This window comes from Opisthocomus hoazin, chromosome 1 (assembly GCF_030867145.1).
Source record: "Opisthocomus hoazin isolate bOpiHoa1 chromosome 1, bOpiHoa1.hap1, whole genome shotgun sequence".
Lineage (NCBI taxonomy): Eukaryota > Metazoa > Chordata > Aves > Opisthocomiformes > Opisthocomidae > Opisthocomus > Opisthocomus hoazin.
Window position 1 is genome coordinate 80,837,611 of NC_134414.1, and position 72,089 is coordinate 80,909,699.

Below are 72,089 nucleotides of genomic sequence, written 5' to 3' on the forward strand. Positions count from 1 at the left end.
TGGTTGGAAAGGAATAACTTAGCAACTGACCTTACTAAGTGTGTCATTATTTCTGGAGTGTGGTTTTCTTTGAGGTGAGACAAATGGAAATGATTAAAGTCATATTTTATTGAATTTAGTAGAGAGGTGATACGAAAGAAGATGGTATGGAGATGATTAACTGAAAATCAGTCACGTCATGTATCAGAAATGACTGGAATAATAAAAAAAATCCACAAAACCTCTTGTATTTCCAGAAAGAGAAGAAAATTCTTACCATCAAAGAGCATTAAGTATTACCTATTAGTATCTTCTAATAGGCCTTCTGGCACAAGAGGATTGTCTCACGAAAGAAACCCCAATCAAAATGCTCGGAGCCATGAGTCAAACAACCTAGGAGACACAAGTTCTCTGGCAAGGCACCATACAACTTTTGGTGTCTGCCCTGATTTTGAATGCAGTGTACAGTTATTCACCCCTAGAATATTACAGCTCTAACATTGTTCATGCCTGTTCTTTACCCTTTCTTGGTGTAGCCAGGTGAGCTGGTTCACAAGGGGTGAGGAGGAATTCACAAAGGCTCACAGAACAGAAACAAGCTTTGTGTTGGATACATTGCGGTGATTAAAACACACGGAACAACCTCTTTGCCTTAAGATTACAGGTCAATTTGTAAATAAAACCAAAGCTGTCTCTTGGTATCTACAGGAATGAGAAAAGAGTTTGGTCTTTAAAATGAGCCTAAGTCCAACAAACTTTCTCTGAGCTTTACAAAGCCACCAAGTGTAAACTCTGAGTAAATCACTGGACAAATCAGTTCACTGCAGCAGCATCCTCATGTTGCTCAGCTACTTGTCAAAATACCTGCCTCTCAGGGAAATTTATACATACATAATCTTTTAAAGCATATTTACCTAGAAAGGCAAATGGGTATTGCAGGAAAGCGTTTGCATTGTTAGAAAAATTTTGCTCTTGTACTGCTGTCCCGTACTGTCCTTAATGGTATTTTGCACGAAATCACAAGATCTTCCATTGCACAAAAATATTTTTGACTTTGTGACTTTCAAAGTTTCCTCTGAATTATGATTCCTTTATTTCTTTTTTCACTTTTTCTGCATAATATGACTTCTTTGATTGATGAAATGAACAAAACTGGCTTTACGACCGGTCCATTAAGTTACTAGTGTGTTATTTTGGCATTTTGCTTTTTCTCAGTGAACAAATCCCCACCTTTTTTTTTTTTTGGGGGGGGGGGGAGAGGGGGAAATACAAGTGATAGACCTCTGTGATGTGAACAGCTAGTATTAATTAAGAATTCGGCCAGAGAATTTCTGCTCTTGGTGAAGAAGCGAAATAGTATAACACTGAGAAGTAATTCACTGGAGTTTAGTATGATCACTGAGAGGAAGAGGAAATTCTGTGTTGGACATAGGTGACTGAAGGCCTTCTGTGTTATAAGATTCACAATCCAACAGAAATTTATGATAAGCCTGTCTGGAAACTGAGTATTAACTATTACTGTAATGTTATTAAGTATTAAATGACATTTAAATATTATTTAAACAATAAGAATCTGATGTGAGGAAAAGTATGAATCAGAATCACTATAAAACAGGAAAAATAAGTTTCTGTTACAACTCGAGGGTTTTACTGAAAGGAACTTTAAGACAAGCTCTTGACAATTATATCGGCATTTGATACGGAGAAGTATATTTGCCATTTTTCACTCAAGTTTACAACTAAAGGAGTATGTCAGAACTGACATAAATCTTTCTGAGTAGTAGCAACGAACAGGAGCCTTTTTCCATCTCAACTTGGTAAAGAGATGCAGCTGTTTCCTCTAGGTATAGAGCCTGAAACCTTTGCACTTTTTTATTATTATTCTTTTTTTTTTTTTGTATATGTGCTATTATTTTGTGGACTTGCTTCTTGTACTGCTTGCTTGGAAACCCGTACCTGAGATCACAAGGAATAAAATGAGGCTCATTCCTTCTCCGCTCTCATTGGGCACTCATTTTTCATTAATGCCGCTCAGGTTTACATCAAAACCTTTAAGGAGAGCTTCCTGGAGTGAATGCATAAAACAAAAATCTAGGAAACATAACAGTTCTGCTTTAGTTTGTGCAGATAAGTTTTATTGTCTATACTGTTTAGAATACCTTTTGGCAAGAAAAGCGATAACCAAAAACAGTGCAAATACTCAAGCCAGGTTTCGACGCTGTAGCCCACAAAAATCGCCTGATTTAATTGCCTCAGCAATTAACTTTCTTTCCTTGATGCGCCAGGATTGATTTGTTCATCACAGGAACAGGCTTCAAAGTTCCTCTCTGGTTTTGTAGGCAGTTTGGGAAATGGAACATGGACTTGTAGGACAGCTGAAAGTCTAAGCTTTATGCTTTTCGATGAGTGATAGATGATATCTATTTGATTAAATTTTTTTACATGTGTTGGATGTGAAAAAGTTTGATTTATTCTGCAGATGTACAGAGCAATAGATAGATACTTGCCATTGTTATAAATCAAAGATATAAAATGTGTAATTATGCTTACGAGTTATAAGAGAAGATACCACAAAAAAGGAATTTGTTCAAATAAATTGGATCTTGAGGACAGTGCATGTCATGAGATCAATAAACAGCATTTGTTAAGCAACTGTACTGCTGAAGAGACAGTCACAGAATTTCAGCTTCATCAAGCTCTTACTGGAAGCTTGGGCAAATCGTTGAGGTGGAAGAGAGTTAATGTTAAACCATTAATGTAGCTAACTAGAAAATATAATGCTACTGAAGTGTGTCTACATGAATTATAATTTAATCAAGATGTCATTTGTCCTCAATTATATAAAGATACCTATAAAAATACCTATGCTGTGTCCAGTGCATTATTACTTTTTAATGTGAACCCAATCAGCAGTCTCATCCAGTTAAAGGATAAAAAGATGCAAGATGGAAAGTCTTATTGAGAATATTAAGGTGTGTAGATCTGCACTTTTACATTTTTTACCATCCAAATCGCAGTGGAATGCAAGTCTTTGATGCCTGTTAGATCCACTTTTTATGAGACAGAATTTTTAATATTAGAAGTTGGATAGCACTACAGCAACTTCTGAATCCCAGTTGGTTGAGGAAAAAAAAATAGAAAAGAAAAAAAGAAGAAAAGAAAGGAAAAGAAAACAAATTTGAGGAATTTAGCAACAAAAATAGTTGGAGCATACACTAATTTCTCATCTCACCCAGAGGTGTGTGAACACATTTTGGAATGTTTACATGTACTGAGAAAATAAATTTGTCTTTAGTGAATGTCCACAGTTGAAGAGAGCTAATAAATGTTTTCTTTATCAGAAACTAGCAGTTGTAATTGGCTGGTGCATATTTCCATGCCATTTTGACTTTTCTTAAAAATCAAATTATGGGCATCAGTTATTTTGTGCAAAATACATCCAGGTTGCAATCGATTCCATATTGGGACTTTGGCATCCAAATTTTGAGGAAACTTGACAACATGTGAATAAGGAAATCAAAACCAAGCAGGGGTACAGTGGTTCTGTTCTGTTACCTAAACACCGGCACCCATGCCATTTGGGATTTCCTGGGTTATCAAGGGCATTAATACCTGACAACTCATGCATGATCTATGGGAGACCCCAAGGACATCTCTGGGCAGCTGGAAGCCAAGGAAGACACTGCTTGTCACTTGCCAGGCAGCTAAATCTCATACCAAGTCTAAATTTAGGTTTCCATAGTGTAGGCATCCACTTGTGAGTTAGGTGTCTATACTCCCACTGGAGCCAATGAAGATTTAATTTATCTTAAGGGCTATTCAGAGCGGCTAGAAATAGACAATTAAGGGTTCAATTTATTCAGCTGCACTCAAGTGTTTAGTGCTTTAGGAATGTCTCATGGCATTTTAACAAACCTCCAGCTGCCAGTTCAGAAAGGCAAGGTCTCTCATAGGTTCTACAATACGTCCAAGAGTCCTGCGTGGATCACCCAGGACCTGGTGGCATCTCGTATAATGTTAGATCACCATGTGAGGGCGATCGAGTCTCTGCATTTAACCAGCTTAATAGCTGTCTGGACCCCACTCCTCGTAGTGTTTGATCTCCACTGAGATTCAATGAGTGTTTAGACACCTTGCTCACATCGTGACACCCTCATTTAAATGTTGAAACTGGAACTGGATCCCATCCGAGATTTATTTTAAAAACCTTCACAGAACTGCGGTGCCCATGACAAACTACAAAATGATAATGATTGCAATCATGTTGTGAGGAAGCAGGGCTACATGCCAATCGAATAGGGTGCATTTTTTTTGCAAAATACTATAGTCCAAGTTGTTTACATGTTAGTGAAGTCCCAAATAGTCACTAAACAGCAGATTTAACATGCCCATTTTCTCTAACTAACTGGTCCTGAGAGCTCAGCTGCATGGGCTTTTTGTCTGGAACACAGTACGGCATTAACAGCAGCTATCTGGTTTTAATCTGGAGTTAATTTGCATCCATGTAGCCTAGAGTCTAGGCACGGAGAGCTTGTGTTTGCCAGTAAAAGGCATGTGCATCCCTGGAAGAGCTATATCTGCAGCTCTCTCCTTTGGGATTCTACCAACAGAGGTGAACAGCATAACCAAACTACCTTCTTCTGGCAAAATATTGTTTACTCTGCAAAATAGCAACACAGCTTTGCCAAGTAGAGGGGACTAGAAAATAATCTGTATTGTGCTTCTTTATCTTGCAGTTTGCCACCTCATGTTGAAAAGCTGAAAAGGCCTAACTTTCTCACTAGTCAGGCATCCGTGCTTGCCTGAGGAGTTCCTGAATAGCAGTTTCTCAAGTGCTAGAAAGAAAGAATTTTTGTCCTGCCTGATTTCTTTATTTTCAACTCCTGTGTTTTGGGCTGGTTCAGTAGGGTCACCCAGTCTTCCCCTGAGGGAATGACTCTGCCCGCTTGAACAGGGTCTCCCCTTGATGTCATTTTGCTTTCTGCTTCTGCTTTGTTACCCAGTAATGTGGACACCTCAAATGAACACAAGCGACGCCACTGCCACCGTGCTGCTCACATACATAGTCTTACTTAAATTCTGCAGAGTAAAAAATATAGACTGTCACTTCCCTCACAGATTGCCTGTTTTGTTGGTCCCCAGCACGGTGATTCTGACTGAAAGTTGTAAGCGTTCATGCAAATTATTAGTAATAGTACAGTTAAAATTACTACTTCCGCTAATTACAACTGCTACTAACTGAACTTCCTTTTACTAAGTTACCTAACTAAAAAGATTTAAACTACAACAAAACCAGCTTTAGATTGTGACATGTTTTAGACAAAACCCATAATTTCTTACGAAAGTAGCTATTTTTTGAAATATGCTCCATCAGTAAGAAAGGTTTTTTCCACTTTTGAAAACATTTGAACTGAAATTTTACTTTGAGTGTACTGTGTATTATCGACAAAAAAGCGAGGCAGGATGGATGGTCACTGCAGAAAACAAGAGTTACTATTCTCATTCATAGTCACCAAATAAGCTTCCATGTTGTCTTGGTGAACTGTATGTACTTCCATGGCTGATGATGAAAAACATATATTAGCACAATGGAACTCACTGTAGCTGTATGCTGACTCATAATTACTGAGGCAAATGCTGAAATATCTAAATAAACTTACACTGAACAAAATGACTATAAGAGACAGACTTGCATACAAATGTTTATCTCCATTAACGCTGAGGTGAAAATAGGCAACGTGTCAGCTTAGTACATGAGTATTAAGGTCAGATCATAATCTTTTCCAGTGATGGCTACAGGTACCTTAATTAATTTTAAAATTATAGTGGGACTCCTGTGATGGTAAATATCACATTTTCCCAAATACCACATTCATTCTTGTTGGTTTATCAAAATAATAGCTGCATTAATAAGGACTGGTCATTTGTTTCAAAGTGATCCTGTCAGCTAACACACGGAAAATCCTCATTCATTCCTTCCCTCTTCATTGTATTAACATTATTCATTCTGAACCCTGCTGGCACGCTTGTGACAGAGTATGGAATTTGAGAATTCTTTGGCATTGAGCAGCACCCAATTATCGGAAATTATTAACACTAACAGAAACAGCTCTAATCATTGATTTTTCAGAGAAGAATACATTGCCTCCGTTCTAACCACATGATTGCTCTTTTAGCCTCCCCATTCTCTTTGTTGATTAAAACCAAAGCACAAGCGGGGGAATTTTTTTCTTCCCTTCCCCCCCACCTCCCCACTCCGGTATCCTGATAGCTGACTAAATTAACACTGCCCTCTGATCACCAAACGAATGGTCTTTGTGGGACCAAAACATGGGTGATCAAACGGAGCATCCGCCTGGTTTGACAGGTATGGAGTTGAGTTGCACGTGTGCCTCTCCTGTGCCTGACATCAGCAGCAGGAGGGGTGGAGCAGTCCGGGGAGTTAGTGCATTTACAGTTGTTACCAGGGAAACAAGAAAAATTGCAGACGTTCTCTATGATATATAATATGATTGGAACCTGGGTGTATCACAGCAACATTTGACTAATATAGCAATGCATTGTGCAATAGCAGCAAAAAATTCCAATATTTTTATGGCTGTAGCAGGGACGTCTCATGTAAAACATTAGTTATTAGAATTTAAATTACACTTAAAAGAGAAGAGAAATGGAAATACCACGTTCAGCCATCTCCTCAGAAAAAACTGCCCTACACTGAATTTTCATTGCAACTTCATTCATCTTCCCAGTTTTGAATGGCCAGCAATACAGATAGTGCTTTGTTCTCCAACAGCTTCCCTTCCACTAGGGTTCCATCTTCTCCTCACTCTGTGAATCCTATATTTGTACTTGGTATTAGACAATTCTAAACAATAACTTACGAATTTTGATCTTCCTTTTCCCTCTGACAGAGCGCAGAAGTGTAAAGAGTTTGCCAAACAAAACCAAAACCAAAACCAATTTGGCTATAAAAATATCTGAAGATAAGTCTGGAATTTAATTTAAGAAATGGTAGAATAAAAGCAACTAATGCTACCTAAGTCCTGCTTTGTGTGGTGTTATAGTGCTACCTGGTATCACTCAGGCAGCAAATAGCAAAGAAGAAAAGGATCTGGTCTACAGGGTGAATTGGTGCTGAAGGACTGAGGTCCACACTGCGTGAAGTTTGGAAAGCTTTAAATTGGATTGTCTGTGAACTGACTAAGTCAGCCCTGTGAACCGAATTCCTGTTAATGGTTAAACCACATTAAACATGTTCCTGGACTGAGTCCTTCGGTTTTGTTTCATACGATGCTGTTTTAGCACTCTGAGGCTTTCTACAGTAGAAACCAAAGTACAGCAAGCTGGACAGCACTGGAGGTTTTTGTTTGAAAGACAGACCCTGAATCTGACCCAAAGTAACGCACAATCTTGGTAAGCCAGTGAAAAAACACAAAAAGATATTCTGCCACTTTTCTCATTCATCTATCCTTTCTGCTGGCCCTTCTCCGCAGCAAAAGTGATGCAGAAGATGGTATATTTGAATAGTGTATCTTGTGCTCAGAATAACAAAGGCAACATATTTCTTATCTCCTAACTACAGAATGTCTCTTCTTTTTTAAGCTTTGTTTTATCTTGGCTATTTTTTAATGTTTTGGGTTTGGTTGTTTGTGGTTTTTTCATCAAAATTGTTTTAGGCTGAAGGACAAAATTATTTCCTAGATGTCTGAATCAGAGATCTTTTTAGATCCATCATACATGTATCTGTAATTTAAGCTAAAGCAATAACTGGTGAAAATAGAAATCTGCTCCTCTCTCTGAGTTAAAACTACTTTCTCAGTGTCTTATGCCAAGTCTTTGTTACATGTCAAAGGAACATGAAAAACCACGAATCTCAGCTTTATTTTTGTAACCTCTTTGCTGTGGAGAGCAGTCAAGTATGTACACTTATTTGGTACATCCATCCTGAGTGGGAGACACTGGCTCCAAAGTAACCGCCATAAAAAAGATGCTTAGTAGCTGCATAGCTGTCCTGTTTTGTAAAGTAAGTGTGGGATGCTAAAGGGCTCTGCACTTCAGAGGTGTGAAACAATGAAGGGTGTATGTTTATGCCTGATCAGCAGGAAAGTAGAGTCAAAGATATCTCCTAGCTGCTTTCCCATATCACTGCTATTGAAGAAATAAAGTGACCACTTCTGATATGACCTGTGTATTATTTTTTTTTTAGATGGTTGCTGTGTAGTCAAGCAAAGGCTCAGGAACAAGAATTTGGGTCTGGAGACTGCTCAGTGCGGGTTTAGAGATAAATCTCTAACAAGGCCTAGTGCAGATATACAGCTGCAGTATATAAACTGATATATATCAGTTTTAAAAGTCTATAATCTAATCAAATCCAGATGATTTTCAAGATGACAAGAGAAGAAAACATTTTCTGCAATATTTATGCTAACTTTCATCTTCCATCTAGTGTTCTCCAGAAAAAGAAATGGAAAATTAATTTAACATTGGCAAAATTATTCGCATTTCCCTACTTTTGTTCTTATAAATGGTTTTCACTTGTTGCTCATGTTCTAGGGTAACAAGAAATCATGAAAAACCATAACCAGCTAAAATTGCAGAATTATTGGCAAGAGAAAGCAGACTAAAACTAAAAAGTGATAGACGTGTACTGCACCCAAGTACTAACTGGCATTTCTTTTTCTGTCCAGTGAGTTGAGGGTAGCTCACAAATGTTAAGGCGTTAAACATTAGCACCATTACAGCAGTGGCTCTGACAGGGGCACTGCAGGGACAGGTGAAGGGTGGGAGGCACAGACCACTGGTTCTCTACTCCATCCAGAGTGCTGGGATGGGAGCTTGCAACTCCTAACTTCCAACTCCTCCCCAGCAGCCTCCCTTCTGCCTTGATTGCGGGCTCATCTTGGCTCACAAGGTGCATTAAGCATAAACACGATTCAAATCTTCCCTGTTCCCTCTGACTGACAGCAGCACTTTGTCAGCTTCAGCAGCTCCCCGTGCTTGCTTCACAGGGGGGGTGTGATAAAGAGGATGTACAGAAGCATATTTTAATTACAGGCGTTTTTACTCGAAGAGAAGAGTAAACATGAAAAATGTAGAAGTGTGACAGATCTGCATAATTAATTTGAGCTCCAATGAGGCTACCACTGAGCTGCTGGCAATCACTGGGCTTAGTAGCAATTTGAGGATGAGGAGAGGGAAAAGGAATAGGCACCTAAAGCCTCGGATGATATGTGTTAATTGAGAGCATATTAGAAATATCTCCATTGTACTTGGTCATCTCACCAAGCTGCATGTTCATTTAAAGATATAAATAAAAATTAAAACTGTTAAATTATTTTCTTTTGGAATGAAAGTAATAAAGAATCCTTCTTAAAGATTTTTTAATTACCTTCCAAAAAAGCCTTAGAAAAGCTACCTCTCTTATTCCCCTTTTTAAATGGAATTTGTAATCTAGCGAGGAAATTATTTATGAAGTATTTGCTCTGCACCTGAGAATACCTCCAGTGAAATTATGTTTGGCAACCTGAAGCACTTTGAAGTCGATGGAGTGGCAATAAAAATTAGGCCTTCATTAAAGAGCAATGCCTTTTCTCCAGCAAACTGGCATCGCCTCAAGAGGTCAGACTCTGAGAAGGCCACAGATCTCTGCCCAAGCTGTGCCTGTGCACCACACATGGAAGCAATTTTGCCCGTATTCTCTGCTACTCTTTATGATTTTTTCCTTCTCCTTTCCCCTCCCCACCCTTTTCTCAGGCTTCCTTCTACAGCTTTCATGTTGCATTTAGGAAATTAACAGTAACTGTCAAATTACTCTGCAAATAGGAGAATATAAGTTTGGAAGGAGTAGAACTTGCCTTTTGCCCTAGGGCCAAGTCAGTGGAAGAGCAACAAAGGGATCCTTGAGAAGTGTTTGGATAGACTGTTTTAGCAAGCCAGGCTCTTATTTTATCAAGTGCACACAATTTTTCCATTGGCAATTTTTCCCCCCTTCCTGTAAATTATTCTTTCCCCTTGTGTACCCCACTTGCTGTATGGGCAGGGAAAGGTACTGGGAATGATTACAGCTGCTAAAAACAGGCAGGGTGGGTATTAACCCTTGGAGAGAGATGGAAGAGGTTTGGAAAGGGAGGTTCCTTGTGGGATTGTGCACAAAAGGTGCAGTTTGGTTTGAAAAAAAACCACCCCACTTCTCACATGTGTTTACAAAGGCGATGTAAAGGAGGGAGTAGTTACGTTAATTAAATACTGAAATCTTTTGGAAAAAGTGAGAGAAGAAAGCTCAGAGGAATTGTAATCTATGGAGATGTAAGCTAATTACTTAATCACTTGCATTTGTAAATCTTATTATTGGAAAAGAAATTACTGTAGTGATTAAATTACAGATATTTATCTGCTAATAGCCCTGATTAACTGGTGATGCTAATCTGTCATTCTGAAAGCCAATATTAACTGCATCAATCTCACAGAACAATAAACAGTTTATATGAAAGAAAACTTTGTCTGTGCAGAGTCCAGATGTGGAAGGGAATGTGGGATGTGTGAGATTCTGGAACCAGTTTGCTGGACCAAAACAGCCAACGCTCTCAAAATGAGTTGTTTTGGCCCATTAACCCGTTGTCAGGCACAAAGTGCTACTTAGTTATGAACAAGTGCTGTCTTATACCGCAAAAGCAATTTGGTTAGCAGCACTTCTAGAGTAAATAAATAAATCCTAGGTTTAATTTATTACCAGAAAGTTATTAGGGCTAGAGAGAGCAGCTAGGCCAGAGAGAGTTACTAAGTCTTGCTTGCAGGTCCTGCAAAGAAGAAGTAACTGATAGAAGCCAAAGAGAGGTATAATTCATTTATTTATAACAGATATCTGACTGATGCTATTGATTTTCACTTTGGCTAAATAAACTTTTTCATTTTAATCAGTGTTTCTTACCACAAGGGAAAGTGATGAAGAGAAAAAGTGGAAAGACCAGTACCTTAATTTCCTCTCCATGTTGCAGGGCAGGTTTTACAGGGAAATGAAACTCCAGCAAATAAACCCAAGTTAGAGCTTCAGAGGAAATTTGCTGCGAAGCAGACAATGGCAAAGTACCCAGAGAAGATCAAGTTTCCTATTTAAGCTGTTCAAGAAGTACTGCAGAAAAAAAGAAAGAAATGAAACAATTGCTGTAAGTGCTCGCCTTACAGAGTTCCTATCTCAAATATAACTGGAATCTACCAATGTAATCTTTATGACGACCAGATGTTACTATTTCTGGGAATGTCCTGAGTTTTTAAGGTCTGCTCCACTTTCCTGGTTGATTATATTGAAACCAGTGTTTGCCTCAGTTACAATAAAATCTGCCAGCTGTCTCATCTCATCCTGTCACCGCCTCCCACTGCAATCTCCTTTATCCCAACGATTTTCTTTCTGCAGAAACCACTACAATAGTCTTTAGAACAAGAATTGTGACTTTTTGATTAAATTGTTTTGGGCATTATTGGTGCAGGAAAAAAGAAGGCAAGAAAATGGAAGGCAAGGAAGGACTATGGCATGGTGTTCCTTGTGCTGGATGCAAATGTGAGGATGTGCTGGTCATACCAGACCAGAAAGGGTAAGAAAATATATTCAGTTTGGCACAACACCCACTAAGTCTTCTTCTCCCTTCCCCTCAAGGTTTTATTTCTTTGGATTTAGAGGATTTTCTTTTTTTTTCCCATATTTTTTTCTCTCTCCCCTCCCCAGGAATGACAGAGATTTTGCCAGAGCTGTCAAGTCAGATGCAACTGAGCATCTACAATAGGTCTGAGAGGCTACCACATATGCAGAAGTCCCAGATGAGTTTACATCACCTTGCAATGTAGTTCTATAGTATGAGCTCAGTGAATCCTTGTAGGAAATGCCAGACTCACGGCATGTTTTAGGCCCAGGCTTTGAACATCTGTGCATGAAGTTGTCTATACAGCAGTCCCAGGTGGCACCTAACAAGCTGCAAATGCTCCCTTGGATGACTTTGTGCCTGTGCAGTAAGTCTGAAGTATTTCAGATAGTGCTGGCTTTGTGACCTGAGTGTAGGCAACCTGTGCAATGCATGGACCTGTATTTCTGTGTGGGAAATGTTTAGTGGATGCTCCTAATGGGTTAGTTCCTTATAGCAAAAGCTAAAAAAAAAAAAAAAAAAAGAAAAGAAAAAGAAAAAGCAATATAAAAGATTCAAGACATCCCACATGCAGAGGCAGACCTTTTGAGGACAAGAATATTGTGTTTTCTGATATGCTCAATAATGGAGAATGCTTCCATGCATAAATACAGATTACTGTGCACTTACTCCCTCTGCACTTTTGAACTAAATGTGATATGCATCTATGTGGTTAAGCACATATGAGAAGAAAATACACAACTGCCTGCTTCCATCCCTCCAGGCATACATGAGGGTGATAGTCTTGCAATCTAGAAACCCTAGATGTTCTACAAAATAATTCAGTTGAATAAGAGTACCTCTGTTGGCAGCTCAAGAAGTTCTGGATATCACCAGGGGCCTGAGACATGCTCAGGGGTCAAATGGCATGGCGCCTTCTGGAGACCTACGGCAGGTGAAGATCATGTCTGGGGGAACTCCTCATCACCTCACAAACACTTGTTCTGGGCACACCACAGCAGGAAATCTAGGGAAGAGGAAAGTATGTTTTCAGGTAATGTAGAAATGCTCTCAATTTTTAACTGTGCAGACTGGGAAGTGGAATAGAGGAAGCTCTCAAATTTCCTGTCAGCTTTCTCTTCCAGAAAGCTAGGAAGTGCAGAAAACCTTGTGAAAACCTTGTGACTAGGAATGATATTGAGAGGCTATTGAGAAATGCGGGGAGGGTTGGGGGCAGTTGGGTGGGGGAAGACTGGGGAGTTACTTCCCTGACAAACAGGGTGCCTTGTATGTAAAGATGCTTACTATGACAAAAAAGATCCTAAACCTAGGACTGACACACTGGATGCAATGGCAAATAATTTATTCTTGGTGGTGGTGCCTTGATTATACGTAAACATTCAAATGGAAATGACCTTCAATTTTTCTCTTACTGGAATAGAGATATATATATATATCACCGGCAAGGAAACACAACAAGCATATTCAAAAGCAAGTAGAGGAATGAAAGCTCAGTGAAGGCCAGAAAGAAGAATGGGAGCTCAATAAGCTATAGATGAAGCTCAGAAAAAGAACTGTCCAGTTAAAAATTTAAAATAATGTTAGAATATTTTCTCCTTTCTGGAAACCACCCTGACTTGTCAGGATCCAACAGATGATGAAGGGAGCTGGAAGCTTTCATAAAGTCTCTGGAACCAGTCACACACTTAAACAATAAAAAAGACAGAATTCACATAACATTTCCTAAGCCTGAAGTGCTCTAAAAGAGAAACAAAATGTTTTCTCAAAAATAAGTACATATATTAAATATCTAGAGTAGAGAGCTTTGTTGCCAGGCCTTTGGTTTCTAAGTTATCAAGGAAGAAAACTCAACACTCTAAACCTGAATTCTGGTATGAAAGCACAGGGAGCTCTAGTATCTAATTTTCTACCCACTTCAACAAACAATTTTAGGCATTTTAAACCAAGATCTTTTTAACTTCCCTTAAATGAGTTACTGTTGTTTTGCATTCTACTTTAATTCATATAAGGGAAGAGAAAGGCACATTCCTTATTTTTTCTGAAATATTTTAAAAATCCCATCTGTTTTACAGCTAATGGTAAAAGGTTAAAATGAAAAAAAGAAATCTTTTATAACTTTCTTAGGCCCTTCATTTTCCTTTCCAAGTTTTTGTCTGTATATTTTCTTTCTTGTAGTTGTACTAATTATGGTATAGCTATATGTGCAGAAGTAGTGTTGTCCTTCTGATAGTAAAATGGCAATTATGAAAAAGCAAAAAACTTTGTCCCGCTTTCAGTTTTTCTTGTCTCTTTTGACTGGGAGCTCTGCAAGGCACTTTCTTAGTCTGTGTTTACTGAGTAGGGATACAACGTGGTCCTGCTGTCAGTGGGAGCTGCGGGAATTCTGTAATTACCTCTAACGTTCCTGTTTTCCTGGTAAGGGAGGGGGAGCAATCTGTTAGGGCCAGGCACACATCTTGAGTCTCTTCTGAACACTAGGAAGCTGAGAATGCTTCATCCTTCTTCACTTCTTTTAAATAAAGCTATGTTTTTTAAAAGAAATACATTTTTTCAGTTTTAGGGGCAATAAGACTGCATCACCAGTAAAGACTATTAGACAAGTATTGAGGAAAGGGAGGAAAGCCTGGTTTTCTAATTGATGTAGTATGTGCAGCAGGAACTCTTATTATAGTTGAAATATCTGGGCATAAAAGAGGCACATCGGTTTTATCTGAGCCTAATGGCAGTTCCCCAGTTTTTCTTCTTTTCTGAAAGAAGTATGTCTTTCTACCAATAGGGCACAAATTCCAAGGAACTTTACAAAACATTATCAATATTTATAATGATTCGCAAATGCAAACCTGCTGTCAGTCTGTTTGGACAACAGCTCTGATAATACCCTTCTTTCTGAATAAAGAGGTCTAATAGCATCCTGTTAAATAAATGATTTTGCACAGGTTCTAGCAAAATTAACTACCCAGACAGTAGCTCAGGCAGCCTTGTACACACGAATAGTACATTCTGAGATATAATATTATCGTGAACAAATTTGTGAGAATAAAAAAATCACTGTGCAAAATATCAGAGGATAAAAACGTATTTCTGTTGATGTAGCCCCCACATCTGTGATTAATAGATGAACTTTCAGAATTTATAATCTCGGTTTTGCAAACAAGCCTGTGAAATTTTGGTCAGTAAACACACGATATACCAAAATTTTGGGGGGATTACAGCCTAATCTACAAAAAGATGAATCTTTCTGAATCCTCTGGATCTGGATGAAGAACAACTGCAGGTGTGAAGTGGAAGCGTCAGACAAGACTGGAGTCACAGCTGTCACTGTTGCCTTAATGTTTGTGTTCAAGATGTTTCTTTTTTATTATTCGCAGGAGTTGTAGAAGTGGCTCAGAAACAAGAAGATCAGTATCTCCATGTCATCACCTGTCACCCTGTTATAAGACTGTCATTGGTGTTGTCTACTGAATTTGAACACCTTGATTTACTTTGATGACTTGTCCTGTTACAGAGACAACTGTCAACCACTCAGATGTGAGTGGTTCCTCTGCCCCAGCTAGATTCCCATTCCCTGCCTCAGAGATTAATCATTTCCCAGTCACGCTGGGGCATTCCTCCCCCCTCAGAGTGTGGCATGACCAAACACAGCTGAACAAGTAAAGCAGACCTTGCAGAGTACCCTGAGGTCAAAGGTCTGTAAGCAGAAGCTTCTTAAAGAAACCTACCTCAGCTGATACTCGGTAGAAAGAGAATCTGGAAAACTTCTGGGATTCGAATGAGATGCCTTTCTGCTGAGTCAGGAAGAAGACGCCCAGCTTCCAGAAGTGTCATGAAAGATGTGTTCCCTGCACATGACTAGAATCAGAGGCTGGTGATCGGGGTGACAGATAGCTGAGCAGACAACCTCTTCTATAAGTGTTCACAGAGTCATTCAGATGATTCCTGGGAAATCCTGGAACTTGGTCTGTGCTGGAGAGCAGTCAGGTGATTTGGGGGATAGAAGGCAACCACAGGTTATCCACAAACAGTGACTGGCTACACTGGTCCATTTCTGTGGGTCAGGACAGATATCTGTCAGTGCTTTATAACATGACCTTTCAGTGTCTCTGGAGGCCAAGGTGAGTACCCAAGGCAATCCCATGGCTTTGAGTTTCAGAAGGCTTCCTTCCACTTACTGATGAGGTCAATGGGGTGGACTTAAGCTCTGGGCTTTGTCTGTCAAAGGAGTCTGCTGTGAGGTGGGGTAGAACACATATGTTTACTGACCTGAGATGTGGGACATGGTTTTTCCAAACTTATTTTTGAGCTCTCTGGACAGGACAATATGTCTCCCCTTCTCATGCCTTTAGCAGCAGTAGATTATGAAGCATGTAATGCATTGTGTTTTGCTTCTGCTTCTGTTCAACAAGCAATTATTCACATTGAACTGTGTCAAAAAACTCTTCTACAGATGGAGAAATGGAGATTTTTAAATGGAAAAGAGTGTAATTTTTACTTCTTTTGATTGCTCAAAAGTGAAAACTAAAACTAACAAAAAATAACACTTTAAAATAACTTACATTACAAACAAAACTGCATTTTTCTATAATGATTTTTAAAAACACCAGGAAAGTAAAAAAATTCAGTTCGTTGTGAAATAATTTCTTAACATCATGAAACAGAATATCTAAAAAACCACTAACAAAACCTCCTGACAGACTACAGAAATGCTGTTGATTTAATGTACAAATTAAACTTTCAAATAAAATGCATGAAAGAAAATTCAAGACTTGATGAAGAAAATAAACAGTATACAAAAAAAAGGCAGAAATAACTACAGTTTTGTTCAGTTTGTGTCATTTTGTGCTTTTCTTGTTGAAGGGGATAAATAAATGTCAATGTATATATTCTTACTCTGCTGCTAACTTTTTGAAAGGAAAACCAGAAAACCAAAAGCAATTTTTCGTAAAAGCTACATGTCTGTTTGTGTAGGTATGTGAACTCCAGCTGGGTTATATTGCAAGAGATAAGTTTGCCACCCACAAAGAGAGGCAAAGTCTTTAAATACGTAAATATATACATACACGTACAGTATCTTGGGAAAGCAAAGAAGCTGCAGTTCCACAGCTAATGTGGGCACAGTTTTCTGATGATATAATCCTTTATTTTTCTGAGTTTAGTTAAGTGGGAGGTCTATTTATGTGGTGGTTAAGGTGCCTGTCAAAAGGGCGCTTGGCACTTGCTCCTCCTTTGCACTTTGAAGTTCACTTTCTACAGTAACATTTTCCAGTCATAACACCTCCTTCTTCACAGCTTAAAGTCAAGGCTGCTAGCCATCCCCTTGTGCTTCAAAATGTAGGAATCGTAATTCAGCCTTAAGGAAATGAACCAATTACAAGGAACTTGGTTTAACTTCCTGCTGCGGTAGACAAATGGAGATCTACTAAGAAAGTAAGCCTGCAAGCTTAAGAAATATGTGTAGGTATTGAGCAATTACAGTCAGCTGGAACAAGCTAAGCAACAAACTCAGTCCCTTTCTGTAAGGACCAGTTGCTGCACATAGCATCTGAGGATAACGAAACCATTATGATTGCTATACCCTAGACAGAGAGGTGTGTGTGAAATTTCCTGTTCTGGTTGTAGATTTCAGTGTTTTCATGGTAGTGGAATAAAGGACTAGTCTATAAACTGCAAAGCATGTGGGTCAAAAAATATTTTCATTTCTACCAACAGAAAAACATAGATATCCTGCAGAGCTTCACACACATAAATGGTATGGATATATTCACAACGAAAGATTTAGCCTAATAAAGAGTAAAGGTCAGTAGTAGAAGTTCAGGACACCTTGAATCGCTGCTCATTTCTTGATGCCTGAAAAGTTAATACTTTCTCTGAAACCTGGGAAATATAGTGAATACTATCAGTTAATAACATCAAAAATTAATTACCTTCATTACTTCATGTTTTAATAGTGCTGGTTTAGGAATAGTAGTCCAAGAATACAAAGCAGACAAATCTGGTATCACTTCTCTCTACAAATTCTTCTCATTCATTGGCTGGAAATGCATCACACATATTCCCAATACTATTCCTATTTTTTTAATATTTAAGAACTTTTCTTTGAAATTATAGATCACCTTTATCCCAAGAAATAAATAAGGTATACTGTGTGCATTCAAGACAGCTAGAAAATATGGACACATCTCCATGTCATACTATCTTACAAATCAATTTAAAAAAAAAAGTTTGGAAAATTATTACAGCCTGCTTCTGACAGGCACTAATATCAATATTCAATATATTCAGTAAATATTTACAAAATAGCTAATGATATTAGCTGAACTTCTAATGCTTCTTTGTTGCAGAAAAAATAAAGTTTTAGGTATGACCAACTAGTGGCCCATAAACATTTTTGAAAACACTCTTAGGATAATAGATTCTTACTTATTTCACTGTTATCTTTTGAGATGTCACTAATACAGCATACTAAACAATGCAGTGAATAATGTAAGCAGTGCATAACAAAATATGTGGCAGCGTGACGAGGTCCCCACCAACTGAAGAAGGGGCAACATGACCCCCAGTTTTAAAAAGGGAAACAAGGAAGACCTGGGGAACTACAGGCCAGTCAGTCTCACCTCTGTGCCTGGAAAATGATGGAGCAGATCCTCCTCAAAACCATGCTAAGGCACATGGATAGCAAGCAGTTTATTGGCAACAGCCAACGTGGCTTCACCAAGGGCAAATCGTGCCTGACAAAACTGGTAGGCTTCTATGATGGGGTTGCAGCATTGGTGGACAAAGGGCAGGCAAATGACATCATCTACCTGGATGTGTGCAAGGCATTCGACACTGTCCCGCATGAGGTCCTTGTCTCTAAATTGGGAGGACATGGATTTCACATATGCACCACTCATTCCATAAGGAACTGGCTTGATGGATGCACTCAGAGAGTTGCAGTGAATGGCTTGGTGTCCAGGTGGAGACCAGTGACAAGTGGTGCACCTCAGGGGTCGGTACTGAGGCCGGTGATATTCAATGTCTTTGTTGGCAACATGGACAGTGGGACTGAGTGCACCCTCAGCAAGTTTGCCGACGACACCAAGCTCTGTGGTGTGGTTGACACACTGGAGGGAAGGTATGCCATTCAGAGAGAACTTGACAGGCTGGACAGGTGGGACTGCATGAACCTCATGAAGTTCAACAAGGCCAAGTGCAAGGTCCTGCACGTGGGTTGGGGCAATCCCAAACACAAGTATAGGCTGGGCGAAGAGTGGCTCGAGAGCAGCCCTGAGGAGAAGGACTTGGGTGTACTGCTGGATGAGAAGCTCAACATGAGCTGGTAATATGTGCTTGCAGCCCAGAAGGCCAGCCATATCCTGGGCTGCATCAAGAGTAGTACATTAGCAGCAAACGGAATACTAGGGATAATGTGGGGCCGCTGCTCAAAGAGGCGGGTGTCCTGGTGACAGAGGATGCAAAGAAGGCAGAGTTACTGAAAGCCTTCTTTGCTTCAGTCTTCAGTGCTAAGGCAGGCACTCAGGAATCCCAGGCCCTGGAGGTAAGAAAAGACACCTACAGAGAGGATGACTTTCCCTTGGTTGAGGAGGACTGTGTGAGGGATCGCTTAAGTGATCTGGATGCCCACAAATCCATGGGTCTCGATGGAATGCACCCACGAGTGCTGAGGGAGCTGGCGGATGTCTTTGCTGAGCCACTCTCCATCATCTTTGAGACATCCTGGAGGACAGGAGAGGTGCCTGAGGACTGGAGAAAAGCCAATGTCACTCCAATCTTCAAAAAGGGCAAGAAGGAGGATCCAGGGAACTACAGGCCGGTCAGTCTCACCTCACCGGGAAATATGATGGAGCAGCTCATTCTGCAGGTCATCATCAAGCAAGTGGAGGAAAACAAAGTTATCAGGAGTAGTCAGCATGGATTCACCAAGGGGAAATCATGCTTGACCAATCTGATATCTTTCTACGATGGTATGACTGGCTGGGTAGATGAGGGGAGAGCCGTGGATGTTGTCTACCTCGACTTCAGCAAGGCTTTCGACACTGTCTCCCATAACATCCTCATAGGCAAGCTCAGGAACTGTGGGCTAGATGTGTGGTCAGTGAGGTGGAATGATAACTGGCTGAATGACCGAACTCAGAGGGTTGTCGTCAGTGGCGCTGAGTCTAGTTGGAGGCCTGTAACTAGTGGTGTCCCCCAGGGGTCAGTACTGGGCCCAGTCTTATTTAACTTCTTCATCAATGACCTGAAGAGTTAGAGTGCACCCTCAGCAAGTTTGGTGATGACACAAAACTGGGAGGAGTGGTGGACACACCAGAAGGCTGTGCTGCCATTCAAAAAGACCTGGACAGACTGGAAAGTTGGGCAGAGAGGAACCTGATGAGGTTCAACAAGGGCAAGTGCAAGGTCCTGCACCTGGAGAGGAACAAACCCATGCACCAGTACAGGCTTGGGGATGACCTGCTGGGAAGCTGCTCTGCGGAGAGGGACCTGGGAGTCTTGGTGGACGACAGGTTAACCATGAGCGAGCAGTGTGCCCTGGCTGCCAAGAAGGCCAATGGCATCCTGGGGTGCATTAGGAGGAGTGTGGCTGGCAGGTCGAGGGAGATTCTCCTTCACCTCTACACTGCCCTAGTGAGGCTCCATGTAGAGTACTGTGTCCAGTTCTGGGCTCCCCACTTCAAAAAACATGAGGAGCTACTGGAGAGAGTCCAGCGGAGGGCTACAAGGATGATGAGGGGACTGGAACATCTCCCCTACGAGGAGAGGCTGAGGGAGCTGGGCTTGTTCAGTCTGAAGAAGAGAAGGCTGTGAGGAGACCTAATATATACTTACAAATATCTGAAGGGTGGGTGTCAGGAGGATGGAGCCAGACTCTTTTCAGTGGTGCCCAGTGACAGGATAAGGGGCAATGGGCACAAACTGAAGCATAGGAAGTTCCGTCTGATCATGAGGAAGAATGTCTTCCCTCTGAGGGTGACGGAGCACTGGAACAGGTTGCCCAGGGAGGTTGTGGAGTCTCCTTCTCTGGACATATTCAAGACCCGCCTGGACAAGGTCCTGTGCAGCCTGTTGTAGGTGACCCTGCTTCGGCAGGAGGGTTGGACTAGATGACCCACAGAGGTCCCTTCCAACCCCTACCATTCTGTGATTCTGTGATTCTGTGATTCTGTGATTCTGTGATTCTGTGAAGAGAATCATGAACAGCAGTTCAAAGGAGGTGTTTCTGCCCCTTCACTCCACTCTCGTGAGACCCCACCTGGAGTACCGCGTCCAGCTCTGGAGCCCCCAACATAAGAAGGACATGGATGTGTTGGAGCGGGTCCAGAGGAGGGCCACAAAGAATATCAGAGGGCTGGAGCACCCGTCCTATGAGGACAGGCTGAGGGAGTTGGGGCTGTTCAGCCTGGAGAAAAGAAGGCTCCGGGGTGACCTTATAGCAACCTTCCAGTACCTGAAGGGAGCCTACAGGAAGGATGGAGAGGGACTTTTCAGAAGGGTGTGTAGTGATAGGACAAGGGGGAACGGCTCTAAACTAAAAGAGGGCAGATTTAGATTAGATACTAGGAAGACATTCTTCACCTTGAGGGTGGTGAAACACTGGAACAGGTTGCCCAGAGAAGCTGTGGATGCCCCTTCCCTGGAACTGTGCAAGGCCAGGTTGGATGGAGCTCTGAGCAACCTGGTCTATTGGAAGATGTCCCTGCTCATGGCAACGGGGTTGGAACCAGATGATCTTTGAGGTCCCTTCCAACCCTTACCATTCTATGATTTTTTGATTCTACAATGCTCTGGAAAGGATTTATTATGTTTTTATGATTCTGGTTTCTTGGAATTGATTTTCGTTTAATAGCACAGAAAAAATTAAAAAACGAAAGGTCAGAAAGAGATGAGGTGGAAATTCCAAGCTGTTGGAAATTCTACAAATACTGCACAAAACTGGTAGACACTCAGCCAAATATCTCCAACAGAAGATTTCTGGTTTCTTTTTTACCGGATAGGCAACAAACATCCTTTTTTCCATCAGGATTTATGTAAATTCCTATGAGCTGAAACACCAAACTTGTACAAGTTAAATGAGGTCAGTGTCAGGCTTGGTTAGGATTGCGCAGGAGGTCTCCAACGAGAGTTCAGGATGCAGTAGGAAGGGTGATAGGGTGATGATCAGAAGCAACGGGGCAGCCTCGGACTTTTCCTGCCCCAGGTGTGAAGCAGGAGCTGGGGCCAGCCTGCTGGTATACTTGCTGTCTCAACTTGGAGCGAAAGCCAGTGTCCTGCCTCTGTAATGCCTGTATCCCGCTGCATGCTTGGCAAGCTTAAAAATATTAGCACTACTGTCCTAGCCAGAAAATCACCTGGAACTGCAGTTGTGGTGGCCAAATCAATTATCTGCTTTGATCAATTTAGACAATTAGTTCAGTCCGTTTGTTTGCTTGCCTGTTTGTTGGTTTGTTCATTATTTGTTTTCCAGGTAAAACATGAACATATATCCACTTTCTTAGAATGTTCCTGGTGAAAAGATTTTGCAATTTCTTTTTTTGCAATTGCGCTATGAGCCTGATTACTATGAGCTGTTCAATTTTGAGAAGAGCTCAGTGTTTAATAACCTACAGTGAGCACATGCAGCAGAGACTTTCAGTATCAGGTACTCATGATAGAAAATCTTCAAATAATATACATATTTAATGAAAAAAAAATGAACCACTCCCAAACTGAATTTTTTCAGTCTGTAAATCCGTAAACTTAGGGGACTGTGCTGTTTATCCATCTCACTTGTCAGTCTCCCTAAACAATTTCTCAGCGTACTGGGCAGTTTTTATTAAACTGAAAAAAAAAAAAAAAAAGGAGTAGATGTCTCAAAGTTAATTGCATTCACTAATTTTTAGGCATACCAGTAACTTGTCAGATGAGATGGATCCAGAGAAATTTGTCCACTGACAGGTATGACTGCACAGGCACATAAAGACTGCTCAGCTGAATATCACAGGTTTATCTCCAGACTAGTCATCTTGAGGTTGCCTCTTAAACAAGGAGCATACTGAAGGGAATGGAGATGATTGTAATCATCGGCTGCTTGATGGCTCAAAGAACATGAAACTGCAGGAAAGGAGGCTGCATTAATTCCAGTGGTCATGGAGTAACTTTACTTTTTGTATGGAGGGAGAAAATATCAAAAGCTGGCTTTGTTTCAGAAAATGTTGATATGCCATATGAGTAAATCAAAATTAAATTTATACATTGATTTATTTTTCATTTTTACATTGTCTATGTTATTCATATATTATTTAGTAACCTGCTGTGCTTGTCCAGATCAGAACAGGTGTCAAACTCCCAAACATCTTCTGCTCAGTGAGAATGCTAAGTATCTATCTGGCTTTGTTTAAGTATCTGTTCTGCAGAGAAGAGTAGGACTGGGCAGACAATTTTTTGGTTATACTCAATTTTATATTATCTTACCTTATGCTATTTCATTTCATTCTTTCATGTGCATTTCATAGAGAAATAAGATCACTTTGACAGATATGTGTTCCTGATTTGTACCCTTCTTGACAGATGCACACCCTCTGACCTTGTGTCTTGCAGTAGTCTCCTTGTCCATGTCTCTGTGCAATCTCAGTGCAAGCCTCCAAAGACCTTTAACCTCTACATCTCACCAACTTTGTGGTCATGGGAACCTGCCTCCAGCACTGCATCTGGACAAAGCCTCAAGCCAGGACCTGTGATTTGCCCAGTCCCTTACCAAGTTGGTTCCCTCCTTGCAGCCAGCAGTTTGTCTTGTGTTTGCACCCACCCAACACCCCCAGGAGAACAGATGGAACTTCTCCTCCAGCAAGAAAACTCTCATGGAAGTTCTCCTTTGCTAAACAGTGTTTTTATGACAATGAAATGACAATGAAAGAAGCACCTGAGGCAATGTTGGAATAACACCCATACAAGAGTGGTGAGGCAGCACCTCAAATTTAGCCTGATGTCTCAGGAGTTCTAGAGCTCCCCGTAGCGAGGCACCAGTCTCAACACTTACTACTTTCTTCTTGATGTTCTCGTCACCATTAAGGGTTTGGTAATGTAGAAGCAAAATCAGATGCCGGTAAAAAGGATATGATCAGCCATGTCTTGGCTTCATAAACCGGTCTTATGGTAACTGTGGTATCTCACCCTGTGTCCTGGGTTAGGCCAGGACAGAGTTAATTTTCACCAGAATCCAGGAAGGGGCACGGCCTGGTGGGCTGACCCCACCTGGTCAAACAGAGCCCGCTATTCCATACCATGTGCCGTCATGCTGGGTTCCAGTAGGGGGGAGCGGGGGGGGTGGGAACCCACTCACGGCTCAGGAGCGCAGGTGGCGGCGGTGCGGGAGAGAGCGGCTCTGTGGGTTGTGCGGTTTGTGTTGTGTTTTCTCCTTATCTGTATCACTGTTGTTCCTGTTCCCTTTGTTTGCTGTTCTGTTAAACTGCCCTTATCCCGACCCACCAGTTTCTGCCTGTTTCTTTCCATTCTCCTTCGCACCCCAGCGGGGGGAGGGGCAGTTGCATGGCGCTTTTATTGCCGGTCACAGCCAAACCATAACATTAAATATGGCACTCAAGCGTGGGGCGGGGATAATGGCAGGGCTCAGCAGCGGGAGTTAAAACAGCTTTCTTAGATTTTGTTAAATTTTTGTTATACGCATTTTCTGTGTTAGTTAAATAGTTGCTGGTGAAAAATGTTTCTGACTTCGATCAAGTGGCTCTGCTATGTAAATCCGTACTTGCACTATGTGTTCATTGCCATGCTGTTCATCATCACTGCGAAAAGGATCAGGATGATGATTTTGCTCTACTGTATGATATCGACTTATGACATGATAACATCACTGTTCATGAAATTAGGCTTGTATTTGCATGCGGCACTGTGGTCATTTCCATACCTTGGATCCTATTTCTTAGAATTTGTTAATAATCAAACCCAATCTGTGGGGAAAACCGAAGGGGATAACTTTCCCCACTATTTCGCTCCCCCTTTGTCCTTCAGGCTAGTCCTAATGGCTTTAGAGAATTTCGAGTACCCGTGGGATGCTCAGGCCAGCACTCTCCTATTGTTCTGCCTCCTGAATGGGTTGCAGGTTTTGTTTAGGGTTAAACAAGTAGTTAAGAACATCGTGCAGAGACCTGCCCCAGGGCAGGATAGCTCTGAGTGGCTGGGTGTGTGGGACAGCATGGGCAGGTGTCTAGGGCAGTGGGCACCCCCGGTGTGTTTTAAACTCACCCCTGAACAAGTACAGAATCCGGACAATCTAGTAAAATATCTGCAAAAAGTGTGCTGCCACCCTGGGAACTCGAGAGACGCAAATCACCGCAATGTGCTGGGGTCTGGCCCACGCCTACTGAGCCCTGTTCAACACTGTTCAGTGCTCTAAAGGGGAAAGAGGGGTGAACGAAGCGGCAGGCACTGCGACTGGTGCTGCCCCCCCAGCCGGCCCTGCAGCCCCTCCAGCCCAGCAGGCAGTCACAGCCCCCCCGACCGGCACCATGGCTGCCGCTGCCACTGGCGTTGTCCCGGCTTCCCTGGAGGGCACAGCAGTTGCTGCAGCTCCAGCCCCAGCTCCAGCTCCAGCTGCAGGCATCGCGGCTGAGCCCAATGACCAACCTGTGCTGGTAGCAGTCGCCCCTGTAAAAGTAAAGAAAGACGCAAAGAGAGCAAATCGCTCCGGGAGGGATGACAATGAGCCAGGGTCATCATGGGAGATAGAGACAGAGATCATCACCCGGTCCCTGTCCCTGAGCGAGCAGCGAGACATGCGGAAAGATTTCAGCCGCCATCCAGGCGAGCACATTGTCACCTGGCTGCTGTGGTGCTGGGATAACGGGGCCAGCAGTTTGGAATTAGAGGGCAAGGAAGCCAAGCAACTGGGATCCCTGGCCAGGGATGGGGGCATTGACAAGGCCATTGGGAAAAAGGAACAAGTCCTCAGCCTCTGGAGGAGACTTCTGTCAGGCATGAGGGAGAGGTACCCCTTCAGTGACGATTTAGTGTGCTGTCCTGGCAAGTGGACCAATATGGAGAGGGGTATTCAGTACTTGAGGGAATTAGCTGTGTGGGAGCTGATTTACTATGAACCAAATGATGAGCAGTTACCCACAGACCCAGATGAAGTCCAATGCATGCGACCCATGTGGAGGAAGTTTGTGTGGAGCGCACCATCCTCATATGTCAACTCACTGGCAGTCATAGAATGGAAAGGTGAAGAGGCACCAACAGTGGATGAGGTGGCTGTCAGACTCCGGCAATATGAGGAAAGCCTCTCTTCCTCCCTTGTCTCAGCTGTGAATAAATTGTCCTGGGAGTTCCAGCAATTCAAAAAGGATATGTCCTACTCCCCACCTGTGCGGGCCTGCATCTCAGCTACTAGGGGTAAGCGTTCCTCTGCTCAGGAGAGAGAGTACAGAGGCTACACACCACGGGGCACCCTGTGGTTTTACCTGCATGACCACGGAGAGGACATGAGGAAGTGGGATGGAAAATCTACCTCAAGTCTAGAGACACGAGTGTGTGAGTTGCGGGGTAAAACAATCATTAAAGGGGATTCTGTTAGGAAAAATGCCATTCCAGTTTCCAGCAGCCAGCTCTCCAGACCAGGTAGACAGTTTGATCTTGATTCCGATCCTCTGGAGGGGACCTCCAAGTCATTTTTACCGCAGGTGAGCAGCAAATTCTCTGACCAGGATTAGAGGGGCCCTGCCTCCAGCCAGGTGGAGGAAAGGGACAACTGCGTTTATTGGACGGTGTGGATTTGGTGGCCTGGCACGTCAGATCCACAAGAATATAAAGCTCTAGTGGACACTGGTGCACAGTGTACTTTAATGCCATCAGATTTCAAAGGGTCAGAGTCCATTAGCATTTCTGGAGTGACAGGGGCGTAGCAAGAGCTGAGTGTATTGGAGGCTGAAGTGAGCCTCACTGGGCAGGAGTGGCAGAAGCACCCCATTGTAACTGGCCCCGAGGCTCCATGCATCGTTGGTATAGACTGTCTCAGGAGAGGGTACTTCAAGGACCCAAAGGGGTATCGGTGGACTTTTGGCATAGCTGCTGTGGAGACGGAAGAAATTAAACAGCTGTCCGTTTTGCCTGGTCTCTCGGAGGATCCTTCCGTTGTGGGGTTGCTGAGGGTTGAAGAACAACAGGTGCCAATCGCAACCACAACGGTGCACCAGCGACAATATCGTACCAACCGAGACTCCCTTCTCCCCATTCATCAGCTGATCCGCCAGCTGGAGAGTCAAGGAGTGATCAGCAAAACTCGCTCACCCTTTAATAGTCCCATATGGCCAGCGAGAAAATCTACTGGAGAGTGGAGACTGACAATAGACTACCGTGGCCTGAATGAAGTCACACCACCGCTGAGTGCTGCCGTGCCAGACATGATAGAACTTCAATATCAGCTGGAGTCAAAGGCAGCCAAGTGGTACGCTACAAATGACATCGCTAATGCCTTCTTCTCCATCCCTTTGGCAGCAGAGTTCAGGACACAGTTTGTTTTCACCTGGAGGGGCATCCAGTACACCTGGAATCGACTGCCCCAGGGGTGGAAACACAGTCCCACCATTTGCCATGGACTAATCCAGACTGCACTGGAAAAGGGTGAAGCTCCAGAACATCTGCAGTACATCGATGACATCATTGTATGGGGTGACAGAGAGGAGGAAGTTTTTGAGAAAGGGGAGAAAATAGTTCAGATCCTTCTGAAAGCTGGTTTCGCCATTAAGCGAAGTAAAGTCAAGGGACCTGCACAAGAGATCCAGTTTTTGGGAATAAAATGGCAGGATGGGCGCTGTCAAATCCCAATGGATGTCATCAACAAAACAGCAGCTATGTCTCCACCAACCAGCAAAAAGGAAGCACAGGCCTTCCTGGGTTTTGTGGGTTTTTGGAGGATGCACATCCGAAATTACAGCCAGATTGTAAGTCCTCTGTACCACGGGACCCAGAAGAAGAATGATTTTGAATGGGGCCCTGAGCAACGACAGGGATTTGAACAAATTAAACGGGAGATAGTTCATGCCGTAGCCCTTGGTCCAGTCCGGTCAGGGCAAGATGTTAAAAACGTGCTCTACACCGCAGCCGGGGAGAATGGCCCAACCTGGAGCCTCTGGCAGAAAGCACCAGGGGAGACTCGAGGTTGACCCCTGGGGTTCTGGAGCCGGGGATACAAAGAATCCGAGACCCGCTATACTCCCACTAAAAAAAGATTCTGGCAGCATATGAAGGCATTTGAGCTGCTTCAGAAGTCGTCGGCACTGAAGCACAGCTCCTCCTAGCACCACAATTGCCGGTCCTGGGCTGGATGTTCAAAGAGAGGGTCCCCGTCTATGCATCATGCCACCGATGCTACGTGGAGTAAGTGGGTCACGCTGATCACACAGCGGGCCCGAATGGGAAACCCCAGTCACCCAGGAATTCTGGAGGTAATCATGGACTAGCCAGAAGGCAAAGATTTTGGAGCATCACCAGAGGAGGAGGTGACACGTGCTGAAGAGGCCCCACTGTATAACCAGCTGCCAGAAGATAAGAAACAGTATGCCCTGTTCACGGATGGGTCCTGTCGCATTGTGGGGAAGCAGTGGAGGTGGAAGGCTGCTGTATGGAACCCTACATGACAAGTCGCGGAAACTGCCGAGGGAGAAGGTGAGTCCAGCCAGTTTGCAGAGGTGAAAGCCATCCAGCTGGCTTTAGACATTGCCAGTCGAGAGAAGTGGCCAGTGCTCTATCTTTACACCGACTCTTGGATGGTGGCCAGTGCCTTGTGGGGGTGACTGCAGCAATGGAAGACGAACAGCTGGCAGCGCAGAGGCAAACCTGTCTGGGCTGCCCCATTGTGGCAAGATATTGCTGTTCATCTGGAGCAGTTAGTTGTAAAAGTGCGTCACGTGGACGCCCACGTCCCTGAGTCGGGCCACTGAAGAACATCAAAACAACCACCAGGTGGATCAGGCTGCTAAGATTGATATGGCTCAGGTGGATCTGGACTGGCAACATAACGGTGAACTCTTTATAGCTTGGTGGGCCCATGACATCTCGGGCCACCAAGGAAGAGACACGACATATAGATGGGCTCGTGACCAATGGGTGGACTTAACCATGGACACCATTGCACAGGTTATCCATGAATGTGAAACATGCACTGCAATCAAGCAAGCCAAGCGGGTAAAGCCTCAGTGGGATGGAGGACGATGGCTAAAATATAAATATGGGGAGGCTTGGCAGATTGACTACATCACACTGCCAAAAACCCGCCAAGGCAAGCGCTATGTGCTCACAATGGTGGAGGCCACCACTGGATGGCTGGAAACCTACCCTGTGCCCCATGTCACCGCCTGGAATACCATCCTGGGCCTGGAAAAACAAGTCCTGTGGCGACATGACACTCCCGAAAGAATTGAGTCGGACAACAGGACTTACTTTCACAACAGCCTCATAGACACGTAGGCCAAAGAACACGGTATTGAGTGGGTGTATCACATCCCCTACCATGCACCAGCCTCTGGAAAGATCGAGCGATACAATGGGCTGTTAAAAACCACTTTGAGAGCAATGGGGGGTGGGACTTTCAAAAACTGGGATACTCATTTAGCAAAGGCCACCTGGTTAGTTAACACCAGAGGGTCCACCAACCGGGCTGGTCCCGCCCAGTCAAAACCTCAGTGCCCCGTAGAAGGGGATAAAGTCCCTGTAGTGCACATGCGGAACATGTTAGGGAAGGCAGTTTGGGTTAGTCCCGCCTCGGGCAAAGGCAAGCCCACCCGCGGGATTACTTTTGCTCAAGGACCTGGGTGTATCTGGTGGGTAATGGGGAAGGATGAGGAAGTCCGATGCGTACCTCATGGGGATTTGATTTTGGGTGAGAATAGTCCATAAATAAATTGTATAAAGTTAATTGTTCAAATAACCCTGTCACTCTCTGTTATCACTGTCATAATTGTTATATGTTATACCAGTAGTAGCATAGTAAGAAACGTCCAGATTAAAGAAGGATGGACTTTTTGATGAAACCTAGCAGAGCACAGCGATGATGGAACTGGACCTGATTTTCAACAACTGGCACCCAGCAACTTCATCCAGATCAACATCTCCTGCAGACTGTGGGCACGGGCTGCACCAGATATATCAGCCGTGAGCTCCGGATGCAGCAAGTGACCGCCCATCACCACACATCACCTCTCCTGTCACAGAAGACCATTACGACAGAAGGAGCCCGAAGACATGCATTAAAAGAACTCAACGGACACTTTAGAGTGATGATCCATAGACTAAGGGAATGATATCTGGAGACAGGAGAAGTGGTGGTGATCAATGGGACAATGGGGGACCTGGGCGTGATGTAGATGGTATGGAATAAGGGGTGGATAATGTCCTGGGTTCAGCCAGGATAGGGTTAATTTTCACCAGAATCCAGGAAGGGGCACAGCCGGGTGGGCTGACCCCACCTGGCCAAACAGAGCAGGGTATTCCATACCATGTGCCATCATGCTGGGTTCCGGTGAGGGGGTGCGGGGGGGTGGAACTCCCTCGCAGGTTGGGAGCGTGGGCGGCGGCAGTGCGGGAGAGCGGCTCTGTGGGTTGTGCAGTTTGTGTTGTGTTTTCTCCTTGTCTGTATCATTGTTGTTCCTGTTTTCCCTCTATTTGCTGTTGTGTTAAACTGCCCTTATCCCGACCCACCAGTTTTCTGCCTGTTTCTTTCCATTCTCCTCCGCACCCCGGCGGGGGGAGGGGCGGCCGCGTGGTGCTTTTGTTGCAGCCGCAGCCAAACCATAACACCCTGTGAAAGCAATTTTTGTCCCATGAAGGAGGAAGGGCCTTTTGAAGAAATATCTACAGTGTGGGTGAGGAACTTGTGATAATACTGAACTAACTATTGCTAGGTAAACATGGATAAATCTAGCCAATGATTGCAGTCTGTAAAAACTTTCCCCACTCAGATAACTCTATCAGCACAGTTCCTCCTGGGCTCTGAAATATTTTAAAATTAGATTGTTGTCATTTTTTTAATTTTCAGTTTTCTTCCATCCAAACTTTGCATGTCCCTCAGCTCCCATTAAACACAATCCATCTGACCAGTAACCCTACACGTCATGAAAAAAAAAATGTAAAGAAAAAAAGGGGTCAGGGAAAGGTTGGCTGAGTAGGCAATTAGTGGGAAATTTCATAAACAATAAGGGAAATGTGTTAGAGAGCAGCCTATTTTTTCTACATAAGCCTCTGTTTCATCTCCAGGAATATTCTTTTCATGCATATTTAGTTCAAGAAAAAACCCATCACACATCTTTCAGGATATCTTTTATTCTTCATTTATGATAGTATAAATGGTTAGGTAATAATGCTGGTATTGGAAACAAGTCAAATGAGCACAATTCAAATTAGTGAGTAAGCTAGAGCAGAGTCTTTCATTTACAGTCCGCTTGATCAGACCACATTAAAATCAGCAAGACTTAAGCCTACTCTGTTTACAGCCCACAGGTTGTTATCTAGTTTCAAACCTTTCCGTTCAGAATTGTTAAGCCATTGCTGTACTGCATGCAGCTCACCATTAATTGGAAGCTTGGATTCTAATGGCTGTTTTTTGGGGCGGGAGCTGGAAATACTGAAACCCACAGCATGCCCTAAATTTATTCATTTCATTTAAAACCTTTACATAAAATTACCAGTTATTTGAAAGTTAAACACTTAGTCACAGCATTCTGTATCAGATGCTATGAATTTATTCACATCTAGATTTTAAATTACCTCCTTTCCGTTTAAGATGCCAGTTTCACTAGGCTACCTGAAACATCATTTACATAGAGTTATTACATCAGGAAAGAAAAAATATTCTCTTATACTCAGTGCCTTGTTTCTATAATCCCCGCAGACAGTGAGGAAGAAAGGCTGGCTTTATACTGTCAATTTCTTTTACTGCACCCATTGGCACTTGTCAATATTCCTTACCAGACAAAGTGAACAAATATTCTAGGACATGTAACAGCTTCAGAAGTTTACTGCCACTTATATGTGGAAGTACTGAAAATGTCTACACATTAATTAATGTAAAAACAGGAATGTTTTGATGTTGCAGACCCACAAATAGAACTCTACTAGCTGAGCTAATGAATCAGTTCCATGAGATGTTCGTACTTCTAAATCACTATCGCATTTAATAAAAAAATAAAATATAGGCAGTAGAGTACCTTCTCATACTTTTTAGTGGGAAGAAGTCACTGTATAACTAATGGAATCTTGTAAACATACACAGTTCCTTAGGGCTTTTCTGGGAGATGGAATAAGATATGCTTCCAATGTACACTCTCTTGTTATTTTTAAACATGGGTCCAAACTGAAACATGCACAAGATCTGGGGCCATTCGGCACTGGACCTGTGGCTTTTCCCATAGGTCAGTGCCCTAATTTATACATATTCTGCAGGCCCTCGGTAATGGTATTCATTCTTATGCAGCTGTGCACACACATTCCCCTTCAGTCAGACGGAACTCAGTCACACCTACTTGCAGTAATTCTCTTGTCATACTGAGTTAGAGTGACCACGAACAAATAAGAAACAATTGAGAACCATGCCAGTATTTTTTTTCTGACCTGACAATTCCTCCTGAGGAGCCCTAGGTGTTAGACCTGGCTAAATGGAATTTGAGTAACTAAGCTCTGTCTAGCCAGCAGTGATGACTCGGTGATGCATACCTCTCCACTCTTTGCCCTCAACTCAGAGTCAGACTTGTTTTGTGTATCATTTCTCAAAATAAACAGAACAGTTCTGTTCTGGGAGGTCATTGAGATGACTCTTCCCACCAAGCCTGCTCAAACGTTTAATCATGAAACCGGGTCTTAAAGATGTATGTTGTGGGGCATCTTAAAAAACATAGTCCATCAGATGTCTCAGTTGGGTACTAAACTGGTCTGCTTCGGTGCTCCCATCTAGCTTACGCACATGATCTTCCACCTTCACAGAAAAAAAACAAGACAGGAATACTTTACAAAGAAAAGGGGAATTCTTTCTCTATACTCAGGATTCAGATGAGACATGGCAGGTGTGTGCATATGGACTCATGAGATATGAAATTCTTCCACGTCCCACAATTTAAATAAAGTCTCAGAGATCAAGTACTTGTACTTATCCTGAAAACCTGAATGGAGTAATACACCCTGTGAGTGTATGGTATATTTGAATTAATGTGGAAATTATGAGATTTTAGTTTGCAAGAATGGTGCAATAAGTTAAAGGAAATGAGAATGCTTTTATAAAAATAAAAGAAACAGGAGAGAGTTTCACAAAATGTATGAAGACAGATGTTATCTTTAACCTGTCGGCTAAAGGTAAGGTTTTAAACCTGCGGACCACCGGTAATGAAAAAACCATGTATATTGAAGGTGCACAAATCCATGGGACCTGATGAGATGCCGGCACAGGTCCTGAGGGAACTGGTGGACAAAGTTGCCAAACCACTCTCCATCATATTTGAGAGGCCGTGGCAGTCTGGGGAGGTCCCCACCGACTGGAGAAGGGACAACATCACCCCCAGTTTTAAAAAGGGAAAAAAGGAAGACCCGGGGAACTACAGGCTAGTCAGCCTCACCTCTGTGCCTGGCAAGATGATGGAGCAGATCCTCCTCAAAACCATGCTAAGGCACATGGATAACAAGGAGGTGACTGGCAACAGCCAACGTGGCTTCACCAAGGGCAAATTGTGCCTGACCAACTTGGTAGCCTTCTATGATGGGGTTACAGCATTGGTGGACAAAGGGCAGGCAACTGACATCATCTACCAGGATTTGTGTAAGGCGTTCGACACTGTCCCACATGAGGTCCTTGTCTCTAAATTGGAAGGACATGGATTTCACAGATGGACCGCTCAGAATGACAGAACACGGAATCACAGAATGGTAGGGGTTGGAAGGGACCTCTGTGGGTCATCTAGTCCAACCCTCCTGCCAAAGCAGGGTCACCTACAGCAGGCTGCACAGGACCTTGTCCAGGCGGGTCTTGAATATGTCCAGAGAAGGAGACTCCACAACCTCCCTGGGCAACCTGTTCCAGTGCTCTGTCACCCTCAGAGGGAAGACATTCTTCCTCATGTTTAGACGGAACTTCCTATGCTTCAGTTTGTGCCCATTGCCCCTTGTCCTGTCACTGGGCACCACTGAAAAGAGTCTGGCTCCATCCTCCTGACACCCACCCTTCAGATATTTATAAGCATTTACTAGGTCCCCTCTCAGCCTTCTCTTCTTCAGGCTGAACAAGCCCAGTTCCCTCAACCTCTCCTCATAGGAGAGATGCTCCAGTCCCCTCATCATCCTTGTAGCCCTCCACTGGACTCTCTCCAGTAGCTCTTCATCTTTCTTGAACTGGGGAGCCCAGAACTGGGCACAGTACTCCAGATGAGGCCTCACCAGGGCAGTGTAGAGGGGAAGGAGAATCTCCCTCGTCCTGCCAGCCACACTCCTCCTAATGCACCCCAGGATGCCATTGGCCTTCTTGGCAGCCAGGGCACACTGCTGGCTCATGGTTAACCTGTCGTCCACCAAGACTCCCAGGTCCCTCTCCACAGAGCTGCTTCCCAGCAGGTCATCCCCAAGCCTGCATTGATGCATGGGTTTGTTCCTCTCCAGGTGCAGGACCTTGCATTTGCCCTTGTTGAACCTCATCAGGTTCCTCTCTGCCCAACTTTCCAGTCTGTCCAGGTCTTTTTGAACGGCAGTACAGCCTTCCGGTGTGTCTACCAAACCTCCCAGTTTGGTGTCATCAGCAAACTTGCTGAGGGTGCACTCTAACTCTTCATCCAGGTCGTTGATGAAGAAGTTAAACAAAACTGGGCCCCGTACTGACCCCTGCGGGACACCACTAGTTACAGGCCTCCAACTAGACTCAGCGCCACTGACGAAAACCCTCTGAGTTCTGCCATTTAGCCAGTTCTCAATCCACTTCACCGACCACTCATCCAGCCCACACTTCCTGAGCTTGCCTATGAGGATGTTATGGGAGAAAGTGTCGAAAGCCCTTGCTGAAGTCGAGGTAGACAACATCCACGACTCTCCCCTCAACTACCCAGCTAGTCACGCCATCATAGAAAGCTATCAGATTGGTCAGGCGTGATTTCCTCTTAGTGAATCCATGATGACTACTCCTGATAACATTTTTTTTCCTCCACTTGCTTGTTGATGACCTGCAGAATGAGTTGCTCCATCATATTTCCCGCGATGGAGGTGAGGCTGACCGGCCTGTAGTTCCCTGGATCCTCCTTCTTGCCCTTTTTGAAGATTGGAGTGACATTGGCTTTTCTCCAGTCCTCAGGCACCTCTCCTGTCCTCCAGGACCTCTCAAAGATGATGGAGAGTGGCTCAGCAATAATATCCGCCAGCTCCCTCAGCACTCGTGGGTGCATTCCATCGGGGCCCATGGATTTGTGGACATCCAGATCGCTTAAGCGATCCCTCACACAGTCCTCCTCAACCAAGGGAAAGCCATCCTCTCTGTAGGTGTCTTTTCTTACCTCCGGGGCCTGGGATTCCTGAGTGCCTGCCTTAGCACTGATGACTGAAGCAAAGAAGGCATTCAGTAGCTCTGCCTTCGTTGCATCCTCGGTCACCAGGACACCCACCTCATTCAGCAGCGGCCCCACATTGTCCCTAGCCTTCCTTTTGCTGTTGATGTAGTTGAAGCTCGTTCCATAAGATAAGGAACTGGCTTGATGGACGCACTCAGAGAGTTGCAGTCAGTGGCTCCATATCCAGGTGGAGACCAGTGACAGTGGTGCACCTCAGGGGTCGGTACTGAGGCCGGTGATATTCAATGTCTTTGTCGGCAACATTGACAGTGGGACTGAGTGCACCCTCAGCAAGTTTGCCGACAACACCAAGCTCTGTGGTGTGGTTGACACACTGGAGGGAAGGGATGCATTTCAGAGGGACCTTGACAGGCTGGACAGGTGGGACTGCATGAACCTCATGAAGTTCAACAAGGCCAAGTGCAAGGTCCTGCACGTGGGTTGGGGCAATCCCAAACACAAGTACAGGCTGGGCGAAGAGTGGCTCGAGAGCAGCCCTGAGGACAAGGACTTGGGTGTACTGCGGGATGAGAAGCTCAACATGAGCCGGCAATGTGTGCTTGCAGCCCAGAAGGCCAACTATATCCTGGGCTGCATCAAGACAAGCATGGGCAGTAGGTCGAGCGAGGTGATTCTGCCCCTTCACTCCGCTCTCGTGAGACCCCACCTGGAGTACCACGTCCAGCTCTGGAGCCCCCAACATAAGAAGGACATGGATGTGTTGGAGCGGGTCCAGAGGAGGGCCACAAAGAATATCAGAGGGCTGGAGTACCCGTCCTATGAGGACAGGCTGAGGGAGTTGGGGCTGTTCAGCCTGGAGAAAAGAAGGCTCCGGGGTGACCTTATAGCAACCTTCCAGTACCTGAAGGGAGCCTACAGGAAGGATGGAGAGGGACTTTTCAGAAGGGTGTGTAGTGATAGGACAAGGGGGAACGGCTCTAAACTAAAAGAGGGCAGATTTAGATTAGATACTAGGAAGACATTCTTCACCTTGAGGGTGGTGAAACACTGGAACAGGTTGCCCAGAGAAGCTGTGGATGCCCCTTCCCTGGAACTGTGCAAGGCCAGGTTGGATGGAGCTCTGAGCAACCTGGTCTATTGGAAGATGTCCCTGCTCATGGCAAGGGGGTTGGAACCAGGTGAGCTCTAAGGTCCCTTCCAGCCCTCACCATTCTATGATTCTATGATTCTATGATTCATTCTATTCTTGAACTGCCATCCCATATTGTGCCTGGTGCTTGCATTCTCACATGCTAGTGCTCCAGTCCAATATGAGGCAAAAGGACAGCAAAGCTATGAAAGGAAGTGCAGTCTTGTATTCATCGCTTTTGGTTTTTATAATTTAGGATTCCCTGTTTTCAACCTGGACACCATTCAATAGTGCAGCCAGCAGGAGTAGGGAGGTGATCGTGCCCCCGTACTCGGCACTAGTGAGACTGCACCTGGAGTGCTGTGTTCAGTTTTGGGCCCCTCACTACAAGAAAGACACTGAGCTGCTGGAATGTGTCCAAAGAAGCGCAACAAAGCTGGTGAAGTTCCTAGAGCACAAGTCTTATGAGGAGCAGCTGAGGGAGCTGGGATTGTTCAATCTGGCGAAAAGGAGGCTGAGGGGAGACCTTATTGCTCTGTACAGCTACCTGAAAGGAGATTGTAGTGAGGCAGGTGTTGGTCTCTTCTCCCAAGTAACTAGGATGAGATGAAATGGCCTCAAGTTGTGCCAGGAGAGGTTTAGATTGGATATTAGGAAAAATTTCTTTACTGAAAGAGTGGTCAGACTTTGGAATATGCTGCCCAGGGAAGTGGTGGAGTCACCATCCCTAGGGGTATTTAAAAGATATGTAGATGTGGCACTTCGGGACAGTGGAATTTAGTGGTGGAACTGACAGTGTTAGGTTAATGGTTGGACTCAATGATCTTGAAGGTCTCCTCCAACCTAAACAATTCTATGATTCTGAGATTCTATGATTCTAATATCAAGGCATATTATACGATTTAGAACAGCAGATACTGAGGGTAAGCCACATAATAACACCTGACATTTAGGTCATTTTCACAGAGGAGGAAAAAGAAAATTTCATCTCCCTTGAGTTTAGATGTCTGCATCTCACTGTGGGACTTTACATGTGACCTAATAATCCTGAACTTCCTCTACAGTAATGAGAGAAACATACTTTCCAGAGGTGACAGTTTCACTAAATTTAGACGTCTACAAGATGAATCACATTCTAAAAATGTCTATTTCTTTTCATTAGCTATAAATAGACCCACATTGATTAACAGAGATCTAGACAACTATGCTACAGATTATGACATGCAGTTAGTTGAATTCCATCCGAACACTTAGGAGGTGCTTACAAATAAAAGAAATGCATTACACAAGTAATTGACAGTGAATATTACTACTCATCAGCACAGAAAACCTTAGTCTTTTTCTCTGAAGTATAAAGGAATCCTGTCTTTCTGGATTGTTCTATTTTATGTGCTAGAATTTTAATCGTAGACCAGTAGACAAATTTGTATGTGTTTAAACACACTCTTCCTCCAAGACTTTCTAAGCTAAGAGAAGAAAGAATCAAAACTTCATGGAAATAAAAACAAAATAGCGGATGGCACATTTTATACTTGTATAATAATGCTATCTAGTGACTATATATTTATTAATAGTAAATATATGGACTTAAATAATTTCTTCTCTGCACAAGAGTAGTGATATATTTACATAATTCTCAAACACTGCAAGCAAGACAGGATTTGCCCTCTACTAGTCCTGTTCCTCTCACTCATAGCTCACAGAACGTGGATATCTACCTGACCATACAAAATACAAAAGGCACTAAGTGTGAGTGAGAAAGCTGAGAGAAACTGTATATGGTCAGTTTACTAACTTTCTATAATGGTCTTTACAAAAAACTCAGACAAACTAAGGATAACTTGTTTGCTCTTTACAGCATCTAAAACTGTCACAAAATATATATATGTTGCACGGGGCTTGACTGCAATTACTGTGTGACTTGTGACTAGAATCCTTTTTCTGTGACTACCCAGAATTTGTTCTTGTAAGCAGTCATGCTCTTTGAGGCTCACTCTCCTAAACTACTGCATTGTCTATGATTGCGTCAGTGTTGATGCCCTGAGCATTTGCTTAACTAGAATAAATAATTTCTGTAGACAACTTCTAGTGCCAGGCAAACTCTAAGATAGATATGTAAAAACCAATAACACAGCATTTGAACTCTTATCTTTTCATTCTGACTGCTGAAATCCTGATCTTAAGTCACTGATGGAATAATCTACCATATAACAAAGGACTGGAAAGCTTTCTTGTAATTTCCTCTGTCATGAAGAGGGGATAATATTTCCTTTGAAAATTGTATTTAGGTCTTGTGTGTGTCTTAAGCTCTCTTTTTCTGTGGTGTTTTTTTTTTCATAATAAACAATACTTATCCATTCTCACTTTGTGCGGTCTGTAATTCTCTAAAACTTTCCATTTTGTCTGTTTTCTTTGGAAACTAGTTTTTCATCATTGTGCTGCTGTCTGATGGTGATAGACATTAGAGTGATAGACCATTTTTTCTGTAGTGAAACTGGTATGAATCTGTATGCTAATGCATACAGCATGGGGAATAAACAAGAATTAGAGACTTGTTGCAGGGCTGTGGTCTTGTTGGGATCATGGAGATGTGGTGGGATGGTTTGCATGACTGGAGGGTTGCAGTGGAGGGGGTACAGGCTACAAGGGAAAGACCAGACCAGGTAGATGAGGAGGGGGAGCTGTCCTTTCTGTGAGAGAAGAGAGAATCATCATAGTTTCACAAAGGGGGAGTCGTTTCTGACCAACCTGATAACCTTCTACAATGAAATGACTGGCCTGGTAGACGCAGGGAGAGCAATGGATAAGACCTATCTTCATTTCAGTAGGGCTTTTGATGCTGTCTCCCATAAGATCCTCATTGAGAACCTGTTGATCTATGGGCTGGGTGAGAGCACAGTGTGGTGGACTGAAAAATGACTGAATGTCCAAGCTCAGAGGATGGTGATCAGTGGCATAAAGTCTAGTTGGAGGCCAGTTGTATCCCAAGTGACTATACTGAGCCCAGCCCTGTTCAACATCTTCATAAATAATCTGGATGATGGTGAAGAGTGTACCCTCAGCAAGTTTTCTGATAACACAAAACTGGGAGTAGTGGCTGGTATGACAGAGGGTCATGATGCCTTCCAGGCACACCTTGAGAGACTGGAGAAAGGGGCAGACAGGTACCTCATGACGTTCAACAAAGGGAAGTTCAAAGTCAGGCACATGGGGAGGAAAAAATCTATGCACCAATGTATGCTGGGGGCAACCAAGGTTGAAGACACCTTGGCAGAAAAGGCCCTGGGGATCCTGGTGGATACCAAGCTGAACATGAACCAGCAATGTGTCCTTGATGCAAAGAAGGCTAATGGTATCCTGGGTTGCATTAGGTAAAGCATGGCCAGCAGGTTGAGGGAGGTGATCATTCCGCTAATCTCTGGTAGGGCCACATCTGGAGTGCTGGGTCCAGTTCTGGGCTCCTCAGTACAAGAGAGACACAAGCGTACTGGAAAGAGTCCAGCAAAGGGTCACAGAGACGATTAAACAACTGGAGAATTTCTCCTACGAGGAAAGGTTGAGAGAGCTGTGACTCTTTAGCCTGGGAGGAGAAATTAATTTCAGGGTGAAAGTTGGTGTACAAGTAACTGAAGGGAGGGTGTAAAGAAGACAGGACCTTTTCAGTGGTGCACAGTGACAGGACCAGATGCAATGGGCACAAAATGAAACACAGGAGGTTTCCTCTGAAAATCAGGAAACAATTTTTTTGCTTTCAGGGTCACCAAGAACAGAGACAGGTTGCCCAAAGAGGTTGTGAAATCTCCACCCTTGGAGATGTACAAAATTATCTGGACATGGTCCTGGACGGCCTTTGTAGGTGGCCCTACTTAAGCAGTGGAGTTGGACCAGATGAATTCCAGAAGATCCTTCCAATCTCAGCCATCCCACGATTCTGGAATACTGTGATTCTGTGAAATGCACTTTTTAAATTCAGTGGTAATATTACCAGTAAGTAACTTTTGTAAGACGTGTACTTTCTCAACAAAAGATTTCCTAATAAGAAGAAGTATTTCAAACAAATTTCAAGTTTAACGGTATTGTTTTTCAGTTTTTTTAAAATCCCTGCAAGAAATCAACCATCCTTATTCTCTGAAATTTAAACAGCTTGATTTCCTTGTTTTTTTGATTCCTTTATCTTTTAATACAAGGGTTGAAAAAAAAATGACTTAAGTATTCCTTTCACAAAAAATATTAAGTTCTTGATTGGCATTTTAAGCTTTTCTGCAGGACTGATTACCTTGAATGCATACAATAGAATTTTCAAGAAATTATTGTATCATTAGTGTTATTATCACCATTAATATGATTGTTAGCACTGTTATGACTATTATCTTGTATTTAGCTACTACATTTTGAGAGGAGAACATACTTTCTTGCTTTTATATATTGCACTTGAGAAAAATTTGGTCAGATGTATATCATCAAAGTCTAGATGTTATAGGTGCCTAATTCTCCCCTGTAGGCAACATGCAGTATGTGAACTTCCAGTGCATATTCATTTTGCTTGCTTTAGATATTTATTTTAGAATGAGAAGAATCATTACAATTCCCAAGAAGTGAAGAAAGATTAGGGAAAAGTAGAAGTTGCCTTCCGCAAAGCCCTTTCAAAACCAACATAGACATGTTGTAGCCAAAGACTTGATCAGAGAAAAGCCAAGACAGAGTGAACTTGACCAAATGGAGGACTTCATAAAAATGAAATAGTACTAACAGGAGGAATCAGAAACTGTACAGTGAGATGGCCTTCTTCTTCCACTGAAACCAGAACAAAGAGGTCACTTCCATTCTTCTATCCCTTCTGTGATCTAGCACTGTTTCAGAGAGTCTCTGTTAATTTGCTTTCTTTTCCTTTTCTCTCCTTCCAGTCATACACTCAAAACACGTACTATTTTTCTAACCTGCACTTTATTCTTAAGTATCAAGCTCTGTTGACCTCTTAGAAATAATTAGAATTTCCTGACGGGATAATATAATCAATTTTACATTTTTCTTTCCCATCTCCAATTTTCTATGTTAGCTTTAAAATAGCAGTCAGATTTAATCCCATGTCATGTTTTACTGAAGTACCATCTGTAGTTTCCCTTGGCCCTGGATGAGGCCTGGTGTGCTTGTCCAGCTTTAGAATATATTAGCAGTTACAGTGAACGCTGTCTCACTAGATCATGAATTAACTCGCCAAACCAATGCCAAGGGATTATTTTTTTTCCTTCGAGCTTTTTTTTTTCTGAATCGGTTTCCATTTACTGAAAAAAAATTGGCCCTCTACTGTAGACAATAAATCAAAGCAAGCTTGTTGTGCTGCATCCAAGTTGCTTATCTACTGTTCCAAACAACAATGCAAAGTATCCCATTAGGGAAATCTATTGCCTCATCTGTGGAATCTATCCTGAAATTAAAAAATGATCTGTTGCTGCCTAAATTAAGTAACAAAACCTAAACTTGCAAATTTTTGTGATACAGGAGAAATGTATTGAAGGAACTCATCTTTAAATCTGAGGAAATAGTTTTGTCATCTCCTAAGTGGATCTAGTCTTTTTAATTTTGGATGGGAAGCCTAGTGTTCTCAGAATTCCCCTATCACAGAATCACAGAATGGTAGTGGTTGGAAGGGACCTCTGTGGGTCATGTAGTCCAACCCTCCTGCCAAAGCAGGGTCACCTACAGCAGGCTGCACAGGACCTTGTCCAGGCGGGTCTTGAATATCTCCAGAGAAGGAGACTCCACAACCTCCCTGGGCAGCCTATTCCAGTGCTCCGTCACCCTCAGAAGGAAGAAATTCTTCCTCATCTTCAGACGGAACTTCCTGTGCTTCAGTTTGTGCCCATTGCCCCTTGTCCTGTCGCTGGGCACCACTGAAAAGAGTCTGGCCCCATCCTCCTGACACCCACCCTTCAGATATTTGTAAGCATTATAAGGTCCCCTCGCATTCTTCTCTTCTTCAGGCTGAACAAGCCCAGCTCCCTCAGCCTCTCCTCATACGAGAGATGTTCCAGTCCCCTCATCATCCTTGTAGCCCTCCGCTGGACTCTCTCCAGTAGCTCTTCATCTTTCTTGAAGTGGGGAGCCCAGAACTGGACAGAGATTTACTCTTTACAAGAGATTATAGGTTTTGATATGCATATTATTACATTTGATATGCATATTATTACATTGTTTGAGAACGAGAAAAAAGTAGATATCTGATGCTATTTAAAACTTACTTAGATTGCTGGTGAGGCTTGTGAGCCAGTGAATTTCACCTTCATGGACTAAACTGGGATTTTCCATTTTTTTCCTCTGTATTCTCTAGTTCTCTTAGCCACAGTCCCAAGAGCGATATTTGGGATCTCCTCTTGCAACAAGAGTGGGAAGCAGAAGGACAGCTCAATTCAGCTTGAAGCTGGACTTCGCAAAGGAAATGTGGTGAGTGTAGAATGTGCTTGAAAAGAAATTAACTGGCAAAATTGGTCACAAATAAGATGATGGGAAGAAGCAAGTGACTGAGGTAAGATTTACTCTCTAATAGGTTACCAGTTAGTTTTAAACCATAGAGGCCCTTGTGATTACAGGTCGACTTTCAAAAATGGTCTTGAAAATTTGTGATAAGTAAAAGGAAGAACTACAAAGGTGTTTTGATGACTGAAGCAGACCTTGCAAAATCTAAAGCATATGCTTTTCAATAAGTAATCAAGGGGAAAGACGGGTGTGAATTTACAGAGGAGCAATTAATGGTTCATATACTAACTTGTCTTACTGTGAATTATTTACATGTCCACACTAAAATATGTTTCTGGTTTATTTGTTTGTTTTCCATCAATGAGCACTTTACGTAGCTGCTCAGAATATATAAATATTTCTATGGGAAAAGAATTGCGGAGGGTTGCAGTGAGAGAGACGTAAGGCGAGCGTCTGGCACTTGAGTCTCACTTTGTATCAGAAACCTAGCACTTCTGAAGCGAATCACCCAGTTGTCCTTGCTTACTCTGCTGTAGTGCACATCACGGTAAGGCCTTGGAGAGTACAAGCTGTTCTCCTTTTTAGTGAACTTGAGTCAAAGAGGCTAATGGATGTTAGCAAACTGGAATTAGACCAGTCTGAAATGCATGTAGAGCGCTCTGTCTGATCAACAATTGCACACTGATAGGTGGTGGAAATATAATTAAAAAACCCCATTTGTTTAAGGTTCAGTTAGATAGTGGATATTTTGTTGCTGCTGTAAGCCAGATAGATACATTGCAAATGAGACTTTTTTGCATGCTTTTATCTCATTTTGATGATTCTTGTTCACATTGTCCTTTCCCTTCTGGTTTCTTTACAGTTATACCATTGCAGTCTGGTGTTTCATTTTCTTTGCTGTGGCTCACGGAATAATTTTCTGAGGAATCCAGGACTCCTCCATAGCCACAATGACATCCGTCTTCCTTTCTCTATAAACTAATCATTACCTAGCTGTTCAGTGCACTTGTTCTGCTGTTTATCACATCAAACACAGGGACAAGTAGCAATTGCCTTTCTAGAGCATGACTAGAACACTCAAGGAGAACTGGACTGCTAGAAAGTTATAGTCTTTGACTATTATTTTAGATACGCTTTGATGACCAAAATTGCATGACTCATTTCCACCCATTTGCCTCACTGATCTACTTGAATAGCCTGACAGAGCTGTAAAACCATACTTAAAATGTTAACTAGTGAGGCACACAGTTTTCACAGGGTGCACACTCCCTTCCACCAAAAGGATTACTTTCCAAAAATAATATTTTTTCATTGTTCAAGTTCCAGATTATGTTATTTCACAGTCCTGTAGACCACTACAGAGATTTTAAAATTAGTTCAAACTGTGTACCAGTCAAAATTTATCACATATTTTTTTCTTAAACCAAAGTGTTTTGGCAAGCCATTTTGATGACTATTTATTAAGCATGAAGTTGTTTGAAACACCTGATTGTATCAGAAATTAGAATTTCAAAATGTGAAGTATCTTAGTCCTGCACCGCACAAAAACCATATGTGCACAGTGTGAATACTTTGGCATTGCACAAATCTATAGGGTTAAGGAGTAAACTGGTTTGGCCTGAATATGTAGGTGTAGTATTATTTCTGTTAGCTGGCAAGCTAAATACAATTGCTCTAATCAGATTATCAGTCTCCAAATTTTTACTGGATTTACTGAAAAATAACGCTTGCCAGAAACATTTCTCCTGGATATCTGCTGGTGGAATATCTGAAATGAAACTATTGTGGAAGATGTGTCAGTGAATTTGTGGGGCTAGAAACAACCTCTAAATGATATCATGTTCTTTCAAAAGTGCTAAAGCTCCTTATATTTCCCATTGATTTATCTTTAAATAAGAGAAACAAGCCTGAAGATGTTAAATATCCTTATATTTCTGACTGGTTTTTAAAAAATAACAGAAAAATCTCACAGATACATTTTCCCCATGTTATTTTCAGCAGCTGTTTTACCTTGTCATAATACATATATCATCACTTAAATTTTATTATGAAGGTTAAACAAGCCGTAAAGCATCTTTTCCTTTTATTGTGTTGCTGTTGGAAACATGATCACACTAATAGCACTTGCACTGTACTTAGTTTAAAGAAAATATTATTAGACAGTATTATTATTGATGTGACTTAATAACAGAGAAAAGACATTACAAGTGCTGGATCAGATTTCTCATGAGAATAATGATTTCCTTATACCTAAAATAACTCCTTTTTCCCTTCCTCTTCTTCAAAGCTTTGTACTTTAAAAACCAGAGCTGATAGAGCTTATTGATCCATCCAGGCTTCTGTTACTATCTGTACATGTCATCTGGCTACTTAATATTCACATAGCTTGTACACTTGCTTTGGGGTAAAATTCCTGTTTAACTACTCCAGGATGTTTAACGTCATGACTGAAACCTTACAGTAACCTATTATCATACAGGAAAAAAAGTGGCATACTTGTTCTACTTATAATTTGAAATTATATGTGTGCTTTTTTCGCAAGTGACGGTATTTTACAGCGCCATGTGACTTGACAACGTACTGTACAGATCAAAGTAGATTTTGCAGCAACATATGAAGGAAATACAGCAAACAAGATGTGCAGGTGACTTTATTTAATTTTATTTTAATAAATGCTTCTGCTTTACTTCTTTTTTTATGTACTAAGTTGGAGCATCTTTCATACAGCTATCATTCTTCAGTAGCTATGTTTCCAGGAGGAGGCATCTGGGCCACACTCCAGCAAAATATTTAAGATTTTGTTGAACTAACTTCAAAATGGGAACTGTTCATGAACAGCTCCCTGAGTGCCCTGAATGTCAAGGTCCCATAGATATAAAGAAATCAACAATAATGCCAGGAAGCCATCCCAGGAAAGAGGAGATTTGGAAGCAGAGAAAAAAGAATGGGAACTGTATGGTCACATATAAGTCAAACATTTTAAAAATTTAATAACTTGTCAGATTTTTATTCACCTGATAAAAACAGATAAAGAATTGTCTGATTAGCTGTGTCGTGGATGCTTGAAGGCAAGAAGCAGGCATTTAGAAACACAACAGCTACAAATATATTCACAGATCAGGAATAAATCTGTTGCTGCACATAGACAGAAAAACTTCAAGTAGTGATATGGAAGAGGTGGAAGAGTTCACAATGTACTTTATTTCTGTGTTTGGAACTAAAGTGTTTAAAATGAAAGCTACAGGAAGCATCTGAGGCACCACTTGATGCTAAAATGAAATCTTTTCTGGTCAACACATCTAGAAATATATTCCTTTGAATCTTCAGGAACTAGATAAGGAGCTCTCTAAACCAAAGAAGGGCTCAAATCAGCAATTTGGAGAAGAGCTGAAGGGCATCTCTTGATCTTGATCTCTCACACCTTTTGAACGTGTCAAGCATGTGTTGAATCACAGTGACACCTCAATAAACTGTAGTTAAAGCTAAGCAGACTCGTAAGTACTTTTTAAACTCCCTCCTAGAAAGCTTGCATTATGTAGGCAATATGGTTTCCAAATCATGAACAAGGCATAACTTTGCCAACAAAAAATCAACAGAAGCTGAAGTTAGATGTAGAAGAGGTATTTATGGATCAAAACTGAAGCTAGGAAAAAAAGAAAAAAGGACCAGGATTTGAATGACTACTGGCTTCATGTTTACAGAGTTATAACTTTAAAACACGTTTACAAATACATGTTCTTTACTCTTGTTCCTTGTTTATAAATAACAGCATACAGAATAAGTATTTTACTTCTTAATCAGGATTATTAGCTAGTTTCGCAGTGGTAACAGTAATTTTGGAGCTGTGCCTGCATTCAAACACATCCAATTTTATCAGAAGCTTGGAAGCTGGAAGTCCCATATTCTCTTGCAGTTGTCTTTACTAGATCATAATATTTAACAGACTTACCACCTTAATCAGTTGTAAATTATCACATCAGCATTTACTGAGCCACTTCACAAACTGCTTTCTAAGAAGCGTAGATTCTATATCCCATGGAAGTACAATAATGGTATGTGTTCTGGCAGCTTGGTGAGTCTGTGAGCTCAAGAAGACTGGCATTTAGTTCCAGATTCAAGCACTGGCATTAGACTTAGTACAGAATGATAGATCTGGGAAGTTATTCAGTTGCTGAAAGATTCACATCTGTTTTAGGCATAATGCAACATCCCTTCAGGCTCTGCTGGGCAGCTTGATGTCCATTAGCAATAATCGCTGTTTAGTCACCTAGATCACACATAGACATGTGCATTGGTGACTTCAGTGTTCAAGTGTGCGAATCTTGAACCGCTACAATATGGGCAGCACCCTGTTGAAACAGAATATGCATCCTGGACCACTCGAGATGCCTTATGAGTATCAGAGATGTTTGAACAGATTGGCAGATACGACGCAAGAAAGGGAGACCTGCACCTTTCTGCAGATACAGATACACTGTGACACCTGTTTAGCTAACTGAATCCTACTCTTTGTGTCCAGTAAATTGGTTTAGATCACATGGTCATCTCAGCTTTGTTACAACACTAATTTGGATCTCTATTCTCTGTCAGGCTACCTCTTTTAAGGACTGTTGCAATTCACAGTGGGGTTCATTACACCTGGCTTTAGCCATATGCTCAAATACATCTTTGTGGCTATTCAGAAACTGACTGGATGAGGCCTTGAGCAATATTATCTAAGTTGGTGATGCCTTGAGCAGTAGATTGGACCAGATGACCCCCAGAGGCCTTTTCCAACCTGTAGGACGTTGTCGTTCTGCTTACATTTGAACCAACTGCCCTCAGCTGCTCTGAGAGCCTGTGAATGGGTGTTCAGGGGGAGCACATCTGACAAATGTAGGCACTAACTACAGGGTGAGGTCAATTGCAGCTGACACGTCCCCATTTTTTGCCACTGACCATAGAGAGAGTGTATAGTGAAAGGTTCAGATGTAGACACCTGCACTGAAGATCTCTAGGATTCAGCTAGTCAGGTAAATCCCTCCCTCAATAACTCTGAGACCTTTATCTTCTCAAATTTGTTTGCCCTTGTCAATAAGAAAAAAAAAATTATTTCTAAGGTAAAAGTGTTTTAAATGCATTATTATTACATCCATATTAATGTATTTATATAATTTATATAAATTATAAATTAGTTTATAAATTTATATAAATTATAAATTAGTTACCTTTATTGTAACTAACACACAGGTAGACAGTGTGGTCACATAAAAATGTTTTCCCTTAGAAATTAAGTTTAAGAATGTAGTGGGATAGCAAAGCCTAAGAGAATAGTGACAGGAACATATTTAATGGTTAGTGAGATGATAAATTTTTTTTCCCAACTTTTATCCCCACTTGCTCTGTGACCATAGGCAAGGCACTGTGTCTCTCAGTTTATTCAAATGTAAAATGGTTATAATTAATATTCAGCATAATTAATGATTAAGTGCCTTGAGAACATGTGATGAAACAAGCTCTAGAGGAGCAGATTATTTTTACTGCAACCTCTTTAAAACTGTATCCCCTTGCCACGTTTTTTCAAAAAGTCTACAACTCCTTACTAGAGCTAAATGACTAATTCGAATGAATAATTTATCTGAAGAATTTTGCTTTGTTTTCTCTTTGCAAATTGTTCTCAAATAGACTGAAAAATTCTTGGGCTTATTAGTTATTGCCAAATTATGCACAGATCTCTTCAGTGACTATTTCTGTGTCTGAAGATCACTGATTTTTTTCCTGAAAGTGTTAGTAATTTGCTGTTTGCACTGTGCTGGTAGTCCTTTCCTATTATTGAAAAGCATATGTAAGTAATCAATACAGTCGTACCTATGTGTAATGATATTTTATAAATAAATACATATATATGAAAAAGTCCTGATTCAGGGATTTTAAAGGTCAGAGAGCACCAGGAGACCACCTACTCAGAACATCTGTAGAGTCAGTTTCTCCTGAGTTAAGCCTAATAATTTGCACTTGACTCAAAGTGGCAGACTCCTTTTAAGAGGATCTGCAAAAGATTAATGAGAAAAGGAAGCATATTTTCAATAGACTTAAATTCACTACATGGGGATTTTTTTCTTCTCCTTCCACTACGAATCAAAGATGACTACAATTGTTGTATTAAATTACATCCTCCATTCATTCTTGATTGGATGACTTCAAGAGGCAGAGGACAATGTACTGCTGTTGGTATGTTCTTCCAATACTTAATTACCCTGTGTTAGAAATGTTTCTTACTCATAATATGAATTTGTCAGGCCTTAATTTCCTAATATCGGTTCTGGTTAATAACTTTCTATGTCAGTACTCGCTATGAAAGTATTTGAACATCACTATCAAGTCACCGCTTGATATTTTTCACGAGCTAAACAGATTGAGTTTCTTGAGTTGTTTGCTGTAAGCATGTTTTTAAGCCCTCAAATAACAGTTTGTTCTGAACACTGTCTTGAAATTGTTGACGTGCTTTAATATTCTACTGCCAGTCTCAGCAGTGCCTTTTATATAGCTAAAGTTCATGACATATTGATTAAGAACATCCGTTTCCTACTCAGATATCAGGACAAATATCGTAGTGACTGTTGCCAGACACATGATGAATCATACACACTTTGAAAAAAGTTTCAGTTGCACACACACATACACACACACACTCCACCCACCACCCCAAATTCATTTCTGATCAATGCAAATATTTCTTTTGACTGAAAATTACATCTTTAATTCAGTAGATATTTGCACCTACTCAATTAATTTAAAATACTTTGGTTAAAATTGGCACATTTTAAAAAAATATGCTAATTTGAAAAAGAAATAAAAATACGTATCATTTGTAAAATAAGTAAGCACAATGGTTGATTTTACGTGTCTTTGAATGAAAGGCAGGACCCAAGTTTTGCTCTGTTTGATCTTCCACTTTTCAGTGATATTGAAAATGATCTAAATAAGTTTTATCTGTCTCTCTGTGTGACTTATGCCGTTAACTGCATGAATTGCTGTTGTTGGAACACAACATACAGTGAGATATTTTTCCCAACTAAGGTTCAGAATTAAAATTAATTTTTCACAATTTATTTTTATCTACAGGAAAGCAAGCAAGCTATACGGTGACCCACATCAAACTCAACCAATATTTGCGTTAAAATCAGAAAACACAATCCAATCCTGAGAGAAATCTATTCACCATGAACACATCAGGAAAACAGGTTACAGCAAAGCCCTGCTCTGTGGCTTCCTCCAGACCTCTGATATTCAATAGATACGCTCATACTGGATTCCGTAGAGACTGGATCAGGCTCTGAGCACAAGAGTTTCTTGGCATCACATAGCGGGTTATATGAATGGACACTTTCCTTTATTTTGCGCCTTCACCATCTGTTCTGCCCTCTAATTACAAATGCAAAATGAACATAATTGAATACTGGCATCACACAAAAATAAGCTAGAAGTTATTTCAATGCATATGTGTGTTCTTTATTAAATACAACAAGCATCTGTTTTGTTTTCTTATGTTTCGAGACACAGATAGAGGGAAATTGCTTTTTCCTGACAGAAAGGATATTTTTTATTAGTAAATTAGAATGAAATACAAGACAACACTTCACAACAGTTGGTAAATGACAGTTTCTGTAAGCAGAGATTCAGGCCTGAGTTCTTTTGTGAGGAAGCACAAGAGGAACAGCTAAAACCAGGAAGGAAAGGTATTACTAAATGTTGTTCTGACTCACTATTGAAGTCCAGCTCTTGGTCCAGGTGCCACTGGAGCTATGCGATTCACGTAGAAGTAACAACTTTCGAGTAGGCAGCAAGACACATGCGCTTCCTCCTTGTAACCTAAGCTATACATCAGCAGGTGCTGGCCCAAGCTAGTGTCTGCCTTCCATAACAGTGTAGACCCTCTTATGTTTAATTCTCATTATAAAGTGTTACTTATGAAGTATCATGGTACTTTACAGTGTACATATGGGGTTTAAGCATAGCCATCCCTATTTTTCAGATAAAAAGGGGCAGTTCAGAGGCATTATTATCTGTATATACCCCACACTGCAAACATAACAAACAGATATATCTATACCAGTAAATAAAAAAAAAGGGATAGGGAGTCACCTCTGGGCCTGAGGTCATGTTGCATAGAATGGCTTGTGTCCAGGCTGCTCAGGATCAACCTTCTCTAGAGCTGCATTGGTATTATATTGTACTTGGTCCTGCTTCTTCAGGGTTCCAGTGCCCCAACTCATGATTCTTCTTTTTTATGCGATTAGTTAGTTCAGAGTGCCTGAAATAATGCAGGACTGTGCTGCAGCCTGCCAGAATGATGTTTTTTATAGTTTGAAACTGAGGACATTTGTAACATGCCCTAGTTGTAGCCAGAAAGCACATGGCTGGTGGTCAGCACAGGTTCCCCTGAAACATCATTGGAGTGTTTTGACTAGGAGAAGGCAAGCTTGCTGCTAGCCTGTCCAACCTGTTCTCCACAGCAGTGAGTTGTCCTCCAAGGCATGCCTGGGTTTTGTGTCTGAGAGCTGGGATAGTTCGCCCAAAAAGCCAGGAAGTAGGTGGTGTGCCCCAGGAGCTCGGTGGCTTGCACGCAGCAGAGTAATTGTACCCATTGAGACTAGACCCTTGGGAGAAGTCTGTTGCTATAAAACTTGCACTGCAATAATGGTCAGGCCTTTGGTGACTTCAGTAATTCAGAGTCCTGAATTAAGCCTATGGAGTCCCCACAGAGGCCCCAGGGAGACCGAGGCATCCTGACCGGGATCAGCAAAATCCAGACTGGCAAAATATACCTAGGCTACTCAGTAGGATAGTTATGGAGAGAAGTTTGTTTTAAAATAAACTACTCTCTGACAGTTAATTTCTGAAATCCAGGATTCACAGACATTAATACTTTCCAGTAGTATTATGCTGAAACTGGTCCTTTATCACATACCACAGTAAGCATTTACTGGATCATAGACTGGAAGTGAAATGTTCCAGTTTCAAGGCTGTGGTTTACCTCAAAGGTAAAAATCTCTCTTCTCTTTCTCTCTGTCCCCCTTCCATGCAACCTGGATAGAAGCTGCTTGATAGAAAAAGAGAATCCATGAGAGTGAGTTGACTAAGGCATCTTATATTGGGACGCAAGGCTTACAGTCACCCTTGAGTAGCAAAGCACTCCTACGGTTTGGTTCAACGCTCCAGCAGAAAAGCAGTTGGGTAATGCTACTACAGCCCATGCTTGCTGCAGTGCTCAGCATTTCATGTTGGTAATACCTACTCACTCTGGACTGGCATGAAAAACCCAGGAAAAGAACCTGGTGTTCAGTGGGACTCTATAATAAGTTAGAGAAGATTATCTGTATGAAAATTTATTTTTTGGAGGAAGGGGGGTGCACCCTGTTTCAGTTCTGATTTGGTTTTGTCTTCACTATTCCTCCACATGCACCAGAAATGTCTTGCTGTCAACTGAACTGAATCAATTCTCAGTGAGTGTGAGGATAGAAAACACTTTAAGTTGTAGGCTAGGTGATACACTTTTCAGGACTGGTGCATAAACTGCCACCAGCAAATATGGGCTGAGTCCCGTGTTGTCAGTGAGCTCCCACAACTTGTCCTCTTATGAGGATGCTAACAAGCAGCACAGCACTGTCAAGACCTCATCAGTCTGGGGCTTGTCCAAAAGTAGGTCATCAGGCACTCTGAGTTGGATTTTCTCTGCCCTCACTTCAACTCTAAAAATTGGGTGTGTAGTCCACTTTTGTCATTTGGGCTCCCTCTAGAGCCAATGGAGGAAGACAGATGCTCTACCACATCATTTCTTCAGTTACATAAGACATATCCAAGACAAATAGGTGACTCACCCAACAAACACAGAGAATTCTGGTGATTAACTCAGTCTAGAATCCCAAAATTAGGAGAGAGGAAAACCACCCATATGGGTTTTCCTAGTGAAAACTGAGGAATGTTTCAATTTAGCTTGCGGATTTAAGTCTCCAGGTAGAACAGAACTCAGTAGCTGCAGCTGTTGGTGTATTTAATGCCAAACCAAGCAGTGCTAGATCTTTTTGTGAATTTTCTGCCTCTGTAAACTCAGTGGCAGATTGAGTGTATAAGCCAATCTCCATGGGCAATGGAATGGGATTCTTCTCTTCCGTGATCACCTGTTGAAAATTAATAGTGAATATTACACTACTGCAACTACCTTGCAGGTTGATCAACTTTGTTAACATAAATGTCTAATTTAAGAATTCCGTTAAAAATAAACAAATAAACTCTAATTCCAACTTGAATATATGGCTATAAATGAAAGTTATAGCAGTGGACAGGTATAAATTGCTCATACCTTCCAGACAAGTTATTTCAAGGAAATCTCTTCCACATCTGCTGACCAGAGCCTATGGAAGTCCTATAGAAAGGCTAAGCAATATTTACTTCAGAAGGTTCATATGGCTGATGTATATCTGGTAGAAGGAGAGAGGGAGTGTAACAGAGATATGAAATATGTTTTCAGAAGGAGGTGTGAGATGCAAAATTCATATCCAAGACACTCCAAACTGTTCAGAATCACAGTCGCCATTTCAGGCACATCAAAAATTTTTTAATATATGTCCTTCAGTGTTGTTTTTTAAACATAGAGATTGTCTTGGGGAGGATAACATCAGCTTGGTACTGTACCTCACACAGTGTGAGGAGGAAAGAATTTGTTTTTCCTAAATCCTGTTGAAGTGTTAATTTAAAGAAGTAATAATGTAAATCTTATTTCAAACATTCTTCCCACCCCCCCCCCCCCCCCCCCCCCCCCCCCCGGCAGACTTCTATATTAAGACATTTGAGTAATTGACCAATGTTACTGTAGCTCAGCAGGCATTATTTTCTTTTGGTAAAAGGATACCATAGTAAATTTCAATGAGAAGGAGTTAAAAAAGAAAAAAACTTAAAAATGAACAGACCTAAATAAGACCTTAATATGAAAGAAAAATATAAACCAGATGGGAATGATGGAGACAAGTTTTCATATCTTTCTTTTCTTTTAAGATCAGTTTAAAAGTTTCCCTTCACTGCATTGGCTTTCTGCCGCTGAGTAACATGAGGCAACGTATTTGTTCAGCAGCAGCAGCTGGGAATTATTCATTGGCTGCGTATTGCCGACTAGCTACATTAGGGCTGGATTCAGCGTCCGAAGTTCGATGGGAACATTGCCAATGCCTTGTGTGGGCGCTTGAGCTGGTGCTGGCGTGGAAAGCATCGTTTCCCTGAAGTCGATGGCAAAGCCTTTGTTGAGTCCAAACCCTCCTGGGGTCCTGAAGACAAACCTCGCAACTCCACTGCTAGTCTTTTGGGGGCAGGAGAGGAGAAGCCTTCCTGTTGCTTCTGTGCTATCATACAGATCTCTGACCATTAGTAAGTTTGGAAGCGGCAAAATAAGTAGCAGTGGGGCTGGTTGTAACAGTGCTGGACTCTTCATCCCTCTTGCACCTGCTAACAACAAAGAAGAATTTTTGTCTCCCTTTCTGCTCCTCCTAATTAAGCCATAGCGGCCATTGCAGCTCTGGTGCTCTTTCTTCAAGTCATTGTTTCTCCGTATGGTTTTACTGACACATGAAAAAAGCTCAGGGGCAAGAGTTATATGGTGTTTTCTACTGAAGCTTCAGCTTTAAAGCTGGAACTCAGACTGCTTCACTCTACTTCTGACAATTTAGCAAATGGTCCATGTTATGCCTCTTTGATCTTGTGAAAGTTTTCAAAAATTTCATCCTTGAAGAGAGCTACAGGCCCAACAGATCCTCCAGTTCATTAGCAGTCCCTTAGCAGTTCCCCACAATTAGAGCTGTCAGCCAGCCGAACTCCGTTTGGAGGCCATGCATTCAAAATCCCTGACTAATGACTTGGTAAAAAGACTTGACAGTGTGTTGCAATTTGTTATAATTGAATCTAAGCTGCATCAGCTGTTTGAGGGGCTGAAATGTTTTCAAACATTACATTGATTTAAATTAATGCCACCAAAATATTCAGAAATCGTGTCTGTCAGATTCAGTGCTAATAATCATGTTCTCTTCAGATATGAAGAAGACATTTCATCACCATTTGAAAGCATTGTCAAGCAGGCTGTTTAAATTCCCCCTCCTCCTCTCCCCTTCAGTGAAAAATAAGCTGAAAATCATTATAATCATGAGAGGAAAGTGCTTGGTAACTGGAATGGGACGGGGTAGGAGCGAGAGGCCTCCTGAACTATGAGACCCTGAGGAAGCAAATTTTGAAAAACCCATTACAAATAAAAATTTTCACCGACTACCCTTCAGTATAAAACTTCCAAAATATTAAAATAAATTCTGGAGCAACTGTTGGAGAAAGTTCAAAAAGAAGAATCATGTTTTCTAACTTGGTCTCTGCCCTTATTCTGACTGTGGGCACATAAACTGAACAGTGGGACATTTGGCAAGCAGACTTCCAGCACAAGCTCTCTGGTTAAAACTTGCATCTGCTTTGGGAATAGCTTTCATTCAAAAGAGGTGAGATGACACAAGATATCAAGGTAGCTTTCCTTTCCAAATAAATCATTTGCTCTGTTTTTTTAATCCTCTGCTAGCACTGGAAATCTTTCCGTTTAAGGGGCTCAGAGGGGCTCAGACTGTAAGCACTGAACCTGAAATTTCCTACTTTGAGTTCTCTAGAATCTAAAAATGGAATTTAGACTCCTTATTCCATGTATATGAGGGCTATTTAAAAGCCAGCTCCAGACAGAAATTGGGACTTTGCCCATCCTGAAAATCAAGACAGTTTGTATTCAGTGTTTTTTCTCTCTCTTGAAGTACAGAACACTTTGAGTGGACAAAATGATGCATTAAGATTTAATTAATACAGAAATTTCAGCACCATAAAGGTCACATTTCTTGCTAATATACCTATGCAACTTAGGCTGAGCTAGGACACTACATGTTCTAGTTATCATCACATTACTTTGCCTAATAGACAAAAGAACTGCTGACAAAACCTAGCATAAAAAGAACTACTGAAATTTTCTGGCCTACAGAAACTGATTGCAACCTGTTGTCAACATCAGTTTTACTCCTTTAAAGTTCTGAAAGTCACAGCATTTGCCTGACCAAAGGTGGATGTCTACTGTGTACGTGTCCAGCTCTGAGCTAGTCAATGGATAGAACTGATGGGAGCAGTTCATCTCTTCATGAGGTCAATAAAGTCTCAGCATTCACAATACTGGGGCTTGAAACGTAGAAAGCTGAGATAATCTCAGTTCCTAATCAGGAGCTGGATGTTCTTAGAAAACTGGCTGATTACAAAACCAGGCAAGAAGAGACAAATATAGACCTCACCCTAAGTCTCTCCACGTTGATAAACTCTTCTGAACTCTCCTTACTTTTCCAAGCTCACATCTGTTTTTCTACCCATTGTGTCATGATAAGTGTCCTTAATATTAGTAACTACCTTCTTCTCTCTATTTGCTATTAAGATTGTGGACTGGATTTTTAACAGATTGCAAGGAAGGTCTCAGAAGAGTCTTTAGTGCAAATGCAAAGACCCTCTGATGCAAGTATATAAACATGTCTGTGTTAATTTAGAGGTACTGTAACATTCTTTTTTATTTCTTACCAAGTTTTACACGTGTAGACTGCTATATTAGCTAGACCGTATGTGGGGAACGAACAACATATTAGTTATTCTTTGAGTCTTGCTGATTTCACAAAAGACCGTGGGTCATAAAAATCTTCATATATAAAAGCCTTCTATGCAATATCTGATTATTAACAAATGTCAACTGTTAGCTTTGCGTTCTTATACTTCATTGTTCCCAGGTTTTGCAAAGATGTGTGTTCCAGGGATCTTGGTTATCATTAAATAAATCATAGAAGAGTATTCCACTAACACATCCTATATTTCTTTCACATATCCATTTTCTTTAAGCATTATGGATCTGATTCTATTAGGCAGGTGTAATTTCAGAAATGCTGATGTACGGCCCTTATAAGCACGTAGGGCTGGATTTATTTCAATAACCTTATCTACTGAAGCTAGTCCTCTAGGCTCCCTCTGTAGTCACAGGACCGTGAGAAGCACCTCCAGACAGTGAGTTGCCTCACTATCTACCTTAGACAACCATCTCCAGATGCTGCTCCTCCCACAGGCATGTTGTTCATTCAGATGCCTTGCAAGGTCAGAGAACACTGCAGCTTTTCAGATGCTGATACAAAGAAAATTCCACAGATAGAACCCACAAAACTTTTTTTTGCCTTAAATCAACCTTCTTTATTTTTGTACTATAAACTTCCCAGGAGTTGCCCTCTGATTCCACTAACAGTTCACGACAACATCTTACTTTATTTTCATAGCTATCTTTAGTTCATATGAAGCCACAATACTGAGTCCATGCCCAAAGATGACACTGCAATAAAAAGAAACCAAGTTCCTGAAAAGTGAGGACCTACACAAGACTTTTCAATCCATGTTTTAGTATCGTAGTTACAACATTATTCTGGTATACTTCAAGTACATAAGAACATCTGCTGAAGTGAGAGGGAACAGTTTCATACTTACATGCTTACCAGTAAAAGTTTGAATTTAGGTATAACAACATGAATTGGGTGGCTTGATATTATGTGATATTTGATAAATATGTAAAAGCTGAGATTTCTTCTTTTATGTTAAAGTTACGTCTTACCGACTGAGCGTCATACCAGTTTCTTGCTGAGTCCCCATAGCATCCTTGAATCCCTACTGTGAATTGCTACCTTTTAATTATTTCTAATGTAGAATCATGTTTCTAATTTTGCTTTATTTAGTGAGGAGCTTGTCTGCTCAAAAATGTGAAGAGTTTTGCTTTTTCTCCCACCGGGTATCAAAACATGTAAACTAAAGTAGAAGCTGATTTAGAAAGTTGGGAGAGAGGGAATGTTAATTATCCAAAGGTGTGATATCTACAAAAAGAGCCAAGTCACAAAACGGTTATCCATTCAACTTAAATAGCCAAGTTAAACAAGACACAATTGGGGTTAATTTAGCTTTCCATGCTTTCATAAGCTCATACCTGGGAGGTCGGAGGGAAGTCAGTTAGCCCCAATTGTGTCTTGTTTAACTTGGCTGGGTGAATCACTGACCCTTTTATATGTTGGCTCTTTTTGTAGCTATCACACCTTTTGTATGACTGAACAGTTTTCTAACTTGCTTTTTTTACTGATGTCAAATATTTTTTATCAGATATCACAGTTTCTTGGGGGTGGTGGTTTCTAGCAGCACAATTAAATAACAAGAATGTATTCACCCATTTCAGTGCTCGGAGATAACAAAGAAGTATGGATAGAGCTTTGAATGAAATCACATACTCAACAGGCTTTGTATTCACAGATTCCTGAAACAAAGCCAAGTGCATAATCCATAGGATTGTATTGAACAGTCATTGAAAACTGGCTGGAATGCCTATGTGTTAAATTAGACACCAAAAAAAACATCAACACTCCCATGAATGTGACAAAAACAACACAGGCAAAAACCTACTTAACTTTGTAAAAGAAGCCACTTGGAAAAGCATGTTCTGCTAGTTTTAGGACTCTTGACGGAGCATCTTTTTGAACTCTAATAGTCACAGTTATCAGATTATGTTTTATTCAACAGGCTGTTGAATTCAGTCTTAGCAATTGTTTCCACAAATATCAATAAAATGTTCCTGGTGACCAGGAGGTGAGTTGTGGCCTTTGTACATAGGATGCAAACTGTGAGTAGAGGAAGAAACTTCTATCAGAATGTAATGAAATGATAATAATTTCCTTCTGAAACAGACAGTGATGGAAATGTGCAGAGACACACAGACAGCACATCTGCAATGGGATCCTGTCAATGCACACCTTTGTCAATGCACACCTTTGTACCACTCTGGTCAAACTCTTGGTTTTATGGACCTGCTTTGTTGATGTCTTTGGCAGCTTAACTTGTCTTTTTTTTTTTTTTTTGTCGTTGGAGAGCATATGTGCTCCAGGAATTGTGGCTGCACTGGCATTCATCCATCATCTAACACACACAAAAAGACTTACAATTTCTTCTATATGTCATAGGTGTGCAAGCTACCAAAATCAATTCAACATATTTCAGTGAATAGACAAACAATATTTGAATAATTAACAGAAGTGTAGGACCTCGATCTTGAGTGAGTATTTAGCAGCTTTGTTAGATAATAGTATGATATCTGATATCTACTGGCGAAAGTGCAGCGAAGGGCTACGAGGATGATGAGAGGCTGGAGCATCTCTCCTATGAGGAAAGGTTGAGGGATTTGGGCTTCTTTAGCCTCAAGAAGAGAAGGCTGAGAGAGGACCTTATAAATGCTTATAAATATCTCAAGGGTGGGTGTCAGGAGGATGGGGCCAGACTCTTTTCAGTGGTGCCCAGCGACAGGACAAGGGGCAATGGGCACAAACTGAAGCATAGGAAGTTCTGTCTGAACACAAGGAAGAACTTCTTCACTCTGAGGGTGACAGAGCACTGGAACAGGCTGCCCAGGGAGGTTGTGGAGACTCCCTCTCTGGAGATATTCAAGACCCGCCTGGACAAGATCCTGTGCAGCCTGCTCTAGGCGACCCTGCTTTGGCAGGGGGCTGGACCAGATGATCCACAGAGGTCCCTTCCAACCCCATGATTCTGTGATTTTGTGATAAGGTGCCTTTTCATGAGTTTTGTTTCAGGTGTTACCTAGGTGTGAGAATTTAGCAAGGAATTTTCTAAATATTTTGGCCCTAACATTACCCTTCCTCCTTGCAGGGCTACTGAGAAGTGCTGCATTCCTTTCTCTCTGTATGTGTGTTACTATAAATGTTTTATCTGGTGGGCCTAGAAATTACCAAAATATGGGAATTGTTCACTCTCTGCTACTGTGCAGATGCACTGTGCGTCTCAGTTATCTTTAATCTGAAAGGTTTTTGGCAATTTAAAGAGATTAGAGATGGATTGAACTACTGCCTGGAATTAACATGACTAAGGTGAATTCAGTTCTTCTGTTTCTGGATAGTAGGGGTAACACAATATCAGCTCTGGCTGGTACTGAGTATGTAAAATGATGGAGCCATCCAAAGGAAACCACTAATTAGTTAATTAATTAAAAGTACAAGGAATTGAGATAAATTCAGAAGGTTTTCCTTCTGACAATGTCTGTTGGAAAACAGTTGCTGCTAGAGGTGTTTATTAAGTGTGTACATAGTTACAGACATTCTCACAATCCACATGACCTCATAGCCTTGTAATGTACAATGCAGTATTTGATGTTATACTTTGCTCATGTTGGATCCACATGGATTTGGAGGGTTTTCATTTCCTCACTTTCCAACTAACTTCCCATGTTCATTTGGTCTCCCCTTTCTACACCTGAGTATCACACTATGATATTCCAATAATATTGAATATAATTTTGATATATCATATGAAGCATTTTGCTCTTCCATTTTTTGTAGTATGAGGCAGAAGGGACTGAGGTAAAGAAAAAGTCTCTGCTTAAACATCATAGGACAAAGTATCTGTTCCAGGACATGCTCCTTTAAAATGTTAAGAATTTTTTCCTTAAACTTGTCCTGTTGTGATGTTTGACCAGGTTCTTTGTGGGTATTTATTGTCATCCATTCTTATTATTTCAATAGATTCCATCACCTCTTTGATCTTTTTCAGTATTTTGTGCTGATCCGGAGACCGGTAGCGTAAGACCACTAGTGTATTTGTACAACTTACTGAGACCCAGCATACTTACAATTAGTGCCAAAATGTCATTTGATCTTGTCACTACCACCCTCAGCAAAGCAGCCACAACAGAGTCAGAGAGGCTTTTTCTCATTATTGCACTCCTGAGGATCTCTGCCTTCCAATAAGAAAAAAGGTGACTGCGAGTTTATGTGCCTACAATGGCTGTAGTTTTGACAATTCAGCAAGCTCCAAAAGCCTTAAGTACTTGAAAGTCCCTTCCTTTCATTAGAGGCAGGGCCACATAAGTGCTATAGAACATAATTTCCCTGACCAAATATGACATGGCTTTCCTTTGGTATATAGTTTCATATTCTAACACTTTAACTGAACTGTACAGTGCTCAGTGGTGTATGGTGTTTGCTATTACAAGGAAAAGAGGGAAGGGAAGGGAAGGGAAGGGAAGGGAAGGGAAGGGAAGGGAAGGGAAGGGAAGGGAAGGGAAGGGAAGGGAAGGGAAGGGAAGGGAAGGGAAGGGAAGGGAAGGGAAGGGAAGGGAAGGGAAGGGAAGGGAAGGGAAGGGAAGGGAAGGGAAGGGAAGGGAAGGGAAGGGAAGGATCACTATAAATTTCTGTAAGAGTTGACCTAAAACAAATTAGTTTCCAAATGGTCATTAAAATAAAGGGTTGACACTTCTGTTGAATGAGAATAAACTCATCCATTGCTGTCATAGAAGAATTAAGACTGCAGAAATCACCCTGAAAGTCTAATATTCTCTCTTAGTTTTCTGAATTTATTTCCCAAAATTGTTACATCACAAAAAATATAAAATGCATGACAATGGTCATAATCTCCTGTTATTTCCACAAGTTCTGTAAACTTCAATGGATGTCTCCTGACACTCTGAAAACCTCTTCCATCTGCTTACACTCTTTCTGAGTGTGCTCAGATGACAACTTTTGAAGTCTCTCTGCACTTTGCAGACATTGATTAGACCACATTATAGAAAGGGCTTTTATTAAATGAACAGCTGCTTTGGGGAGGATTTAAATTACATGGGGAATCTTTGAGAGCTTTTCAAAATGAATAAAAAAGCAACCAGATCTTTCCAAAATTGCATTCTTCTAGGAAGATTGAGGGTACTTAAGCAGTGTGGACTGGGTTGGCAAGTAGAAGGTGCAGGCTGATGTGGACAGGGAAGATCTTATAATCAAAAAGGGCAGAAGGGTGCCCACCCCAAATGTGTGTGCACAAATAAAGAAGTGCTGAGAGGCCAGCACGATGGGGGAAACTCATACTTTTTTCCTGGGAAGTTAGCACAGTCAGGTACCTGTCTGAAGTGCCATACACTAATGTCTGCAGCATGGGGAATAAACAGGAAAAACTAGACCTCTATGTGCAGTTACAGTGCTATGAACTTGCTAGGATCAGGGAGATGTGATGGGACAGCTCAGTGCTGTGGTAGACATATACAAGAAAGACAGGGACACACTGCAGTGAATCTAATAACAGGTCACGAAAAAGATTTAGGGACTGGAACATATGTCATATAAGAAGTGTCAAACACATCTGGCACTGTTCAGCCTGGAGAAGACAAGATTCAGGGAGATCTTATCCATGTTTATAAATACCTGATTGGGGAGGGGGATGTTTGGTAAAGAGGATGGAGCCAGACTCATCTCCGTGGTGCTCACCGATGGGACAGGAGGCAATGGGCACAAATTGAAACACAGGAAATTCCATTTAAACATAAGAAGAAAATCTGTTACAGACAGGCTAGCCAAACACAAGAGCAGGTTGCCCAGAAAGGTTGTGGAGTCTCTGTTACAGCACCTACTCAAAACCCAGATAGACACTATCCTAGGTAACCTGCTCTAGCTGACCCTTCTCTGAGCAGGTGGCTCAGAGCACTACACAATATTCAGAAGTACCTTCTAGCCTCAGTCATTGCATGAATATCAAGATAGATGTGATCAGTGTATATTTTAGGTAAAGTGAGAAGAAAAAACACCTGTGATAAGGCAGCTTTAGTAACTGTTGCTTCAAGAGAAAAAGAGCCATTGGGAGAAAAATATCAGATTTTGAGTTAGAAAGGAATTGTTCAAGACATGTACGATAAAGCTCACGGCAGCAGGAGAGAGAGCAACAAATTCAGTGGATCAGCAGAAGGCAACATAGAATGCGAATTTAATATGTGAATCCTACAGAAACATACAGAGAAGAAATGGAGAAAATATTGACTTCTTCCAAAAGACAGGCATGTAGATGTGATGTGATGCAGAAGGAAAGCATCAGATAGTCCTGTTCAACGCTATGCTTCTAACAAATCATCCTCGAAATCCACTACTTCCTGCTACTACTACCTTATAGTTTCTCCGTGTCTTCAACCTCATTTAATTTTTAACCAGTCTTCTTGTTCTTCAAAGCCATCAACAGGTCAGGGGCTAACTGTCAGCTACTCAATGGTCCAACAAGGTACCTACGCTCTTTTGGCACCACTGCTGTTGATAGACACAGAAGGTTATAGAAAGTGGTTTTGGCTGGTGAGATGGTGCTGTTTTCACTGAAAAACAGATTAACTCTGTGTGTGGCACCTTTCAAGAAAACCTTTCCCTTTTAATCAGTGATTACCATTAGAGTGGAAGGCAATGAATAAGGAGAAAGGGAGTTACTGGAATTCCTTGTCCATATGCAGCCCACTTCTGGTGAGCATGTGCCAGAGACGTGAATGCCTTAGCCACAGGGGTTTAATAGGTTTCACCTGTACCCACAAGCTGAATTAAAAGATGAAAAGGGAGCAAGATGTACAACCGCTTTTCTGTTATTGCAAGTTTTGTACCTGGCAAAGCCCACACTGCCACATTGCTTTGCAGCAGCCATCTGCAGCTACTCTCTACTCTGAAAGATATAAGAAGTCTTGATGGGAACAGAAACTGTTTCTGTGTACCATTGCCTGAGTTTTTCTTCAGCAACAGGACTTTAGCAGTAAACTTCACAGAGCCTGTGCACAGACTCAAGTGCTGATGTGCAAATGTCCAGAAATGTTAAATTCCTAGCACAGTCTCTGACACGGTTCTGCCCTATTCCAGACAGCCCTTTCCTGAGTTAGCCTTGGAGAATACTTAGGGACACAGGGCGACAGTGTAAGCTAGACTGTTCCAAATAGGCATATCTATGAGATCACCCTGTTCTAGAGGAAGATAATATCACAGAGTCACAGAATCGCAGAATCATAGGCGTTGGAAGGGACCTCTGTGGATCATCTGGTCCAATCCACCTGCCAACCATAGAGCAGGTTGCACAGGACCTCGTCCAGGTGGGTTTTGAATATCTCCAGAGAAGGAAAATCCACAACCTCTCTGGGAAACTTGTTCCAGTGCGCCATCACCCTCAAAGTGAAGAAGTTCTTTCTTGTGTTCAGCTGGAACTTCCTGTGCTTCGGTTTGTGCCCATTGCCCCTTGTCCTGTCACTGGTCACCACTGAAAAGAGTCTGGGCCCATCTTCTTGACACCCACCCTTAAGATACTTATAAGCGTTTATAATATCCCCTCTCAGCCTTCTCTTCTTCAGGACAAACAAGCCCAGCTCCTTCAGACTCTCCTAATAGGAGAGATTCTCTGGTCCACTTATCGTCTTCATAGCCCTCCGCAGGACTCTCTTCAGTAGCTCCTCATCTTTCTTGAAGTGGGGAGCCCAGAACTGGACACAGTACTCCAGATGGGGCTTCACTAGGGCAGAGCAGAGGGGAAGGAGAACCTCTCTCGACCTGCTGGCCACACTCCTCTTGATGCACCCCAGGATACCACTGGCCTTTTTGGCAGCCAGGGAACACTGCTGGCTCATGGTCAACCTGTTGTCCACCAGCACTCCCAGGTCCCTCTCCACAGAGCGGCTCTCCAGCAGGTCCGCCCCAAGCCTGTACTGGTGCATGAGGTTGTTCCTCCCCAGGTGCAGGACGCTGCACTTGCCCTTGTTGAACTTCATCAGGTTCCTCTGCACCCAACTCTCCAGCCTGTCCAGGTCATGCTGAATGGCAGCACAGCCTTCTAGTGTATCATTCACTCCTCCCAGTTTGGTGTCATCAGCAAACTTGCTGAGGGTACACTCTGTCCCTTCATCCAGGTCGTTGATGAAGAAGTTGAACAAGACTGGGCCAAATACTGACCCCGGTCTTAGGTACATAAGAAAACCTACCCTATTATCATAGGGTACATCACACCAGTATAGCTATAAGCCTGAGAGTCCAGACAGTCTTCTTCCTTTTCTTAAACTGCTCTTATCCTTGCTGTGGGGTGAGTAAGACAACAAGAGGTGCCTACACACCAGTGCTGTAGGAGGTAAGCAGAAGACTCCCCCAAATTAGAGAAACATTGTAACTGGAATTTACCTAGGTAGCTTTCAGATATTAGACTGGATTACTTTTTGAGAAGCATCCTGAGACGTATATATCTTTTCTGTCATTTTCATAGCAGGCTATAGAAATTCAAATCATCCGAATGGAAGAATCAACATTTCCTCTAATCTAGTATTTATATTTGTGATTGTATAGTAAGCAATACAGATCATTTGTATCCAAACCACCATTAATTCATGGTGCATTGTTGAAGATTTGCTATAATTGTTCTTGGGCCTACTTCTTCTCATTCCAGTGCAACTGGGAATTGTTGTGGTGGTGATTGCTTCTGCAGTATACTTAAATATTTCCAAGAATTGTGTCTTTTTCTCTCCAACAACTGCAATCTGTCATGCTCTGCCCTTGCTCTCTCTGTCTGCCGTGACTACAGATGTCTTTCAAGCTAGACTATCAAGACGATGCATTTGCATTCTAGTGAGCACAGCCAGTGCTGAATGATGTTTGGCCTACGGAGTGTCACCTCCTCTCAGCCAATCTGTGTGATTCAAAAGGCACAGCTGTTGTGTAGAGGGGGAAAAAAACCTCTCTCTGCAGGGTATTCAGGCATTCGTCAAAAAATATTAGCTACTGAAATGTAATAATCAGATGTCATAGGTACACCTCTGAATGGACATTTCCTCTTCCATCAGCTGTGCTATCTCACTGTGGCAGCATGAAGAATGGACAAGTCTTTTTGATATATGAAGCCTTATTCTTTTATTCAGAAAGCGTATCCTGATCAGTGTTTAAATGTGATAGGTTACAAAATGAAGAATCTTACTGTTTAAATTGCAGGCTTCGAAGAACGAGTCTGTTAATCTCCCTGCATAGTTACTCTATGGCAGCTATCATGATGGCATTTCTTATCACAGTAATGTGATCCAAGCAGAAAATGTTAAAAGGTGATTTTGATTTCCCCCTATCCTTGACTCCTTTTCATATTCCTAGAATATTCTGGAACCATAGGTGTTTTGCTAATGAATGCCTTCTTTGCTTCAGTCTTCAGTGCTAAGACTGGCCCTCAGGAATCCCAGGCCCCAGAGGGAAGACAAGAAGCCTACAAAGAGGACGACTTTCCCTTGGTCGAGGAGGACTGTGTGAGGGATCACTTAAGTGATCTGGATGTCCACAAATCCATTGGCCCCGATGGAATGCACCCACGAGTGCTGAGGGAGCTGGCGGATGTCATTGCTGAGCCACTCTCCATCATCTTTGAGAGGTCCTGGAGGACAGGAGAGGTGCCCGAGGACTGGAGAAAGGCCAATGTCACTCCAATCTTCAAAAAGGGCAAGAAGGAGAACCCAGGGAACTACAGGCCGGTCAGCCTCACCTCCATCCCGGGAAAGGTGATGGAGCAGCTTATCCTGGAGGCCATCATGAAGCAAGTGGAAGAAAAGAAGGTTATCAGGAGTAGTCAGCATGGATTCACCAAGGGGAAATCATGCCTGACCAATCTGATAGCTTTCTACGATGACATGACTGGCTGGGTAGACGAAGGGAGAGCCGTGGATGTTGTCTACCTTGACTTCAGCAAGGCTTTCGACACAGTCTCCCATGATGTCCTCCTGGGGAAGCTGAGGAAGTGTGGGCTGGATGAGTGGTCGGTGAAGTGGATAGAGAACTGGCTGAATGGCAGAACTCAGAGGGTTGTCATCAGCGGCGCTGAGTCTAGTTGGAGGCCTGTAACAAGTGGTGTCCCTCAGGGGTCAGTACTGGGCCCAGTCTTGTTTAACTTCTTCATCAACGACCTGGATGAAGAGTTAGAATGTACCCTCAGCAAGTTTGCTGACGACACCAAACTGGGAGGTGTGGTGGATACACCGGAAGGCTGTGCTGCCATTCAGCGTGACCTGGATAGGCTGGAAAGCTGGGCAGAGAGGAACCTGATGAGGTTTAACAAGGGCAAGTGCAGGGTCCTGCACCTGGGGAGGAACAACCTCATGCACCAGTACAGGCTTGGGGTGGACCTGCTGGAGAGCAGCTCTGCGGAGAGGGACCTGGGTGTCCTAGTGAACGACAGGTTAACCATGAGCCAGCAGTGTGCCCTGGCTGCCAAGAAAGCCAATGGGATCCTGGGGTGCATCAAGAAGAGTGTGGCCAGCAGGATGAGGGAGGTTCTCCTTCCCCTCTACACTGCCCTGGTGAGGCCTCATCTGGAGTACTGTGTCCAGTTCTGGGCTCCCCACTTCAAGAAAGATGAAGAGCTACTGGAGAGAGTCCAGCGGAGGGCTACAAGGATGGTGAGGGGACTCGAGCATCTCCCCTACGAGGAGAGGTTGAGGGAACTGGGCTTGTTCAGCCTGAAGAAGAGAAGGCTGCGAGGGGACCTTATAAATGCCTACAAATATCTGAAGGCTGGGTGTCAGGAGGATGGGGCCAAGCTCTTTTCAATGGTGCCCAGTGACAGGACAAGGGGCAATGGGCACAAACTGAGGCACAGGAATTTCCGTCTAAACATGAGGAGGAACTTCTTCTCTCTGAGGGTGACGGAGCACTGGAACAGGCTGCCCAGGGAGGTTGTGGAGTCTCCTTCTCTGGAGATATTCAAGACCCGCCTGGACAAGATCCTGTGCAGCCTACTGTAGGTGACCCTGCTTCGGCAGGAGGGTTGGCCTAGATGACCCACAGAGGTCCCTTCCAACCCCTACTATTCTGTGATTCTGTGATTCTGTGATTCTAGTGCCCTTGTTCACCCGCTTTCTAGTCAGCCATTTACATTTGTGTTACATCACCTTAATAATTGAGCTAGAAAGCTAGTTAGGGATTTTCTTCTAACTACTCAAGCTAAAAACTAAAAGAAATGCACAGACATGGTTGATTACACTGTTCCAGAATCAAATATCAAGAATGCAGATTCTTCTGCAATTAGTGACCTGTAAACTAATTGGTTTTTTTGCCTACCGGAAATGTCATTATGGCAAGCTGCTCAACTAACATTTCTAAACGAACCATTCAAGCATAAGCTTCTCCTCACACTTGAGGACTTTGGAACCCCTAGAAAGCTTAGGTTGTGTATGAATGAAAGTATGTTGTCATATAGAGATATCCTGGGATGCTTTACAGTGGGAGCTAAAGGCCAAGAAGTTGATTTTTTAATAATCATACAAAATTTTGAATGCTTTCTTCCACTGTTAGAAATTACTCCAAGTGACGACGCTAGAAATCACAAAACTTTATCAGTTATCTTCTCATCAGACAGGCAAGCATCCCTCAAATTGTGCTACTTTTTCCAGAAGACAAAGGCCTCCAGTATTGATCTGTAGATCTCATGATTTAATGAGATTACATTTCATGACTTGTCCTGGAAAGATGTTTTCTTGGCTCTGTTAGGCACCTTGTCCTGTTGATCTGTAAATGGGATGGATTTGCAGTAACAGACACAGAACTATAAACCCTACCAACATGTGAAGAACAAAAGGCTGAGACCGACACTGGCAGGTTGATGAATACATAACCAAAATTGTTTGGACAAATGATGGGGATGGTTCAGTCTATGTTCCTGTTCTTATGTGTGGTTACAGAAATTAAATTCAATAGCTCTGGTTTAGCACAGGGAACAAAATAAAAGTTTTTTCACTGATGGATAGATTTCACCTTACATGATGTTAGCTTAATAGAAATAAGGCAATAAATAAAACAGCATCACATAACATCTCACTCTGGAAAATGACTGGCGTCACCAAAGAGCAAATACTTGCAGTAAATTACTCAGATACGTGGAATGAATCACCTGCTGGAAATGCTTATCTATTTCTACTGCATGTAGGGAAGAAGCTGAGATCATTGCTTTACTCTAGATGTTTAACTTTCAAATGGCTAAAATCAGCTTTTTTATCAAGTCAATTCCATTTAAGTTGCAACCTTTTCAGTGGATAAGATTTCCACTTATATTTCTACGGCAATATGGGTATGAACCTCAGGATAAAGTATGTTATATTTGTTGTAGTTTCATTATGCATTGCCTCTTGACATACTTTCTGTGTTACAGTTATCTTCGTCTCATGGAAATCAGCAGAAAGCTAATACAATACTATAAGTGTAGGTATGCAGAATTATACTTTTTTGATTATTTCCACACAAAAGTGCTAGTATTTCTAGACACACAAAAAAGGATTGCTTCCTTCATTCTCAGATACCTTTTATCTACACGAAGTTGTGAAAACATTCTGCATGCTTGACCATCATGTCTTATTTAAGAAAATGGAACATTTGTAGCTGCATGTGAATTATTTTAGTCAAATGGCAACAGCTTTTGAAAGAGAATGTTGTAGAGTTACAGGGACATTCTTGGCAAGAACATTGGTTCTGGGCTCCCAACTTCAAGAAAGATGAGGACCTACTGGAGAGAGTCCAGCGGAGGGCTACGAGGATGGTGAGGGGACTGGAGCATCTCTCCTATGAGGAGAGGTTGAGGGAGCTGGGCTTGTTTAGCTTGAAGAAGAGAAGGCTGAGAGGGGATCTAATAAATGCTTATAAATATCTGAAGGGTGGGTGTCGGGAGGATGGGGCCAGACTCTTTTCAGTGGTGCCCAGTGACAGGACAAGGGGTAATGGGCAAAAACTGAAGCACAGGAGGTTCCGTCTGAACATGAGGAAGAACTTCTTCCCTCTGCGGGTGACGGAGCACTGGAACAGGCTGCCCAGGGAGGTTGTGGAGTCTGCTTCTCTGGAGATACTCAAGACCCGCCTGGACAAGATCCTGTGCAGCCTGCTGTAGGTGACCCTGCTTCGGCAGGGGTTTTGGACTAGATGACCCACAGAGATCCCTTCTAACTCCGAACATTCTGTGATACTGTGATTCCAAGAAAGCCTATAGAAGTTTAGGATGTTCATATAATATTAAAAGAGAATCTCCCTCACTTAAACTGGATGTCTAAACAATTAATAATTGATAACTAACAAATATCTTTAGTAAAAACTCTGTTCCAAAGAGAGAAATAGAGAATGTAGAATGAAAACACCATTGACTCCAGACCGTACTGTCATGGGGTCAATTATATCACAATGAGCATCTGCTCACAAACTCAAGAAATCCCCTTGTAAAATTAGGCTGTTGACTCCCTATGCATCTACTGGGCCTACTATTTAGATTCTCACTCCTTGGATGTTTATACAACTTCTTCGCATTTTGAGCCTCATTATTTTATGGACAGTTTATACCTATTTGCTCTTATGCCAACACCATCTTTCAAGGCAGAAAGGTAGTTTTCCCTGTATTGTTAAGTAGTCACTGAGACCCAAGGTGTGGGATTGATCTTAGCAAAAAAGTCTGAAAGTTAGGTCTTCGTTCACCCAAAACTTCATCTATGTAGTTGATGTAAAGAAGCAGTAAACTCTGGAAGATGAAGCCTCATGCTGAGGCAGACGTATGTTAAGCAGCTTAGATAGCTCTCATCAGTGCTTCACCCAGCTAGTATTGGTCTTCTTTACAGCAAATGTCTTGTTAGATACATGCATATGATGACTGCAATGTCTTTTTTCACAGTAGTATCTAATTTGTCAACTGAAGTTTGTCTTGTGTTTGTCTAATGCACATGATCCGACTCTTCTAACAGCCACCTTTCGCAAAAGTTCTTGTTGCTAGTCCCCACTTTTCTTGACCTCAGTACTTGTCTGTTTCCTTGTGTTTCTAGTTCTCTTGATCTCCTGGTCAACTGATTCGCCATATTTGGTCTTCCAGTGCTCCTCTCTGATGAGAATAGCTGCCACCTCTGTCATCAGCAGTTTAATGAACAACATCCTGATTTCTGTGCTGAAATTATTAACGAAAATACCAAATGCTAAATGCTGAATACTAGATAAAATCAGTCCCAAGATCAGACCTTCAGGATTCTTAGTAGGAATCTTAATTGAAATCAATAGCTGTTTCTTTCAGCTCAACCCATTGTAGTTTTCCTTTATTCCTTTATGCGTTTCTGTCATTATTCTGCATCTATTCCACCTTTCTCTCATATATAATACCCTCCCAACATACCAGAACCTTTGTTGTAGTCCGAATAAAAAAGTTTAAATTCAGCAATGGCAATGTAGTATGTTACTCTGGTACTGCTTAGATTACTTTCGCTGAACTCATGGTTTGCTTTATCTCAAGAATCACAAAGCAATAGACAAAGACAATTAATAATAATAACACCATAGAGCTTTATTTGGTTTTCAGCCAAACCTGAAGCTTGTCTTTGAGGCATAAATCAACCAGACACTTTATCCAGAGTTTCCAGCTTACCTGTGAATCAAGTGAACATCCAGAACTGGAAACCAGCAGTTGCAACATTCTCTTTCCTGTCTTCCTTCATTTTAGAGATACTTACTTTTTAAACTTTCTGGGAAGCATCTTCAACAAAAATCTAGAATTCTAATCCCTGGTATTTTCTCCCTGTAAAGAGGTTTAGAAGAAGAAATCATTCTCCCAACACCAATGGTGCACATAAACATGTTGCATTCAAGGGGGAGGCAAAGAGCTTTAGCACCTCAAAATAACTTACATCATTGCATGCTACAGCATTACTGTAGAAACTCTGACTGCAATCTCAAAACATTTAAACAAGCTTAGAACTGAAATTCTTAGATGTTTCTTTTGTCTTTTTTTCTGTGCTGCCTTCAATTTTTCATTTGCAAGTTTCAATTCTCTTTTAAGTATGCAAAAGAGGACTGGACATTGTAGTTCAGTACTGTTATTTTCTGAGGTTATTTTCATCCATTCTTTATCACAAACATTAAATTAGTCTACCTATTCCTACTTTTTGCTCTAAGGATCGATCTGGCTCATTTACAGGAGTAACACAAAAGGAGCTGGTGTTGAATTGTTTCTCCGTTAAGATCCCTAAATCTTTTCCATGTTCACTGCTTTTCTAGTGAAAAGTAGGCATCTTTGTGTGTCAATGAAGAGACATGTACGGCCTGCTTCTAATAAGGGGTATTTTTTATATTTTATATATTTTTATATAAATTATATATATTTTATATATAAATTTACATTACATATAAAAACCTAAAGAATTTAATATATAAATAATTTATATATGCTTATATATAAATTACATATATTTATTTTTTTATTATTTTTAATATTTTTTTATATTTTATATTTGATTAGACTGATATGTTTTGCTTGAAGTTTCTAACTTACAAAGCAATTCAGGCTACTTTTCTAATTTGTGTTCCTATTCTTACTCCCTAGCCTGCCAGTCTTATCAGTAGTGGTTACAATTTCTCTCAGATCCTTAAGAAAATGCTAAATAGCACCAACATTGGTTGGGATCTTTTTGGAACATCATTACATCATTCACTCCACTGT